Here is a 72,089-nt window from a genome sequence, read left to right as displayed (position 1 = left end):
GAAATTTGGTGACTCTACCTCAAAAAACACCCCTTCCAGAGTCTCGAAAATAAATTCCGTAGACTATTATATGCCCAATTTGTTCTGGGAAACCTGGACATAAAACTGAATATATATTTACCATTATGGGTATTCAGCTTATTTTGGCTTACCCCTTCCCCAAAAAAAAATTAAGGGCCAAAAAATCCAAACCCAAAATTTACCGGAACTTTTTTTTTGCACACCCCTACTACAGACTAATAATCCAAACATTTCCAAATTATGGTGTTAGCCGAATTGCTCTATAGTATGGGGAAATTAGCTAAGCAATCGGTAACTATGTATTTATAAAGCGGGATGCACTCAACTATACCAGAATCCATTTAATGAGACCTTGAATAAAGACAGACAATGGATTCCAAATTAAATAGTGTTTATGTCTTTTTCATTCAAATCAATGATGCATACACACATACAGACAAAACTAGGAAATTCAAAGAGAGGAGTACAAGCACAGATGCCAACGTGGCAGGTACAAGCACAGATGCCAACGTGGCAGGCAAGTCTACGGGAACCTACTTTCCAGATGCGGTGTTGTCCAAGTTCAAGCAGACTAAGACAGAGTGAAAGTTAAAGCCGAGATGGGGGCAGGGGTTCCCGTAGACTTGACCAGCAAGGCGGGAGGGAGCGTGGTAAAGCCGCGCAAAACCAAACCAACAGAGTAATGGCGAAGGAGCCAGAAAAGACTTAAGGTGACATAATGGGCTGGGGGCACCTCAAATATACTGTTTTTCTGGGGGTGGGGAGAGGGGGTTCACCCCTCCTAGGTTCCCAGGTGACAAAAGGTGTCAAAAGGATTAATCTGTAGCTACCGGGGTGGGGTAGTGAGAATTTGGAAATCTATTCTAATTCCAATGGCTTTTGCAACCCAGGAGAAACAGGGAGATCTCTGCTGAAGTGATTAACATTCTGGAACAATGGGTGCGATCTCTGCAAATGTCCGGGGATCACTGCTGCATAGCTGGAGGAACGACTCATCGCTCTTATCAGGATCGCTGCTGATGGCCCATTAAGCTGCGGATGTTGCAAGGGGGGTGTTTTGCACTGACTACGTGACTGTCTGATTTCCACGACATGGCTGTGGCTGGAACAAGGATTGCACAGGAACATGGAGTCCTTCAGGTTCGCTGGAGGTTGCCCTTGCATCGGTTTCCTAGCTGCCATCTGCACGGCGCTCGCAGGAGCAGCCTTGTCCGTTTCAATGGAGCGTGCAGCGACCGCCCCGTATCATTTGGGGTGGGCGCACAGCCAGAACAGTAGTCAAGTGCCTGCATAGCGGGTTGCCAGGTCCAGTCCAGGAGTTTAGGCGGCCCGTATGCTATCAGTGGACTGTAGCCTGGAGCTGTTATCCATCTCCTAATTTACCATTATTGCCCAAATATTCTAAATCCTCAGTGTAATAAAATAATGATCAAGAGCCAGCAGAATGCAGGTTTTTTTAAAAGCTAGTTTATCTACACATTTGCTGACTTTTCAAAGAACTTGTGAGCACTTGTCCCGTGATAATCCCATAAACAAACATCCACAGAGGAGTAGTCCAAAAGAGAGTTGATTTATTGGAAGATCTACAGGTTAACAGCAGCTAAGAGTCAAGTTGGCACTAACGGAAACTAAAAGCATGGTGCAGGGCCTATATCAGAAGGCATAGAACAATTCAGGATGCCATGGCAACCCCCCTACCACTGAGGTACGATTCCCACAGAGTCCTGAGTCAAAACAAATACTTGGCAGTGGAGCTGACCTTGGCCAGCACCTGGTGATAGCACAACATCCTCTGTCAGACCATGCCTGGCAGTTTCTGTATAGTGCCCAGGCTGGGCCTGACAGAACTTGAAAAAATAATGAAACCAAAGTTCCAGTTTCAAAGGCAGCTCTGAAAATTTAGATTCAGTCAAATCAGCGAGGTAATGGAATTTGCAGGTAACAGCAAACTATTTAGATGATAGAAAATCCATAGCTGATTGCAAAGTGCTTTCCTTTAATCCCATCATTTTCAGTCTGTGAAATGTGACCTGAAGCCATGATCACCACCATAACAAATGAATGACTAGCCAGCAGGGATGCAGTTGGAGAAAAAAATCACTCAGTACCCAAATCCTGAATAACGGGAAGCAATATTGATGCGGATTTTTCCTGCCAAAGTTCTCAACAAGTCAAACATTCTCAGCTGCTACAATTTCATTCACTTGAAACACCAAAAGCTCAAGCTAAACCAGTGAATGTCAGACAATCTTTTACAATTCTATCTACATCCTAGCAGTGAATGGGGAAGAGAGCCCAGCGGAGTACTTTGAATGACTTATAAAGATAATATCAGGTCAAATGTATTGGAAGCTATTTTAGCTGTAACTCCATAACAACAAGACTCAGGAAACAAGAAAAAGGAAAATATTACAATCTTGTAGCTCAGGTCACATACCTTTGACATCAGATTTTGTGAAATCCTTCCTAGCATTAGCAGTCAGATGTGTAAGCCTTATCACATTACAAATAATTACACAAAGCTTCCGATCAGGTAATACTGAACCTTATTAAGAAATGGAAATCCTGTCTGAAGGACTGGCGAAGATATGATTGTACCCCAGGGCCTGGCTGTAGACAATTGTGAAGAGATAGACTGAACTAGGCAGGCACCCAGAAGCAGGGTACTTCAGCATACCCTGAGGCAGAGCAGATGCCAGGGCACAGGGCTTCTGGTTTGATTCACTACTGTTGAGTCCCTGCCACTCACTTATTTACTAGTGCTCTACTGTGCTCCCAGCTACACTCACTGCCCAGTGCCACTAGGAAAATGGCTGCAGCTAGTGTAGGATTGCCTACCTCCAGGTACTAGCTGGAGATCTCTTGCTATTACAACTGATTAGGGCTGTTGGGGAAAAAAATCGGTAACATTCAGATTCGGCAAACTTTGGCCTGTTTTGATTCAGGAAATGCCGAAGTCCGAACTCCCCTGATTCAGATCCGTGGAATTCAGGACTAAGTTCAAAGTTCGGGGAAAAATTCGGCCGAATAAAGCCATTAAAAACACATTCGCGCCTTTCCGCGGCTCTGGGGGGCATGTTTAGAGGTATAGGTCCCAAACTTTCAGTGTAGCTTGAGGGGACCCTTCTTGCAAGAACCCCCAAGCTTTGTGAAGATTGGGTCAGGGGGTCCCGAGTTATGGGGCCCGGAATGTGCACGCGGATCCCCCCCATGGGGATCTCTCTCACACACAAACAGACACTCTCTCTTTCTCTCCCTGGGCTCCACAACAGCTGGGCTCACGCACTCAACCACGACTGATTGGCCAGAAGAAGACCCAGCTTGGCCACCATTGGCAGTGGGAGAATGCTGCTAGTTGCTTACTAACTGACGGTTATGCTGCTGATTTGGAGCCCCCAAATTTGCCGAATTTATTTGGTGAACACCTTAAACTTGCCAAATTCAGCTCGTTTTTTACCGCATTTTTTAATTCGGTTCCATCTGAACTGAAAACCACTGAATCAGGGGAAAATCAGCTGTTTTTTGGTTCAGGATGAACCGAATCGACAGCCCTACAACTGATCTCCAGCCGATAGAGATCAGTTCACCTGGAGAAAATGGCCTCTTTGGCAATTGGACTCTATGGGATTGAAATCCATCCCCTAACTCCCTCTCCTCAGGCTCCACCCCTAAAATCTCCAGGTATTTTTCAACCCAGAGCTGGCGACCCTAAGCTAATGGTGAGCATGGGCAGTGGGAGAGCTCACAAGTTGGCAGGGGAAGGATACATAGGCATGAGAGTGGGGGGAGGGGAAGGAAGGCATGCAGGGGGCCTGGTGGAGGGCAGAGGAAAGTAGGGGGCCCTGGGAGCTCTCTGCTTAGGGCCCCTCCAAACCTGTAATCGGCCCTGCCCAGAGGTCAGTTTGTTCCAGACCAGACTAACAAGGAAAACAGCAGCTTACCTCTGGTTGTCATCAACAACTCACAGATAAAAACACATTCAGCATATCATCAGGGATTTGCATCTTCTCCAGGAAGATACTCCTTTCCTCTCACAGGCTTTTATTGAATGGGTGGGTACACCAATCCTGTCTTGCAGCCATTCACTTGACCAACCTGAAGCAACCACTGACTAGCAACAGTGGACGACCAAAAGGAAATACAAATACCAGTGAAATACAAATCCAGGAAACAGAATCCTAGCAACAAACCCCACTGCCAATTCTGCCCCCGTAAGCATGCAACTGATATTATCACAGGACCCAGTAACGTTAGCCATACCACCATTCTCTGCACATCATCTTCCATTTACGTTTGTCCAACTGGACAGTCTCTGCAAAGGAGAATCAATGGACACAAGCCAGACATTGAAGTCCCTCCCCTCCCCAAACCCCGCCCTCCTCAGGCTCCACCCCCAAAATTTCCCACTGGTTGTGAAGAGGGACCTGGCAACCCTAAATATAGTCCTTTGCAGTGTTCCAGAAGGGACAGGGGGATCTCTGCACAACACCAGAAGGAGGAATCACATGAGGAAGTAAACAAAAACATTTTTCATGCTAAGTATCATTGTCTTTTATTCATTCCATCCCAAACAATCCCTAGGGGAAGGAGTATCAAGGTCACCACATAGAGATTTCAACATACGCCTGAAATCATATTAACATTGGATGAAACAGACAGCTTGGCAACTAAAGGGATACCGAAGAAATATGAGAGAGTACTAAGGGAACAGTAAAGAAAAATGACATTTATCTCCACTGCCATGGACAATTTGAAGAGCAGGGTGGTAACAAAACAAACCTATCAGGAACTACAAGGGAACATAAGGGCCTCCTCATACAATCAGCTGAGTACACAGCAGTGACAGACAGTGTAGTGATGAAGAAGAAGAGGAAGAAGAGTTGATTTTTATATGCCGACTTTCTCTACTACTTAAGGAAGAATGAAACCGGCTTACAATCACCTTCCCCTCCCCTCCCCTCCCCACAACAGACACTCTGTGAGGTAGGTGCAGCTGAGAGAGTGTGACTTGCCCAAGGTCATCCAGCAGGCCTCATGTGGAGGAGTGGGGAAACCAACCCAGTTCACCAGATTATAGTCTGCTGCTCATGTGGAGGAGTGGGGAATCAAACCAATGTTTGCAGACTCCAAGGACACTGGACAAAAAATTATGGGGATCCCCCCCCCCCCAAGCACAAACCTTTATTGGACTACTCATTGGAATTCCCACAACCAGGTTTAAACACATTAAGCTGCCTTATACATACACAACACAAGTCTTTATTGGCATATAAAAAGGAAGAACATACATTTGGATAAAACCAAGTACAAATAAATAAAATTGGATAAAACCATCCCAAATCAGCCATTAAGGAAAGCTACACACCATTCATGATACCTGATTGTTAACTGTAAGAACCTTGCCACTGATTCAATTATTTTTGGGTTTTGTGTGGTCATAAGATAGGATGTCCTTAATTCACCAGAGAGACATTCCCTGTTTACCAATAGTGGGTCAATGAATTACAATCGGCTACAAGCATAAAGGCAACATTTAAAAGGACACGCACAAGGGATTCAATTTCACCATTCCTGCAGGGGCAAACTCTGTCAGCTGCCTTACACTGAATCAGGGCCAGAAAAGACCTCATGGCCTTGGAGGGTTGCTGCTGATCAAACAGAAAATACTGGACTTGGTGGGCCAATGTTCCCATTCAGCCTCCTATATCTTTATGAGATAAAAAGGTGGGTCGCCAGAGTGCGGTAAGCCAATGTGGCATATAAAATTTCTCAGCAATGGACAGGACAAATTAAAATGAAAGTTCAACATGCAGAGCTATTTCATTTCATTAAAAGCCCTATTGTGATTCATGACCTTAACCTTCCTGAAAAATTTAATGCCAACGCGAGGGCGAGTATAAATATTTTACAGCATTGGGAAGCTGCAGTTCAAAGTAAATTAGCATTTTGTGGAATTTGGGGGCCTTTAAAAAAATTATTTGAGAAGTGCCAGCCAGTCTCTCAAGACAGAAAGACATTTCCGCATTCAACAGAAAGACAGAACTGTGTCTTGGGGTCCCTGCGGACACCAAAGACAAATAACTGCAGACAGAGCTCAGCACTTCTGGAAAATCCAGACAGAATATTGGTCCCAGGTCCAGCGAGATGACAGTCAAGTTCATTACTGTTCGGAGTGCATGCATAAATAAGGTTGCCAACCTCCAGGTAATAGCTGGAGATCTCCTGCTATTACATCTGATCTCCAGCCGATATAAATCAGTTCACCTGGAGAAAATGGCCACTTTGTTAACTGGACTCTATGGCATTTAAGTCCCTCCCCTCCCCAAGCCCTGCCCTCCTCAGACTCCACCCCAAAAATCTCCCGACAGTGTCCAAGAGGGACCTGGCAACCCTATGCATAAATTATGGGAGTATTTGCATTATATACGCCCAGCTTTCATATTTGCTAAAATACTACTTGGTTTGGATGAAACACCAGTGGAGTGTGGAGCGGAGAAGGAGGGAAAGAGCCTTACCTCCCGGATAACCACACAAGCTGGTCCCATCTAGGGATGCCAGCCTCCAGGTGGGGCCTGGAGATCTCCTGGAATTGGAAATGATCTCCAGACTACAGAGATCAGCATCCCTGGAGAAAATGAATACTTCGGAGAGTGGACTCTGTGGCATTGTACCCCACTAAGGTCCCTGTTCTCCACAGGCATCATCCCCAAATCTCCAGGGGTTTCCCAACCTGGATCTGACAATCCTATGCCCCCATCTCTCACTGGTGGCCAGGGGGGACCTTGTAACCCTAGTCCCATCCCCAGCACCTACTGACATCTATAGTGCATTTTTACTCACTTCTCCCTCCAAGGAGCATAGGATGGTATATAAGTTTTCCCCTCATTTTATCCTTACATCAACCCTGAGAGAGCTTTGATGGGAGAAAGGAAAGGAATAGTTGAAAGGAAAGGTAGCTTAGGCTGACAGAGCATGACTGGCCCGAGGTCAGCCAGCAAACTTCATGGCAGAGTGGGGATTTGAACCCAGGTTTCTCGGATCCTAGTCCAACACTCTAGCCACCATACCACACTGGCTCACACTGCCTCATGATCTGAAATGTCATGCATATATTCAGTAAAAAGGTAAAGGTCCCCTGTGCAAGCACCAGGTCATTCCTGACCCATGCGGTGACGTCACATCCCAACATTTACTAGGCAGACTTTGTTTGCGGGGTGGTTTGCCAGCACCTTCCCCAATCATCTTCCCTTTACCCCCAGCAAGCTGGGTACTCACTTTACTGACCTTGGAAGGATGGAAGGCTGAGTCAACCTTGAGCCGGCTACCTGAAACCGACTTCTGTTGGGATCGAACTCAGGTCGTGAGCAGAGCTTGGAATGCAGTACTGCAGCTTACCACTCTGCGCCACGGGGCTCTTCTGTATATTCAGTACATAGGTTTAAATTCTAGATTAAATGTAGAATTTCAAGCACGTGAACAAACTCTGCCTCATACCAAGCCAGACAATAAAGCAATCCAGAACAATAAAAAGATAAAAGACCCTATTATTTACTGCAAAATAAGTCGATGGTAATCTTACAAAGTGCCATTTATGCTGAATGGAGACAATGAAAAGCAAAGTGAATTAGGATTCAAAAGAGAATTAGATGGGGGGGGTGAGTAAACCATTGAGACTAAACACCCACTCAGGGAAGAGAAATAAGATAATGGAAAGAACAAGGGACATCACATGGGCTTCTGTGAAAATCTACCACTTACTGACAGGTCTCTCTTTGCCATCGGCGGGAGGTTTTTGGGGTGGAGCCTGAGAAGGGTGCGGTTTGGGGATGGGAGGGACTTCAATGCCATAGAGTCCAATTGCCAAAGCGGCCATTTTCTCCAGGTGAACTGATCTCTATCGGCTGGAGATCAGTTGTAATAGCAGGAGATCCCCAGCTAGTACCTGGAGGTTGTGTAATAATAGAATAAACAGCACGATGCTCAGGAAAAAGCGTCACAATTTTACTGACTGAACTGTAATACTACTAAGCATGAAGAAACTAATGTCTCAACGGTACAGTAAACAAAATAATTAATAATAAACAGAAATATCCCCAAACGGGGTAACATCACCCAAGTCTGGAGAAGAAAAGTCCATGTAGGAGAGGGTAAAATGTACTCTCTCAAAGGTCCAAAGGAAAATGGTTACGTCACCTCACCGTAATCCTTGTGACAGAAGATCCAAAAGAAAAACGGTTATGTCACCTCACAGTAATCCTTATAGCGGTGAAAAGAAAATGATGGGTGGTGTTGGTTCCAAAAGAAGAACAAGCTGTAGCTGTAGACTCATAGGACGAGACCTACAGGGAGCTTAAGGTCCTGGTAGGGTAAAGAGAATCCTGGAAGGTCCAGAAAAAATCCTGGAGACGACCCCTCTAGATATATGGTCGTTTCGCGAAGTAGCTTCCTCAGTCAATATTATTGTAGACTCATGAATAACTGGGCATATAAGCCTCTATAAAAATATACAGTAAATGTACAGTACAGCAAGAATAACATACATGCACTTATCAGACATAACCGTAAAAAAGCATGATATCTTACCACAATTCAGAGAAACAACGACCCTGCCGGGTTCTCTATGCCTCTGCGAGGTTGGAAGAGTGAGAGAGTGATTCCTAATTAAATGTAGTTCGAACAAATGCCAGGTGTGCTGAATTGACTAAGATGTTAAAGTTACAGAAAACACGCCAGGTCAAATTCATTGTTTAAGCTGGCCGGTGCTAACGTTTTAAATAGAAATATCATGCTCATTTCTTGTATGTAAAGTATTTTTTTGATGTCTTGAATTGTATGTGGCTTAGGTGTATATTTCCATAAGACTGATGTCGTCGGCAGAATGGCCTTTCTCTAGGAAATGTCCTGCATAAAATACCTATGGATCCTCCAGGAGCAAGGACAGCTTGGGAATGTGGTGATTTCCTTGGCGCATACAGGGTTGAGCAGATTCCTTCAGCTCTGTCCCGACTCCCAGCTAGAGTTCAATCTGTCTTTAATCTACAAGCAGTGTTCTAATGATATTTTACCAGATTTTGTGGAATTTAGAAGAGCAGAACCCAAATATTGGAAAGATAATGCTCCTCTACATACCTATGGTGTCTATGAAGACCACAGACAAAAAGAAAAAAAAATAATTTAAGTCCTACAAGTACACCCTTCTGTAACCATAAGAATTAGGGGTCCTGAGGGAAAAGACATCTGTTGGTTACAGCATAAACACAAAACAAATAAAACAACAGAAATCTCTTCAAAACTACCCCTTTGTGAACAACATCAACATTATTTTTGGCACACAATAGCCTAATTTGGAAGTGTGTTCTATTATTTGGGTTGGTTCCCACAATCTATTTCTATAGCAGAAGCTGTTTCCCCTCATATGAGAGACTCTTGTTTCAGCTGAAGGAAAGAGCTTTTGCTATTTATTTATTTGATCTATTTATTTGATTTGATGTATACTAGCAGAATTCTAGCAGAATGGACCCATGGCGTCCGACCCTTTGTCTGATCTCTATGGTACAGAAGCGTGAAAGTTGTGCACTTTTATTCCATAGGACCAAACATTTTAAAATCTCCTTCAAAACTAGTCCTTACCATGTCAAAAAGGTTTTTAAAAAACAAAAATATGCTTTTCAGCATACAAAAGGTAATTTTGGAGAGATTTCTGAAATTTGGAGTCAGATATGTTCAGTGTTCGTGGTCTAAACAGACACCAGGAAAAAAATGGAGAGAAAAAAGAAAAACACCCCAAGTGCAAAGAGGAGGGGCTATGTCTCAGTGGTAGAGCATCTGCTTGGCATGCAGAAGGTCCCAGGTTCAATCCCTGGCATCTCCAAGGGACTAGGCAAGTAGGTGATGTGAAAGACCTCAACCTGAGACCCTGGAGAGCCGCTGCCGGTTTGAGTAGACAATACTGACTTTGATGGACCAAGAGTCTGATTCAGTATAAGGAAGCTTCATGTGTTCATGTGCAATCCTCTCTCAGGCTGCTCTGCATATCTCCTGTAGATCTGGTTTCAATTTGAAGAAGAGTCCAGTGGGAGAAGACCAACATTCAATTGTGAAATCTGCCCTAATAGGATCTGATGAAATTAGACCACACATTCCCATCAGATCTGGATTCTTGGGGCTTATATCAGGCCTTTAACACTTGTGAACTCTGGTAGCCCCCAGGGGTTCAGCACATTTGCTCGTTTTGCTATCTGTCTATGAATGGAAAAACAAGGGGGCTGCCAAACACCTGCATGGTCACAATACATGGCTGGTGGTTGCATCCAGTTTGGGTGGTCACATGTGGAACGGGTCTGGCCGAGATCCCCACATCCTGCAGCGGGTTTTGGTAGAGCTCAGCTATTTCTCAAGCCGGCTCAGAGAGATAAACAGAATCCTTCTGCGTGAAAAGAATACAAATGCCAATTATATATCCAGAAATTGCTTGCAAGTAAACATTAAGCTGTGGGAAGCCTGTTCTGACAAATACACTTCGAAGACTTAATCTCCTCTCCACGCACCTGCTCACTGTCTGGAGCTGTCTCTCCACTTCACCTTGGCTAGTGTAGCATTTTTACTGCACTGCAAGTAATACCGTATATACTCGTGTATAAGCCGACCCGCATATAAGCCGAGGTGCCTAATTTCACCCCAAAAATGGGGAAAAATTAGGCACCCGCGTATTAGCCGAGGGTCGGCTTATACAACGGGTCGCCCTCCCGCCCGGCCTCCCGGGCCCTCCAGACCAACCCCAGTGCCACCTCCTCCCGGGCCCTCCAGACCCACCCCGACCCCAGCGCCACCCTGGGGGGGGAGGGGGAAGAGCCCATGAACCCCCAACTTACCGGGAGAGGTGGGAGGAGGAGGCCCGCTGATCAGCTGGAGGCGGCAGCGGAGCCCTTCCAGCGCTGGAGCCGGTGGCGGTGGGGCCCTGCCTGCGCGCAGGCAGGCCCTGCTGGCCGCTTCCAGGCGCCCAGAGAGCGCGCAAGCCGGCGGCGGGGGCGGCGGCGGCGCCCTGCCTGAGCGCAGGCAGGCCCCGCTGGCCGCTTCCAGGCCGCCCAGAAGTCATGCGGGCCAGCGGCGGCGGTGGCGGCGGTAAGTTCCTCTTCCCTCCTTCCCCCCTCCCCCCTCCCCCCTCCTACCGTATTGACCCGCGTATAAGCCGAGTTTGGTTTTTTCAGCCCTTTTTTTGGGCTTATACACGAGTATATACGGTACTTAATTTCATGGTAAATTGGCTCATCGTGTATTTGGGGAAAACCTCATCATTCAAAACAGAACTGAAAGGACCATCTTGTCCAATGTTGTTAGACAGGCCACCTAGCCACCCCCTCCCACTAGGCCATCTGGTCTATTCTCCTGTTTCAAGGATTCACTTGTGTTCCCCACCCCCACAGGCCCAGGGCCGCTCAGGAAAAACAATTTCTCACCGAATGGAGCCGTTCCCCCTAAAACAAGCATGTTGGGCTGAGATATCTACATGGTTGACTGAATCGCTTCTTGGAAAGTTAAGCAGAGGTCAGTTGCCAAAAGACCTGCTCAATACAAAAGGTAGATATGGAAGCAGGGTTGCCTACGGGCCCAGAGGGAAATGTCCTGTCCTTTTAACAGAAGTTTAATCTGTGGAAATGGGCAGCTGAAGCTTTTCATGACATGGAAGTAAATAATATTACCTTGTAAATAACATCTCATTAAACCTCTGTTGAAGAGACAGAATTTGTTTGTTCTCCTGGTAGTCGGGTTCTGGGATCAAGGGACCAGGGAAAGGTTTGTAGGGCCAGGAAGCACAGTCAGAATAGCAATGGCAGACTGAGTCTGCAGTCCTAAAGCTTTCATAGGATTGCCAGGTCCCTCTATTCTGAAGGAACTACATGTACTTTTTTTGTTTGCATTGAGCCAGAGCATAGCAAAAAGCTTTCTGGTGCACCACCAATTTAAGCTCAATCACAGTGGGAAGGGATGGAGCATGACAAAGAGCCAGTAAAGGTATATAGGCCCAACATGGCCTATACTCTTCCAGAGAAGTGTCACAGTTGAAGAATTAGGCTCCAGGCCAGGTCCCAGGAGACCTGTTATTCCATGTCTCCTGTGGCCAGTGGTCCTGACATCAGCCCCATTTCTCCAGAACAAACTGTGCAATACTGACCACACTGTACAGGGCCTCGGCAATATGCACTGCAGAAATGTGCTTGCAAAGGAAATAGTTTCAGATAATTCAAGCCAGCAAGCCAAGCCGCATGCTATAAATCTTTACAAATACAACAACTCTGTGGTGCCTTTGAAGGCCTCACAACAATATGCAGCAGCAGCCAGGATTTTGCAGGAGAATTTATTGATGGTAGAAGAATTAGAACTATGATAAATATGTATTAGGATCTTTAGGGAGCTGTTTGGGGGCGCTGATCACAGATTACAGTAACTCTGTTCATCTAACACCCACCACTGGACTTTAATTGGATTTAATAAGAGATACACTCCAAATTAAATCTCAAAGCATGGAATTTACTTAAGCCAAGCCTACCTGTTGATACTGCTTGCAGAATGTAGGAAAAACTATCTGCTTCATGCCCCAGTCTTCGCAGCATGTAGAAGATTTGTCTCCTGCATATCTGGAGTCCCCTTTATAACTCTTCTATTCTCACAAACAGCAGGTGATAGACCTTTGTTTGGGCTGTACCGCAAACGACAGGTGGAGAATCGCATGACTGAATATTCCTCTATTCAGTTTAAAAACCAGAATTTAAGAAAATTCCTCTGAAGATGCCTGCCACAGCTGCTGGCGAAACATCAGGAAAGAAAATACCAAGACCACGGTCACACAGCCCGGATAACCTACAAGAACCAATTAAGAAAAGGGGTTCCAACCTTGCCTTCTTGCTGACATGCTAGGTTTCTATGCACAGGGATGTTTTTTTTTAAAAAAAGGAAAAGCATAAATTAATGTGACCCTCCACCTGTCCGCACAGCTCCCTCTGAGAACAAGGCCTTAGGTAGCCTTTGGGCAACCTCCCTTTGGCTCAACCTATAAAAATAAAATTACTTCTAAGGTTACCAACCTCAAGATGGGACCTGGAGTTCTCCCAGAATTGCAACTAATCCCCAGACAGCTGATAGCGGTTCCCCTGGAGGCTCTGATGGTGGACTCTATGGGATCGCAACCCCATGAACTCCCTCCCCACCCCAAACTACACCATTCCAGGCATGGCCACAGACTACCAGGAATTTACCATGCTGAAGTTGGCATCCCTGGAGACCTCTGATGGTTGGAAACAGCATGCATAATCCAAACAAAGACCCGAAGTCATTGGAGGGGTGATGGTGAGGGAAATAGCCATGCATAAAAGGCCCTGAGGGGATCTTTGACTGGAGGCTTAAGGTGGCTCACCTCATCCTGCCCCCTACTTCCACATCAAACCAGGTGGAATCAGCCTTTGTCACTTTCAGATGAAAAGAGAGGTCCTCTCACATTTGATCCTTCTTTTATGTCTGCCTTTGTGTCTGTGTGTTTATTTTCCTTGAGGGTTAAGTGGACATTGGGTTGCCACCACACATACATATATACTGTATATACACACAGTATATGCACACAGTATATACACACACACCAGCAGCCAAATCTGGCATAATCAGTCTACATCCTAAACAAAGAGGAAATTTCAGTCTCATTCATTACCCTTCTGAAGAGCCAGCTTGGTGTAGTGGTTAAGAGTGGCAGACTAATCTGGAGAACTGTTCAATTCCCCACTCCTCCACATGAAGCCTGTTGGGTGACCTTGGGTCAGTAACAGTTCTCTCAGCCTGTGCGGAGGCAGGCAATGGCAAACCACTTCTGAACCTCTCTTACCTTGAAAACCCTAAGGGTTCGCCATAAGTCAGCCGTGACTTGATGGCACTTTCTACCACCTGTTACCATTCTGAGGATAGCAGCACATGATGAGATAGGATTTTAATTAGTTACTTTGAAAAGGCAGATGCCTGTTCAATACCTCAACATCAAGATGTTGTTGTTGTTTTGTAAAGTTTGATGAACAGGGGTCACAAATGCTAGAAAATGTTTACCTGTCAAATGAACTGCTACAAATATGCCTTTGATATAAGACTAAACTAGCAGCTATTAAAAGTTAATTACAGTTAATGAAAAAAAGCCTGAACTTGAGTCAGCAAAGTATTCTTGCTCTCCTTATAGTTATCTTAGAATTACACAGGCAATAGAGTTGAGAGTTTTATTATTTTAAAATTGATAGATTTAATGATAATGCTGGGAAATAAACAGCCAATCACTAATTCAGATGATATGCTTCATAAGAACTAGTTATCAAAATTCATGAAGTTCAGTTCGCAAAAGCCCTCTGTTGGAAATCAGCCCGATGCAAGCAAATGGGGCATGCTCGATTTTGCAGCGGGAATTACTCATCAAGAACCACATGGTAACTATTTTAAAACTAACATCTGGTGGCTGAAAAATGATTTCTTTTTGGTGGAACATTTTTCAACACCAAGATACACTGAAATTTGACTTGGGATATGAATATACACCATAATACATCTTGTCAGAGTTTTTCCCAAGCATGGTAACAGTATTATCATAATAAACACTAGAATAGTAAACTATATTAATGTCATGTAGCTGCTAGCAGGCTACCAGTGTCATGGAATTATTGTATGGCTCTTTTGGTCCAATTTAACAGTACACTTCATAGTGGCTGTCATGTAGAACCCAGTCATAGGTTCCTGCCCAAAAATGATATTCCATTCATTACGTACTAGAATGGCTTATGTTCAGCTATTAGCTTAGGAGCCCTCATTCATCTCTCCATCAACAGAAGACAAATTTCAGTATTTTTTGGCATACTAGGACACTTCCACCTAATAATCAGCAGAACTCAACACATTGTTTGGAAATCCTAGGGCCAATGAAAGTTGAACGCTTTTCTTTTCATTCTTTTTTGGGGTTCGTGTGTGTGTCAGAGAGAGAGAGAGAGAGAGAGAGAGAGAGAGATTTTAAATCCTGGAAATTGACCTCAACAGACTGCTGAATCTAGCCAGCATGTCATAGTGGTTAAGAGAGCCAGCATGGTGTAGTGGTTAATAGTGGCAGACTTTAATCTGGAGAACTGGGCTTGATTCCCCGCTCCTCCACATGAACAGCAGATTCTAATCTGGTGAACTGGGTTTGTTTCCCCACTCTTCCAAATGAAGCCTGCTGAAGGACCTTGGGCTAGTCACAGTTCTCTCAGAACTCCCTCAGCCCCACCTACCTCTCAAGGTGTCTGTTGTGGCGAGAAGAAGGGAAGGCTGCTTTGAGACTCCTTAAAGGTGTAGAAAAGCAGGATATAAAAACCAACTTTTCTTCTTCTACAGTTTTCTGTATTAAACACAGACTACAACAAAATGCTTTCAGTGCAGCTGAAGAAACAAGCCATAAAAAAATAATAATCAGAACACCTTATCACTTCAGCAGTTGAACTACTACAGTGAAATTGTAAAAGAAACCTTTTTGTGTGCCTGGTTTTTCACCTGGGGCCAGAAGATTCATATTCATGAAGAAAGAGCATCCATCAGGAAAAAGGTGATACTGTTCCATCGCTGTTATTACAAATATGCTGTTCTCAGCAGCTGCTTTCCCCAGGAGAAAATAAAAATATGAGCCTTCTGTAACTTTAATCTAATTGGGTATTTTGTTTTAGTATATATAATTGCTTTTATTTTTAATTTGTTCTTCCCTGTTCCCAAGACTCCGAGAAGGTGCACGACTGAAACTGAATGACATATATGTATGCATCAATAAATATTTTTTTTTTATTTCATCCTTAAGACCCACAGGGCAAAATCACATTCGGAGAGGAAGAAGAAAAAAGACACCTCTTCAACCTATTCCATTTTGTATTTATCTTTATGGCCTTTCTTTTTGTGAGGCTGTTGCCTTCAGCTCTTTTATAGAGTTGCCCTTGTTAACGTTCAGCTATGTCTTCTATGGCCTTCCCTTCCTATTGTTCATTGTGGTCTTTTTTATTGCATCAAGATTGGTAGCAACACCTCGAGCTACCCAATATAATCCTGAAAATACCTTGTTCCTCCCTTTGCTTGGCCAGATTCCAGGTGGTGTGATTTGTGCCTCCTTTTCCTACCTAGCTTTTCATAAGACCTTCTCTCTAGTCCCCCTGCAACAAATCTGACCTTTGGCCTCCCTGTGCTGCTGTGTCTCTCCGAATAATTCCATCCTCTAGCAAGACTTTCTTGATAGGACGATGTTTCTGGGGAGAAATATGATCTCTCCTTGGAGCCAGTCAGCGTATTTGGATGACAAAATCTGGGTCTGCCGGCCTTTTGACGCAAGAATTCTTCATACTTATATCTTTCATAGTCTTGTTTGTAGTAAAGGTATCTCCAGCTTGGTTCACTGGCAAGACTGTTCCTTAAACTATCATAGTCTCTGTTCCGTAATTTCGTAAAATGAGGACTCTGCTGATACCTTGACTTGCTTATGTTAGTAGTGACAGTGCTCTCACTTTTGAACGGCAAAATAATTTCGTTCCTGTGAAATGCGCTTATATCTTTATATCTTGATTTCCCTGACTCTGTTCTAGGCCTCCGTTCTCCAACTCTGGCGTAATTTGTATTTTGCCTTCTTTCATGATGGTTTCTTGCTCTACCTTGCCTTCCATGCCCTTCCTCCGAATACCATTCAGTACTCCTTGATCTACCCTTTTTTAATATGTTCTTCTTGCCAGGGGATACTGCTGCACATTTTTCTGAAGAGGAGCGTCTCGAGTTGTTTGTGCACATATCTGGTTGTGGCAATTGGATTGTTTCTCCTTTTGGGACATTTTGCTTATTGGAGATTGCCGCAGCATCTCCATGATCAAAATTAGATACATTATAGTCACCTGATGCTAATAACTTTGAGGAATCCTCAAAAGGTTCAATGTTCTTTGAGATGTATGACTGAACAGGATGCAGTTCTCCCATCTCTTCATTTTCATTCTTGCCTGGAAGTGTCTGATTATGTAAAGGTGATGGTTGTACTGTTGAGTTTGATGGCAACTTAATCAGCTGCTTTTGAATAAAGTTATCTGATGAATGTCCATCTTTTTCTATACCAGAACTGGTCAAGTCTTCCAAATTATTTCCTTCTTTGTTAGGATATTGTGTGCCATCTGCCACAGTGAACATAGCAGATGAATCCTTTTCTGAGCTAGAGTGTGAGTATCCTAGGTTTCCGCCATCTAAATTATTGTCACCTTCGGGTGCCTGATTGTCATCAGGAAACTGGGAATGCTCATCGTCGGAAGTTGCAGAAGAAATGAAAGAATCAGAATCTTCCTTTGGAAGAACTGGGCATGCATATAAGGAATGCCAGTCATATTTCTTGATAGTGAATGGCGATTGTACAAAACTGATGAGTTCATGCAAAAAGTGGTGGGTGAAATGATGCAAGTGGGGCCGTAGGAAATCTTCAAACTCCTTGCTCTGCAGATCATGCTGAGTCATTTTATTTAGAATGAAACTCTGCAAAGTCTGAATCAATGACTTTTGATTCCCACACAACACTTTTAATTCCCGCTTCAGCCAAGGGATTAACCTGTCAAAGGTACCCGGGTGCCTACTGAAATATTCTGCTGAAGCATTTTGGTACAAATCTGTATGGTGAGCTTTTTGAACAAGGATGCCAGCATGGTACAGAGCTCTCCTAAACTGAATGGCAGCATGGGCTTTAAATTTCCCAAGGGTTATTACATCTATATTTCCAGGTCTCTTTGTTACTGCAAACTGTCTCATCAGCTGATAAATATCCTTTTGACTGAGAGTTCCTCTAATTTCATCATGCACTATCCCACTGTCGGGTGGTGACATAGATCTTTGAGAGGAAGTTGATGTGTGACCTCTCCTGCTTTCAGAATGAGGAAAGGAGTCATCACTCAAAGGTAGAACATATTCACAAAATGTGCCTTTTGTGTTCACAATGTGAAAGAATGAATGGAATCGTTGCTTACAGAGTGGACATATTACTTTCTTTTTAGACCACTTCTGAATACAAGCAAAGCAGAAACGGTGGTTGCAAGGGTTCAGGTAAGTAGCATCTTGGATTCTTTCTAAGCAAATGGCACATTTTGAGTTCTTAGCTGTATCTAGCACAATTGTCTTTACTAAAGAACTTCTATTGGTAGATCTACAGCCAATCCTTGATTTACTTTCCCGGTGCAAGGATTTCATGATCTGAAAGAAAGCACAAAGAAGACTTAGCTTAATTAGTTGATTTTTTTGTACTGCTGTCATTGTACGATCAATTTGCTCAAATGGATGGCAGTGATTTCGGGGGGGGCAGTCGACTGTCACACTGACGGAGTGGCGATGGGAATTGGCCACCATTGGGAACAAATCAACTTTACTATTGTGCCCAATGTTTGATATGCTGTGGTGTTAGGAGCAAATTGGCTCAAAGGATACAGTCCCACCATAGACTGGGAAGCTGAGACTTTAATGTTCAATAGCCCACTGTGTGAGTTAGGGCTGTTGAATTTAAAAAAATTCGGTATAGTTCAGATTCGGCCGAATTCGGCCCGCTTAGATTTGGGATATGCCGAAGTCCGAACTCCCCCACTTTGGGTCCGTTCAATTCGGCGGGAATTCAAAGTTCAGGGAAAAAATTCGGCCGAATAAAGCCATTAAAAACACAATCGTGCCTTTCCGCGGCTCTGGGGGGGGCATTTTTGGGGTTAGAGGTCCCAAACTTTCAGCAGAGCTTCAAAGGACATTTATTGAAAGACTCCCCAAGTTTTGTAAAGATTGGGTCAGGGGGGGCTGAGATATGGGCCCTGAAAGGGCCCCCCCATCCTTAATGTGCATCTTTCAGCAGAGCTTGCCGCCCACGCACAAAGCTCCCAGCCCCAACAACAGTTTGCAAAGCAACTGCAAAGCAACACAACCTTGTAAAACAACACCTTTGCAACAGGGAAAACCAGAAGACACACAAGTGAAACCTCCCCCCTCAAACCAGGGAGCGAGAGACTCGAGGGGGAACACACACCCCAGGCAGAACCGATGAAAGCCCCCTTTGGCTTCCCCCCCACCCACAGAAACTGCTCCCTCCCCACACACACACAGACTCTGCTTTCCCACACACACACACACACACACACATACACAGGAGAAAAATTATAGATTAAAGCCCCCAAAGGGGTCTTACTGTGGCTGTCTTCTGTTCCATCAGGAGGGGCTGAGGAGGACTTGTAATCCAAGATGATTCCAATTAGGCACGGTACGTTTTGCTCTGGAGATGCACACACAGGATCGGCTGATCCATTCATCCCAATAGGGGGAAAGGGGAAAGCCCATATCTCGGGACCCCCTGACCCAATGTTCTCAAAACTTGGGTGGTCTCTTAAGAACACTTGTCTGAAACTCCGCTCAAAGTTTGGGATCTGCACCCCCAAAAATGCACCCCCTGCAGCCACGGAAAGAGAAAAGGGGGGAGGCGATATTTCTGCCCCCACTGAACCCATCTTTACAAAACCTGGGTGGTATCTTAAGAATGATTGTCTGAAGCTATGCTGAAAGTTTGGGGGCTATATCCCCAAAAAAGCGCCCCCTGCAGCCACATAAATGGAAAAGGGGGGAGGGAAAAGGGGGAGAGCCCATATCTCGAGACCCCCTGACCCAATGTTTACAAAACTTGGGGGGTATCTTAAGAAGCTTCATCTGAAGCTCCACTGAAAGTTTGGGGTCTGTACCCCCCAAAATGCGCCCCCTGCAGCCATGGAAAGAAAAAGGGGGGGCCCCATATCTTGGGACCCCCTGACCCAATGTTTACAAAACTTGGGGGTATCTTAAGAAGCTTCATCTGAAGCTCCACTGAAAGTTTTGTGTCTGTACCCCCAAAAATACGCCCCCTGCAGCCACAGAAAGGAGCAAATGTGCACAAGCACCCCCCCCACACACACACACACGAGGATTTCGCTCTCTCTCTCTCTCTCCCTGGCCGGGCCGCACATCAGCTGATTCCTCCAGTACTCAATCCTTTTTTTAAAAAATAATTTTTTTATTGAATTTTACAATACAAAAAAGAAGAAGACCCAGCTTGGCCACCGATTGGCCGGGGGAGGAGAATGCTGCTTACTGACGGTTATGCTGCTTACTGACGGCCCCGAATTTGCCGGATTTATTCGCGAACTCCCGAACTCGCTGAATTCGGCTCCCCGGTTGCCCGCCAGTTTTGAGTTCGGTTCCTCCCGAACTAAAAACCACCGAATAAGGGGAAATTCGGCTGATTTTCAGTTCGGACCGAACTGAATCAACAGCCCTAGTGTGAGTTACACCGATATGAAGTGGCCATTAAAACCGTAATCAAACCAACTCCTGCCCTGGCCTCGGACACCTCTAGTCTGACCCAAGTGCCGCCCGAATATCAGGACTTTGCAGATGTGTTTAATGTGCAGGAGTGTGATGTGTTAACCCCCCCCCCACCGCCGGACGGACTGTGCTATTGAAGTGGTGGGGAATGGAAAACTGCCAAAGAGTAAGGTCTACCCAATGAGTCCTACAGAACGGACGGTGCTCCACGAATTCTTAGACAAGAACTTGGCTTGCGGTTTCATCCGACCCTCCACTGCGCCCTATTTGGCATCGGCTTTCTTTGTGCATAAGAAAACAGGAGATTTGTGTTTGTGTATTGACTTTCGAAAACTCAATGCTGTTACTCAAATGAATGCTTATCCCATCCCCCTCATTTCTGATCTCTTGGGACAATTGAAGGAGGGACACATTTTCACCAAACTGGACTTAGTCGAGGCTTATTACAGAGTCAGAATCCGGGAGGGGGATGAATCTTTGACAGCCTTTTCCAGTTGCTTTGGGATGTTCGAATTTATGGTGATGCCTTTTGGATTAAAAGGGGTCCCGGGGGTCTTCACGCAACTCATTAATGAGATCCTCCATGATCTACTGTTCAAAGGAGTGATGGTCTACTTAGATGATATTCTCATTTACTTTAAAACCATGGATGAGCATGTTGCCTTGGTTCGAGAGGTGTTGCAATGTCTCAGAGACAATCAGCTGTATGCGAAAGTGTCTAAATGCGAGTTCCATAAAAAGCAATTGACTTTCCTAGGATATATTTTCTCGCACCAGGGACTGACTATGGATCCTGAAAAAGTGCAAGCGCTGCTCGGTTGGGAGCCACCCTCTACCTGTAAACAGGTCCAAAGATTTCTCGGGTTCGCGAATTTTTACAGGGCATTCCTACCTCATTTCGCTCAGATCGCGCTACTCATCATGAACCTCCTTAAAACTAAGGGAAAGGGGAATACAGCCACCTTACCCAATGCCCGGGTGGAGTGGACCCCCCAGTGTCAAGCCTCCTTCGATAGTCTTAAGCAGCTTTTTACATCCGAACTTGTTTTGCAGCACCCAGACTGCAATCAACCATTTGTAGTGCACGTAGACGCTTCCAACGTAGCGATGGGGGGTGCGCTCCTGCAGTGGGGGGAGGATGGGCACTTGCATCCTTGCGCTTATTTTTCTAAAAAGTTAACTCAATCCAAACTCAATTGGGCTGTTTAGGAAAAAGAAGCCGCTGCGGTAAAGCATGCCCTGACAGTGTGGAGGCAGTTTTTAGAGGGTTCCAAGGTGCCTTTTGAAGTGTGGTCCGATCACAAAAACCTAGAGGCCCTAACGGGGGCTCGCAAGCTGTCCACAAAGCACATGCGCTGGGCGGACTTCTTTGCCCAATTTCGATTACCTTCTGGCTGACACTTTATCCAGACTTCCCCAATATCCCACCAAGGTTGATTGGTCCACAGAGTCGCTCTTCACCCCTGCCCAACGAGGTCTATTGCCCACCTTAGCTGTACAAACCCGTTCTCAGACCTGATCAACACCTCCTCCACTTTTGGTGGGAGGGGAAGCCCCATGCCCGGATGAGCCAGCAGCGCCACCCACCTCACTTCCTCCTCCCCCTGAGCGACTGACAGCCACAATTCCAGAGGTGCGGGGACCTGAGCACACCATTCAGTCACTCCCCGCACCTTTGTCGTCTCTGTCACCGGTCCAGCTGCCTGCCGGCACAACACCGGAGGGGAGGGGGAAGGACTGACTGATTCCTTTAAGGAGACTCTTCTTCGCAGTTATCAAGCAGAACTTTCCTCGCAGGCCCTTCCAGCTACTCTAATTAAACGCGGGGAATTTTGGTACAAAGATTCTAAATTGTATGTTCCAGAAATGTTGCGGGGGGAGGTTTTGGGTTTGGTTCATGGCGCCAAGACTGCAGGACATTTCGGATATTTCAAGACATTGCATTTGCTACGGAGACAGTTTTGGTGGGCAAACATTCGGTCAGATGTGGACACCTTCATCCACAGCTGCCCCATATGTGCAGCAGCCAAACGATCTCAGGGCAAACCGCTGGGACTTTTGCAACCGTTAGAGACTCCCTCAAAACCATGGGAAGTGATTGCAATGGACTTCATGACGGACCTACCCCCTAGTTGGGAAAAGACAGTTCTTTGGGTGATTACTGATCTGTTTTCGAAACAGGTGCATCTTGTACCCTGCACAGGTATCCCTTCCACCCCAAAATTGGCCCGCCTCTTTGTGTCACATGTCTTCTGTCTCCATTCCTTTCTGTGCAAGATAGTGATGGACAGGGGTTCAAATTTCATGGCCAAATTTTGGAAAGCTTTTCTCAAATTGGTCGGAGTAGAACAACGACTGTCTAGTGCCTTCCATCCCCAAACGGATGGTCAAACTGAATGGGTGAATGCAGAGTAGGAATGCTATTTACGCTGTTATGTTAATTACCATCAAGATGATTGGGTAGACCTGTTGCCTTTTGCTGAATATGCTTATAATAATGTGATTCACCAATCCACAGGGTTCAGCCCTTTCCAGGTTGTCCATGGTAAAGAGTTTGGCCCCGCTGGTCATGTTGATGTTTCTGAGGAGGAGGGGGGAGCTGACATGGCCAGATGGGTGTGTTCCATTCAAACAACCTGGCCATGGCTGGTTAAAAATCTGGAGCGAGCCAAACGAAAGTACAAGGTCAGGCTGACAAACATCGCTCCCCCGGTAAGGAATGCAAGGTGAGGGATCTCGTCTATCTGTCCACCAAGAACCTATGATCCACCCGCCTGTGCGATAAACTCAGTGCCAGTGGGTCTGTTCCCCATTTCCCTGATTATTAATCCAGTGACTGTAGAACTCTCCTTGCCCAAGTCTCTACAGAGAATTCATCCTGTGTTCCATGTCAGTCTTTTAAAACTGTATGTTCCTTCCCAAAAATGGCATCCTGAGCCACAACCCGAAGTGTCTGAAATGGTGGTGGTGGGGGAGGAACATTTTGAAGTAGCTAAAATACTGGATTCTCGCATTTGCTACAGTACCCTTCAATACCTGGTCCGTGGGAAACATTTTAGTCCCGCCCAGAATGAACGGGTGCACGCCTGTGATGTCTCCGCCCCCAGCTTGGTACAAGAATTCCATGCTGCCTACCCTCACAAACCCACACTGGGAGGGTGAAGGGGGGTCTTTAGGGGGGCAGAATGTCAGGAGGAGACCATGAGGATGGTATGTGGTAGTGTTGTTGTGCTGCTTCCAGGTGCTGTTGTGCTATTCTGTCCAAGGCCAGTCTAAGCCCCGTGTTTATTTTTCATAGATTCCCGTACTGTGGGAATCGCCGAGTACTCCTTCCTGCCTGTTGGAAGGGGGGTTTTCCTGGGTAACCAGTTATCTCCTTTTGCTCTCCCATGTATACTATGTGCCTTGCCTTTGACCCTTACTAGTGTCCTTTTGAATATGGCTTCTGAAACCTGTCGATTCTAACCAATAAAACTGCTTTCATGGATTTGCCGTCTGCTGAAATCTGTTTATGGGTTTGCCGCAGGGCTAGAGCTTACACATCCCTTGCTACTGAAGAACAGAAGGATCACATGGATTTTATCAGGACTTGAGAATAAATGATGAGTGTATCTATCCAGGTTGGGGTACACTTTCATGTATGTCCATCCAACGATTATATGTGTGATTTCTTCTCGTATCCAGCAGCTGGGTCTGTACTCATGGAGCCCTGTTCAAAAAGCTAAAATTTCAGCACCAGACTGATATCCCAGCCTAGCCCAATCTTTTTAGACCTTGGAAGCTAAGCAGCATTGGCCACAGTTAGTACTTGGATGGGAGACCACCAAGGTTGCTTTGCAGAGGGCAATGGCAAACTACCTCTGCTCCTTTCTTCTTTTGAACACCCCATTGTTGGGATTGTCATGAGACCTTTGCTCACCCCCCTCCAATTAACAGCTGATTGGCAGGACTGTAGCTTTTATTAATGGAGCAGGAATTGGAAATGGAATAATTAATCAGATATCTAAATAAATTAGCAGATATTTTTTGAAATTAGTAATTGTAAGAAAATTATAAAATCAATATCAGTGACGTTTTGAAATAAAACATAAGATTTTTGGAAGCACTGAAATAAAACATAAGATTTTGAAAACAGAAGCACACTGTTATATTTCCCTCCCTTCCATTATATCCAATAGAGTTTACCTCATGCTCAGATGTCATTACACAGATCATTTTTTCTTGCCCCATTCCACAGCACTGGCAGCTGCTGAGGGGCACAAGGTAATGCTTGGGTAAGTTAAGCTGGGCATAATATTGTGGGGAAAACTCAACACAGGGTCATTTGCAGTGGCAGCCCCCTCCCCATTCTGTAACTTATTTTTCCTTCATGCCTCCAAATTTTATAGATGTTAATACTGACATTTTTAATCCTTGTATCTCACACCACCTATTGAGTAGAGAAGGTTATTTAACCAGAATTGTTAAATAAAGAGAAAGGATACTTTTGCCTTATGTTACCCCCTGCAGTATCACAACATTCTACTTTTCCCAATCACACATTATATCCAATTCCTATTTACCTCTTCCAAGTTATCGTTTCTAAAGTGGTACCCAACTGTGGCTTTCAACACACGGTCCTCTCTCCCATAGAGACGAGTCTCAAGTTGGATAAACAGAACTCAGTGTATGTTCTAATGCTGACCTCACTATGAAGATACAGAACACGAGTTCCTGATTTGCATCACTGTCTTTCTTCCAAGGTTTAACATTAAGTATTATGTGGAAATTTTAGCATATCCACAACATCATTCACTCTAACAGTAAAACAGGTGATTTTATGGCAATCAGAAAAAATGTACAGGAGCAAAATAGGATCACACACAAAGAAAAGGGTTCCTGCACACCTGGGGGAAATCTCACAATACTGGGAAATATGGCTTTGCATGGACACCTTCCCACCCACTCCCAAAGAAAAGAAAACAGGAAGAAGTGGATTGTGTGTGCATGTTGCTATGGAACCCTGTCCTGACTGCATGAGTAACAGGCCAAAGCCCACATTCTGCTCAGTGGCCATTAAAAAGAAGAAAAGCAAGTTGCTTGTTTGTTGCTTTTTTTCAGCCTAAAGAGGAGAAGGAAATTGAGGTCCTTCACCTCAGCCAACTTTTTGAAGTATACATGCACACACACCCCAGCATCTTGATAATGGAACTTTCATGTTCAGAAGCAGTTATACTTTTGTGTACCAGATCCTAGAAACACATAATGAGTGAGCTGTAAGAAGCTTCCTAAGGGAACTGCCTGATGGTTGTAAAAAATAAAACGTTGGACCAGATGTACATTTGGACTGATCCAATAAGGTAGTCCTTTAACATTATCATACTGAGATGATTCTGAATTCTAAAAGCAGTAATATACATCTCAGATCCTTAGATCTATATAACTGCTGAGCTATTATCAGTCACTCATCTGAATGTCTTTGTGTCTTATTAGGCCCTTTCAGAAGCAATTACAGACTGTTCCTCAAGAAAAGAATATAGAGTGGCTGCAACTTGTGCCACTGCCTTCCATGAGCTCGATATCACATAGTTAGAATACACTAGAATACACTATGATGGTTCACTTAGGTATTACCCAAGGGCAGGGGTCCCCAAACTTATTTAACCTGTGGGCACTTTTCCAATTTAGATAAAGGGTTGTGGGTACCACCACAATGTGTCTGTCTTGGGAAAAGCCAATCACAAAATGGCTGCCACAGGGGTGCAACTAGGATTGCTGGACTGGGAGATTCCTAGGGTTGCCAGGTCCCTCTCATTGGCGGAAGGTTTTTGGGGTGAAGCCTGAGGAGGGCAGGGTTTGGGGAGGGGAGGGACTTCAATGCTATGGAGTCCAATTGCCAAAGCAGCCATTTTCTCCAGGTGAACTGATCTCTATCGGCTGGAGATCAGTTGTAATAGCAGGGGATCTCCAGCCACCACCTGGAGGTTGGCAACACTACAGATTCCTGGAGACTTGAGGGAGGAGCCTGGGGAAGGCAGATTTTGGGAAGGAGAGTGAGCTCAGCTGAGATATGTTTCCATAGGGTCTACCCTGCCACACACACACCCAAAGCTGCCATTTCCTCCAGGAGAACTGATCTTTGCAGCATTGGAGGTCAGTTGTAATTCTGGGAGAACTCCAGGCCCCACTTGGAGGAGCCCTAGCTGGGACCAATGTCAAAATGTTTAGAAGCTCGACAAAATGTTGCTTAGTTTCAAGCCAAGTGTCTTTCTATGATAGAGGCAGCCGCAGCTGGCTCCACAGTTAGGTATAGGGTTGCCAGGTCCCTCTTCTCAACCGGTGGGAGATTTTGAGGGTGAAGCCTGAAGAGGGTGGGGTTTGGGGAGGGACTTCAATGCCATAGAGTTCAATTGCCAAAGCAGCCATTTTTCTCCTGATAATCTGATCTCTATCGGCTGGAGATCAGTTGAATTAGCAGATCTCCTGCTACTACCTGGCAGTTGGCAACTTAGTTAGGTAAGGCAGTAATCTTAGATGAATTGGGGGGGGGGGTAGCTGCTTCTGCCATAATTTCACCATAACCCCACCTCTGATCCAGAAACTGGAGCATCTAACATTCATGAAACACAGAGGGACAAGCTAAGCAAGCTTGACGGGGCTCCCTGGGAGTTCAGAAAGCTTCATTGGGCGTGTGTGGCTTGCTGCACTGTGTTTAAAGATGCCTAGAGAGTGAGGCAGGATGGGATGTTAGGCACTCTGGCTTTTGAACAGGGTGGCATCAGAGAAGCGAGGGCAGCGGCATCCTTAAATGGCACTCCATATTCAGCCACCATTGCAAATGGCTGCTTCCAAGAAAGTGTTTCCTGCGAATGCAAAGGTGATGCTTCCTTGGCGCTTCTGAATCATCTCCTTCACTGTCACCAACATGGTTTCTCTGCACAGACTGATGCCTTCCACGCCGCTGTCTGGTACCCGTGGGAGTCTGGCAACTTCTTCCTCCCACCCCAGGAGTGTTCACTGCCCCACTCACCAGTGGGACTGAGGCTATTTGTGCTACCTTTACTCCTCCTCCAAGCCCAATATGTGGGACTGAAACACCCTGGGTTATAAAAGGAAAATGTGGTATGAGCCCATATCTTACCTCCTTCCCAGTGGTAGAGCATCTGCTTGATATGCAGAAGGTCCCAGGTTCTGTCCCTGGCATCTCCAGGGATAGAACCAGGGAATTAGGTGATGGGAAAGAGCTCTGCCTGAGACTCTGGACAGCCGCTGCTGGTCTGAGTAGACAATACTGACTTTGATGGACCAAGGGTCTGGTTCAGTATAAGGCAGTTCAACCTCACAGAGGATTGAAGCAACATTAAAACAGAAAAAAATTGCAACGTGGGTTCTCCCTGTCCCTTCCCTCCATCTGGCAAGTTAGGGCTGCTAGGGGGTGAATTCTGTGAAATCCATGGAAGACAGCTAAATAGCGTGCTCAAAGGCAATATATTCTTGAAAACCAGATGCTGGGAGGGGACTTTCCTGGTCGGTTTGTAGATTTCCTGGGATTATCTGTCTCACCAGTGAGGGAAGCAGGGTGATGGATCACTGAATGTTACACTGGAAAGGACCCTACACTTCTCCATGAAACTCTTTGTTCAGAGTTGGAGAATTCCTAAGGTAAATTGCTAAAGCAAAACTTACCCGCCCTGCCTTTACTTGGTGAGAGTGACAGCTCTTTTACATGCTTGTTCTTGGAAAACAGGCAATTTCCCTTCAAATGTGCCTTCAACGGATTATTTGCTGCTTCAACTCCAATGGATTTTCCTGATTAGGTTGGTTTCGCTTCTAATAGAGACCTAACAAAAGCAGTCCTCCGACTCGAGTTCAAAACTGACGTATTTTTGTTTGAAAACAGACCTTGTTATACTAATGAACAGCAAAGCTTGTTTCCAAATCAAACTATGTCCTTCTAGGGTAATTTGTGATGCAGTGTTTGCAGTGTAGGTTAAAACAACAACAACAACAACAACAACCTACCCTACAACCAAATACTTAAATAGAGTTGTTGTTTTTAATATGACAAATCACTCCAATAATGGCTCTGAATATATAACATCTCCCCTCAAAGCCTTACACTGCTTTCCACATTTTACACAAACACCTTGTTGACAAACACCTTGTTGAAACCTTAGAAGTTTTCTGGGTCCTTGTTCCACTCTCTCTGCCCTGTAATATTTCTATTCATCCCTGAACCTTTATTCCTTTGACTCTAGCCAGGTGCCTACACAGCCATCACAGAACCAGCCAGTGGGAAGGCAGGAAGCTTATTTTCTTCTTGCCTCTCTTCCTGCTCCCTCCCCTTCCTGGATCTTCAAAATCCAGGCTCCAAGGTATTGAAGAAAACCCTGGGAAATGTATAGGGTTGCCAACCTCCAGGTACTAGCTGGAGATCTCCTGCTATTACAACTGATCTCCAGCCGATAGAGATCAGTTCCCCTGGAGAAAATGGCCGCTTTGGCTATTGAACTCTATGGCAATGAAGTCCCTCCCCTCCCCAAACCCCGCCCTCCTCAGGCTCCGCCCCAAAAATCTCCCACCGGTTAAGAAGAGGGACCTGGCAACCCTATCTCTACTTCTGTTTTGTATTTATAAAGTATTACATTCTTTATCCAAGGTGAAGAGTTCATGGACAGAACTCATGAAGCTCTCTTTAGCGAGCAACAGGAGCAGGAGAGTAAGGAATCTGAACAAGTGGAGGTACAAGCAACACAGGAGGAGGATGCATGGAAGAATGTGGCCCACAGGAGTAGGAAAATCAGGACACATTTTGATCCTCTCTTGCTCAGCAATCGGTTCCAGGATCTCCCAATAGATACTGGACCACTGGAACAAGGGCTATCCCCCAAAGTGTGAAAGAAATTCCTCAGGCTCCTGCACATGAGAGGACTCGATCTTTCGCCCCACAATTTAGAAAGAGGCGTGTTTTTGTAATTGGGGATTCCCTCCTGAGAGGGGTGGAGTCTAAAGTATGCCGACCTGACTTGTCCCAAGAGGTCTGCTGTTTATCTGGTGCACGCATCCAGGAAGTGACGGAAAGGGTAGGAAGACTCATCAAGCCCACAGATTATTACCCTTTCTTGCTTGTTCATGTGGGAACAAATGATATTGCCCGGCACAGCCCAGAATGTATTAAAAGAGACTACATGGCTCTGGGTGAGAAGGTGAAGGACTTGGGGGCGCAGGTTGTGTTTTCGTCAGTTCTGCCTGTTGAAGGTCATAGCTTAGGAAGGGAAGACGAATACTACAAATTAATGACTGGCTGCGTAGGTGGTGTCTTCAAGAAAGGTTTGGATTTCTGGACCATGGCTTATGCTTTCGAGAAGAAGCTCTTCCGTCGGGGAATGGTTTACACCTCATGAGGGTAGGAAAAAATGTGTTTGGTGAGAGCCTTGCAAACCTGATCAGGAGGGCTTTAAACTAAATCCTATGGGGGAGTGAGACAACAATTTAAAGCTTTGTATGCTGATAATACCTGGAGACGAGAACAATAAAGATTTGCAGGGAGTGGCATGTATGCAAGGAAACATAAACTCATAGGTAAGTACAGAAACGAAAACCTCAGGGCACATAAACCACGAATTCCAATGCTTTTACACTAATACACAGAGTATGGGAAACAAGCAGGAAGAACTCGAAGCCATAATACAGGAAGGGGATTTTGGCCTAATAGGCATTTCCGAAACTTGGTGGGATGTCACTCATGATTGGAATATTAAGATTGAGGGGTACAACTTGTTTAAAAGGGATAGATTGATAAGGAAGGGGGGAGGAGTAGCACTGTATGTCAAAGATGTGTACACTTGTGAAGAAGTACATGAATCTGTGCATGGTAGTGTAGTCGAGACTCTATGGGTAAACATAAAAGGAATAAGAAATAATTGTGATATTCTCATGGGGGTCTGCTATTGACCACCATACCAGGCAGAGGACTTGGATGGGACGCTCCTAGACCAGATCACAAAGTTCTCAAAGAGACGGGACATGGTGGTCATGGGAGATTTTAATTACCCGGATATCTGTTGGAAGTCCAACGCTGCTAAAAATGCAAGATCCAATAAATTCCTGACTTGTCTTACTGACAACTTCCTATTCCAGAAAGTGGACAGGGAAACAAGGGGATCTGCTATCTTAGACTTGATTCTAACCCAACAGGGAAGAACTGGTTGATGAGGTTAAAGTAGTAGGCACCTGGGTAGTAGCGACCACGTACTCTTGGAATTTACAATCTTAGGGAAAGGAAAACCAGTATGTAGTCAGACATATAGGTTGGACTTTAAAAGAGCAAATTTTAATAAACTTATGCTAGGTAGAATCCCATGGTCAGAAATACTTAAGGAGAAGGGAGTTCAAGAAGGGTGGGCGTTTCTTAAAAATAAAATACTGAAGGCGCAATCCCAAACCATTCCTATGAGAAGTAAAAATGGGAGGAGCCTAAAGAGGCCAGGGTAGCTCCATAAACAGCTTTTTAAAGAGTTGAGAAATAAAAAAAGACTCATTTAGGAAGTGGAAGGAGGGCCTTTTAACCAAAGAGGAATATAAACAAATAACTAGTGCTTGTAGGGAGAGTGTTAGGAAAGCTAAAGATCAGTATGAACTTAGGCTAGCAAGAGATGCTAAACGCAACAAAAAAGGGTTCTTTTCCTATGTACAGAGTAAGAACAAGGACAAGATAAGCCCATTGCGTGGACCAAAAAGTGGAATTGTAACAGGAGATGAAGAGAGGGCAGAACTCCTCAATTCCTACTTTTCCTCAGTCTTTTCTCATGAGGGAAGTGGTGCTCAACATGGCATAAACAGAACATGTGATGAGGGAAGGGATTTGCAGCCTAGAATTGGCATTGGGGTAGTGCACAAACACCTGGTTTCTTTAAATGAAACAAAATCCTCTGGGCAAGATGAATTGCACCCAAGGGTACTCAAAGAACTTGCAGGTGTATTTTCGGAACCTCTGTCCATTATTTTTGAAAAGTCTTGGCAAACAGGTGAGGTGCCAGAAGATTTGAGGGGGGCAAATGTTGTCCCCATCTTCAAGAAGGGGAAAAAGGAGGATCCAGGTAAGTACCGACCCATCAGCTTGACTTCAATACCAGGAAAAGTGTTCGAACAAATCATCAAACAGTCAGCCCTTGAGCATTTAGAAAGGATGGATCTGATCACTAAGAGCCAGCACAGGTTTCTCAAGAATAAGTCATGTCAGACTAATCTTATCTCCTTTTTTGAGAAAGTTACTACCTTGCTGGATCAGGGGAATGCTGTAGACATAGTTTATCTAGATTTCAGTAAGGCTTTTGATAAGGTTCCACATAGTATTCTAGTTGACAAATTGGGAAAATGTGGGTTAGATCCTATTATTAGGTGGATCTGCAACTGGTTGACAGATCGTACCCAAAGAGTGCTAGTTGATGGTTCCTCATCCACTTGGAGAGAAGGGACTAGTGGAGTTCCTCAGGGATCTGTGCTGGGCCCTATGTTGTTCACCATCCTTATAAATGATTTGGATGAAGGAATAGAGGGGATGCTTAATAAATTTGCAGATGATACTAAATTAGGAGGGGTACAAAAAATGGTAGAAGTCAGAGCCAAGATGCAGGATGATCTTGACAGGCTGGAGAAGTGGGCTCACGTTCTGCCCCCCCTAGGGCTCCCCCCTCCCCACTTCAGCCAATGGGGCGGGTTTATCTGGATACGAAGCATGGAATTGACGCAGTAGGCGAGGGGCGGAGATGTGACAATGTTTAACCCATTCATCATGGGCGGGACTGAAATGTTTCCAACGGACTAGGTACTCCACCCCCACCCCCATGAATGTGGGAGTCAAGGATCTTGGAAACCACACAGTACTCCTCCCCCCCACCATTTCGGGAACCTCTGGAGGCTCTTCTGGATGCCACTGAGACGCAGGCACATACTGTTTTAACAAACTGACATGAAAAACTGGATGGACCCTCTAAGATCCCCCTCCCCCCATGTCAGACGGAGAGGGACATTCTGGGTACAACGCATGGAATTGGCGTACCAACCTCGGGGTGGAGACGTGATGATGCGCCACCCACTCATCCTAAGCAGGGCCAAAATGTTTCCAACGAACAAGGTATTGGAGCCCCCCCCCCCCTGTGGATATGGGAATCGAGGATCTTGGAAACTTCAAAATGTTCTCCCCCGCCCCCACCATGCTAGGCTCCCCTGGGGAAACTTCAGGATGCCACTCAGGTGAGGGGATGTGTGGTTTTAGGAGGCTGACATGGAACACGGGATGGATCTTTCTTAAAGCTTTAGGGAGGAGGAGTTCTACAGTTACTGGATTGATGATTCTCGCTATGGGAAAAGGACCGATAAACTTTTCACTGAGTTTCTTGCATGGGTGCAGGGACCGTATGTTTTTAGTGGACAGGTACACTAAGTCCCCCTCCTGGAGAGCGATGCTTATCGGCTTGGGCTTTGTACTTTTGCTTAGCCCATTCCAAATTCTTCTGTAACCACATCCAAGTAGACTGAATCGTGTGCTCACTGCCATCCATCTGAGCAAATTGTATGGGTTGGGGTGAGTGCACGGCTTTCACTTTTAAAGCCTTGAAAGTCTCTTCGTTGATTAAGGTTCATGCACATCCCGAGTCTATCAAAGCTTTCACTGTCATTTGCCCCCCCCTCTAAAATCCTGTAACACAACGTCTAGAAACACAGTTTCTTCCATGTCGCTCACCATCTGTGGAGCTCTTGGCTTCTCGACTGAAGCAGTCTGCTGTGGAGCTCCGACTCCAGTAGACCTGGTCCGTTTTTTGTCTGGTGATTGCCTTCGGATGCTGATGAGTTGTCGGGGCTTGACCTGGTCCCATTTGTAATCCGCAATCCCGTTGGATTGAGTGGTGCTGGGTCCTGGCCGGTCAGGACTAGGTTGAGTGCGGAGGGTCCCCAAGTCCCATCCTCCTCTGAAGTTGACGAGTTGTCCAAGCTCGTCATGGTTGGATTTGTAATCCGCGATCCCATTGTATCAAGTGGTGCTGTGCCCTCGTCCTCTGCCGGGTAGGGCGAGGTTGAGTGCGGAGGACCCTCGCCTTCCAAGCGTGGAACTCTTGTGGCGCTCTTTGCCTTCGGGTTGAGCCTCCTCCTCCTTGGTCGAGCGCGGAGATGTCGGAGGTCGCTCGGGGCGGGAAGGGCAAGCAGCAGCAAAGTGTCCCATACCGCCACACACCGTCGAGTCGACCGCCCTCTTTGGCGGTCGTGGCCCCGAACCTAGCGCCTTGCGCTCCCTTGATAAGTTCAAGAGCTGCTGGCGATTCTCCATGTCCACCGCCAGTAAAATCCACCTCTCCAGATCAGTAGGGTCGCCTTGCATAAAGGCCCAGTGAAGAATTTCTAAATTTAGTCCTTCTCGGAAATACTGCACATGGGTGGCTTTGCTCCAGTCCACCACTTTACTAGTAAGCAATCAAAATTCACTCGTATACTGCATCACTGTCTTGGTTCCCTGGCAAAGCTGAAGGAGAGCCGTCTTGGCCCTCTCACTCTGCAAAGGGTCCTCAAAGCGCCATTTAAGCGCCAACATGAAAACATCCAGGGAGCGCAGCACATGGGAACGAAGGTCGAACTGCTGGACCACCCAGCTCACCGCTTCTCCCTCCAGCAGCGAAGCCACATAACGCACACAACTCTCCTCCGAAATGAAGGTAGCCCCCTGCTTTCTCATGAAGCCATTTACTTGTAGTAAAAAGTAGGGAAGCCTTTCTCCTGAACTGTCAAAGGAGACTCGCAGCTCCCTCCGTGGAGCTGACAGTGGAGTGTAGGGGGCAGGTTGTCCCGGCGTGGTGGGTTGGTCGGGTGCGGCGGGTGCCTGTGGAGCGCCGGCCCCCTGCGGCATGGCAGGTGCAGGGGCAATGGTGGGAGTGGGTTGCTGGGACCGCGGCGGTGCCAACTGCATCTGACAGAGGTCAGCCACCTCCCGGAAAAGTCCCTCTATCCGGCCCCACCACCCCATTACTTGTCTCACGAACTCTTGCTTCGGATGGGACAGGTGCTGGCATTCCTCATTACCATCCATCCCCTGGAACGTAGGTCTCCAGGGATCCTCCCGGCTGTCAACGCCGGTCTGCCATTGCGGAGCCCCCCAGGAAGGCTGCCTCGTCTGGGGAACACGCTTCCCCGGCTGTGCATAAAAGTCCTCCAGTCTCTTTTATATATATAAATTTTATTAGGTTTTATACTAGAAGTTTTCCATTACATTGAACAACATCTATAACAATATCAAATTTCAATTCTAACTTAGAGTTGTTATAGTTCCATATCTTATAATAAAAAAAAGAAAAAAGAAAAATGGAAAAAAAAATTTTTTTGACTTCCCCTTCACCTCTATCTGCCTCTTAATAAAAAGTTCATCCCGTCGTAGGTAATCTAATCTTAATAAACTATCGATACCATATATAGAAAAAAAAATCATAGTCTGTTAGTAAATATACTTATACTTAATCATTATAAAAAAGATCAGAAATAATCCTCTGGATCAGATTAGAAAATATTCTTCCATTCTTCCCATTTTTAACTCATATTCACAATAATGCATCCACGCCCCCCATTCCCCCAAAAACCGAACGTCATTTTCTTCATTTAGAATAGCTGTGAGTTTTGCCATTTCTGCAACTTCAAACATTTTAACAATCCAGTCTTTTTTCTCAGGAGTTTCTAGCCCTTTCCATTTTGCTGCATAAAGCAGTCTCGCAGCTGTTGTGGCATAAATCAAAAAAGTTCTTTGTATTGCTAAGTCGTCTGGAACTTTTTTTTTGCTGGGACCGCGGCGGTGCCAACTGCATCTGACAGAGGTCAGCCACCTCCCGGAAAAGTCCCTCTATCCGGCCCCACCACCCCATTACTTGTCTCACGAACTCTTGCTTCGGATGGGACAGGTGCTGGCATTCCTCATTACCATCCATCCCCTGGAACGTAGGTCTCCAGGGATCCTCCCGGCTGTCAACGCCGGTCTGCCATTGCGGAGCCCCCCAGGAAGGCTGCCTCGTCTGGGGAACACGCTTCCCCGGCTGTGCATAAAAGTCCTCCAGTCTCGAGGTACCTAGGGGGTTGTGTACATCTGTGTCTGGCCGCCCGGATGTCTCTCGCGGGACACTCAGCCCCCCGCTGGCCCCTCCGGCGTCCCCCTGGGTTTGGCACTCGTTCTCCAGCATGATGCGCCATTCTGCTTCTAGCGCGGCGAGCCACTCCTTGGCAGCAGTCCACTTGGCCTCCTCGTGTGCACCTTGCGTGGCTGCCATCCTGGCTAGCCACTCCGCGTCTGTCTGGGCGAGTTGTGCCTCCTCCAAGAGAAGGGCGAGCCACTTGGCCTTTTCCCGGGCACGTTGCGCGGCTCCCGGTCCAGTGAGAAGCTTGGCGTCCCCCTGGACAACTCGGCCATCCATCATCTGGGCACGTTGCACGGCTACCAGCCCTGCGAGCCGCTTGGCTTCGTACTGGGCGAGCCGTGCCTCCCTCAGGAGCAACTGTTCGGAGGTCCTCCTCTGGATTGCTCTGCTCTGCTGCTTCAACCTCCTCCTGGAGGCGTTGCGGGAGATCACCCTGCTCTGCCACCATGGTTCGTGGGAGGGATCTCAACACCGCATCAAAATCCACAAAAGTTAAAAAGGAAAAGGGATTTTAGCAGTCTAATGTCAGGCTCAGGCGTCCATCCCTAGCATCCCATAAACAGACATGCTGAGACAGGTGTTCCTAAGCAATGCTAATTTATTAGGAGCAAAAAGACAGATTAAAAGAAGCTGACTGCCTCACACGCAGGAGAGGCTGTTAATAGGGTCTATGCAGGTAGGTTAAAGTATAAAAGCATTCTAGGCAAAAAAGGTAAAACAAAGTGAAACCACAGTGCAGTAACTACGAGATAACTGTTCCCAGAGAAACAAAGACATAACACAGGCACATCTGTGATAAACAGGAGAATCGAAACAGTACACAGGATTTACAGTATGAGAACAAAACCTTGACCAGAAGACAGAACCTTGCCTTGACAGGAAGCCAGCCTCTGGCCTGCAATTGCCAAACCTCTACTCCAAAGGTAGCAAAGACCTGACACAAGCAGTCTTGTCTGTTCTATATCTGAAGATTGTGCTAGATTGAATAGTGCAGATTGTGCTTTCTGGGCAGCGTGGTTTCTGATGAACTGAACAAAACAGAGGGGAAGTAATGGTCTCACAGCAATGGCATTATATGTGCAGAGAGTTCACAGAAATTATTGCATGCAGGGTTCATAAAGCCTCCCTCAAAGCTCTCTTCCAGTGCCCCTCTAAACTATTCCGTGATATGCTTCAAAATTTGCTAGTACCAGCAACTGGGGGAAAAAATGATGTAAACATGTACTTGAAAATCCTGCCAGGTTTCTATAGAGCTAGGTTGGTTAATTCGCACCTGTACATTTTTTTTTCTTACAAGAGTTTAGGTCATATCTCAACTGTACAATACGTGTGACACAAGTCAGGTCAAGGATCTCCCAACCAGATGAATGTCATACATAATATTTGGGAATTAACATTCTCAAGTGCTATGAGGCTTGCAAGCACAGTGGGGGTTGGGGTTGGGTATCAGGCTTCCCTCCTGTGATGTTTTCCCGAGCTGAAAGGGCCACCACAGCAACTGTTTGCCCCATTGTAGAGCTCCACAAATACCGACTACAACACATGGTACCTGACAGTGAGGCAAGCAGCCAGTGTGGTATAGTGGTTAAGAGCAGTGGAATCTAATCTGGAGAACTGGGTTTGATTCCCCACTCTTCCACATGAAGCCTGCTGGGTGACCTTGGGCTAGTCACAGTTTTCTTCAAAATCTCTCAGTTACACCTACCTCACAATGTATCTGTTGTGGGGAGGAGAAGGGAAGGTGATTGTAAGCTGGTTTGAGACTCCTTAAAGATAGACAAAAGCAGGGTATAAAAACCAACTCTTCTTCTCCTCCTCCTCCCTCCCACCCCCGGAAGTTATTTTGGCTCAGGAGAATGGCACAGGAGGGAAGCCTGAAGCCCTTCCATGCTCACAAACCGGATCTGGTCCCTGCAGCACTTGAGAGCATTTGTTCCCTGATGTTCTGCGTAACACATCCCATGATTGTCTAGTTGAGCCCTTTGTTCATCAGCATTGTGCTTCAAATCATTACCAGATGTCTGTTATCATACATTCAATGCAATTTTTTCATATATATGAATTTATTGGATTAAGTGTAACATGAATAACCTCAATAAGAGAACGATTTAACAGGGTTCCCTTGTGGGTTATGGGATTGGCTTTAATGATGTGCCAATCAGGGTCTTCTGTTGCATGATAAGCATCCAGCTTGCCGCTGGTTAGCTGAACCACTTGGTGGGTCTTCTGTGGAGGATGCCAGGCCTGCAGAGCGAGCCATTTCTTCACCTTGCCACAGCTGCTGCTCAGGTCTGTTTGTTTCTCTTGTTTTCAGTTCAATGTGCTCAATAACCAAAATGTCTTCTGCTTTGGGCTGCAGCACCTCAAAGACGACAATCTCCTCCCCTGAGTGATGGATTAATTTTGTGCTCACTGTGTCTTTTTCTTTGAATGAGGTTTGATCCATGCTATCTGTTTGTTGCTGTTGAGATGGGGTCAGCAAAGACTCGGGCATTTGATTACTGCAGGCAAGGTCACCAACATTAGAGGCAGCTGTAGCTCTACTACAAGTGCCATCGCCAAAGCTATGACTTCCTAAGGCCTTCTGCTCTGCGCTCACTTCTTCATCAACATTCTCGATGGTGTGTTGTGCATTCTCCATGCAACTGGGCATCGACTTGCATAGCATCTGTGCGCTATCTTCTATCTGACTGAGGACACAGTTGTGCAATGGACAGTGTCTGTTGTGTGCACCTAAATGTGTATCAGCTTGAAAAAATACATGCATGTTGTCTTCACTCCCAAAAAGTTCTCCATCTGAAGATCCAAAAGGCAGAAAATACTCATCCCCACTCTGGTCTGAACTTAAACTGACTGAACCTAAAATTTCCTCGTCCCAGGCTTCCTCATAACTTGTGGCTGATTCTTCATCTTCCTCCTCCTCCTCCTCTTCCTCCTCCTCCGACTCTTCAGATTCCACCTCTTCCTCCTCCTCTTCTGATGATGACGATGTAGTAAGTGATGAATACAACTGGAAACTATCGTCATGCATAGGAAAGGGGATGTCATAACTGGCTCGCCAGTCATAGGCCTTAATGTTGAACGGGGAACGGGCAAAATTAATGAACTCATGCAAGAAGTGGTCGGTGTACTGGAGCAAGTGAGGGTGCATAATATCAGCAAACGCTTGGCTGTCCAGATCGTAGATGGTTATGTTATTCAAAATGGTATGCTGTATGTTGTTGATCAAGGACGCATGTGTACCACAGAGCACTTTCAGCTCGCGTTTCAGCCAAGGAACTAGCCTATTAAGACGGATTGGGTTCCTTTGGAAAAAATTTGCTGATATGTCTCTATAAAACCCTCCACTCTGGACATTTCTGACACGCACTCCAGATCGATAAAGAGCCCTCCTGAACTTAATTGTAACTTGTTCTCGAACTTGCTCAAGGGATATTCCTGCTGGGTGAGATGACCTCCTTATTCCAAGATTTCTCATCAGCTTATCAAGCGGTCTTATCCTAGCTTGAGAGCGGGGACCAGAGTATCCGTCGTACAAGATCCCATTATCCAGCAGTAACTCGGGCCCTTCGGCAGTTGCTGACCTCTCCCCGCACATGCCGAAGGATGCATTTTCAAACTGTATCATGTATTCTTCAAAATCAGTGTCAGACCTTATGGTGTGAAAGAATGACTGGAAACGCTGCTTACAGAGTGGGCATTCGGCTTTCCTATCTGACCACTCTAGGATACAACCAAAACAAAATCGATGGAAGCAGGGATTTAAGAACGCCACATTTCGGATTCTTTCCAAACAGATGGGACACCTTGAGTCTGAGGGCCCATCTGTTGCCATGGCCGTGCTCTCACTTCCTGTCCCCGTCACAGATGAACAGCTGTTGTCAGAATTAAGCTCTTCATTGGATGATGCCATAATCTAACAAATAAGAGAGAAAAAAAGATGAGCCCTGTCAATATGAAGACCCAGAACACTTCGCTTTGGTGAAGTTTCTTACTCAAAATAGGCATATATCCTAATTATTAAAAATGTGCTATCTTTATGATGATCTTGTGGGATTGAACAATTAAAATAAACATCTTGTGGGATTGAACAATTAAAATAAACAGCTGATTTCAACTGGCTTAGACAAGAGTAAGTTTGCATAGGATTTTATTGTAAACTGCTAACTGTTGAAATCCCTTGTTACAATGGAAGCATAGGAAAGGGAAAATATGGGGGGGCAGTATTCAACAGCTATACAACTTATTGTAAAAAAATAATAATAATCTGCCAGGCATAGGGTTGCCAACCTCCAGGTAATAGCAGAAGATCTCCTGCTATTACGACTGATCTCCAGCCGATAGAGATCAGTTCACCTGGAGAAAATAGCTGCTTTGGCCAGTGAACTCTATGGCATTGAAGTCCCTGCCCTCCCCAGGCTCCGCCTCAAAAAGCTCCCGCCGATAGTAAAGAGGGACCTGGCAACCCTTGCCCAGTATCCTGACCTCTTCCATTGCTTTTAGCTGTGATAACTAAAGCAGTAACTTGCTGGGCTGAAGTTATATTTTAAGGAATTGCTCACAGAAACTTTGTTCCGCTTGTCAGGATAAGACCGCATTACATGATCCATCTCACAGTATGACTGCCACCAAAAAATGCTTAGCATAGACCAAGGGAATATGACTGTCACAATCATATGCTAGGGACTGACTGCATGGATTGTTTTTAGCATAGCACTGAAAATATACATAACACATTATCAATCGCTTGAAAATGCCATCCTAACAGGAAATTCCACCACAGTTTAACACATTTATTTATGTGCTAAACACATTTATTTAATGGTAAACATGGATATCTTCCCCCTCGAACTGACCGAAAAAAACAATTAAAGTCACAACAATAAAACATCCATTAACATAAAAGAGCAGAGAAATAAATAAAAATGTCACAGAAAGAAAACATTAAAACCTGCAATTAGGCAATGGAGCAAAGCAGAATTAAAATCTAATAAACATGACAGTCCAGGGGAGGGGAAGATCAGACAAAACAAGCTCACCCAACACCTGAGAGATCAAGTCTTCACCCGGCACTGGAAAGACAACAAATACTTTGTCGGGTGATTATCCAGTGGAAGCTAGCGTGCCAAAACTAAAACGGCCCTGCTCCTAGCTGCTACCTGTTTTAACTCCTAAAAGGGGGGGGGGCAAAGAGCAAAGCCTCTGATCTCAAAGGATGGCCAGGAATATATGGAAGTTGTATTAGTGGCAGCCATATGACGCTCTCAATAGTTACAACAGGGCTGGAAGTTTGTGGGCACTGATCCATTTTCCAGATGGGTATAATACCACAGAGTCCACCCTCTAAAGCAGCCATTTACTCCAAGGGGACTGATCGCTGTAATCTGGAGATCACTTGTAATTCCAGGAGAGTTCCAGACCCCACCTGGAGGCTGGCAACCATACACTGCCTCCATCTACTCTAGGGTTGTCAGGCCACCGCCTGAAACCCTGGGGCATTTTGTGAGTGGAGACAGGCATGCCATAAATTACTTCATTATGTTTGGGGGGGGGGTGTTCTAGCATTTGTGAAAGCTCTATGGGTAACCTATGGAGCACGCCCCTTGGGCTGGCAATGAGTGGGTTCGCCCGGAGGTCTCCTGCCGTAGTGAGAGACCTGGCAGCCCAATCCACTTCTAGTTTCCTATGTAGGCTTGCCAACCTCGAGGTGGTAGCTGGAGATCTCCTGCTATTAGAACTGACCTCCAGCTGATAGAGATCAGTTCCCCTGGAAAAAATGGCAGCTTTGGCAATTGCTCTATGGCATTGAAGTCCCTTCCCTCTCCAAGCCCTGCCTTCTTCAGGCTCCACCCACAAAATCTCCAGGTATTTCCCAACCTGGCGCTGGCAACCCTACTCCTATGACTACTGAAATGGAATGGGGAAAATATGGCTGCCATAATTTCCTCTGTTACTACTTCATCTCTGTTTATTACTTCACAGTGTGCACGTTTTCGTAGGAAACTGTCTTCCCACCACAGCTAATCATCCTCTGTTCAAATCTCTTCAAAGTTAACATTTTCATTAGACTTTGGCACATCATGAGATTCTCTTTGAACTGTAAAACTGAAAAAGACCATAAATGTATGTGCCAAAGTCTAATGAAAATGTTAGTATTTTTTACACACTTATTTGGGAGTAAGTCCCATTGAACTTTATTGGTACTTTCTTCCGATAATATCAATGCTAAGGTCAATGGCACTGTGCACTTCTTTCCTCTGCTGCAGGGCTGGCTTCCTCTGCCCCTAGCACTTCTGTTTGCATAAGGGTTCCTTGAAAAGCACTGATCTTGTACAAACAGAACTGCTGGTAGCAGTGGAAAGCCTCCACAGTGGTCAGAAAGAAGCATGAGGGGAACGATGCCATTGGATTCTCACAAGTGTTTTTACCCCAATATTTCTAATACCCCATAAAATCCACCCTTTCAAAATCAATTAGTTTTTCTAGAGTTGCTTTATGCCCAGTGTTTTTTCCCTTAATTTTTAAAAATTTCATATCCATAAAAATACAAACAATACAAAACAACAAAACATAAACACATTACAAACATGAAATCTATAATCTACAAAAAACAAGTCTTAGGTGGGTGAGCATACAGAACTTTGTTTCCCTCTCATAATCTTCCCAATATTAATTATGCTATTCTAACTTCATAACTTTGAATACACTACTTTTTATTCAGTCATTCACTCTTATATGTACTTTGCGCTTGCATAATGATACTAATCATTTCGCTTAAAAACTTATTTGTAATACTGTTGTGCCTAGGTTAGGCACAACAATACCAAGTTCCATTATATACTTTCCCAGTATAGCATTCTAACTAAGCATTTTCATTTCTATTTATACATATTCTACAAAACATATGCATAACATAATTTCCAATTTTTTGGGAACTCTTCACTGGGTCTTTTATTCACGTATATGTTTTTTAAAAAATTCCAATGTTTTTTATGTGCAGAAAGAAAACAGTCAGAAGTAAGTGACTGAATTTAGAGGGCACTGTTTACTCATGTGCTGTTGATAATATCATAAAGGGGGGAGATGGAGAGTCAATTGTCTCTGTCTTCTGCCAAAAAAAGGGTGAGCACAGAGAAATTTCACCCTAGAAAATTAGTAAAGTCGGCACCCGATAGCTTGCCCCCCCCAAAAAAGGTAAAGGTCTCCTGTGCAAGCACCGGGTCATCCCGACGTTTTCTAGGCAGACTTTGTTTGCAGGGTGGTTTGCCAGTGCCTTCCCCAGTCATCTTCCCTTTACCCCCAGCAAGCTGGGTCCTCATTTTACCGACCTTGGAAGGATGGAAGGCTGAGTCAACCTTGAGCCGGCTACCTGAAACCGACTTCTGGCGGGATCGAACTCAGGCCGTGAGCAGAGCTTGGCCAAAAGGCAGGGGTAATTGTAAAATGGTGCAAGTCAGTACAAAGGATCGGAAAGAAAGTGGCTGATGTGGTACCTCTATTTTCTCCTTTGAGCCTCCTGAGCAAAAAATTACCAATAAGAATTTTCTTTTCACCTCTGCCAAAAAGCCCAGGTCTCTGCATTGGATGAGTTCAACCTAAGCAAACAAAGGTTCATAAAGTAAAGTATTTGTTTAGAACCATACAAAATGTATAGTACGTTTTAAAAACAACAAAAACCCCGACAATAAGGGAATTGATTTTAAAAATACTTGCCATAGTTAGTCCAGCTAGTCCTTCTCTTAACATACGGTATCATCTTATTCTATTTCTATAAACTTGTCCTGTCAGGATAAGGAAACTAATCACCTGAGCCTGCAAAGTTTTCCACCTTAACTCTTTCAGTTCACAAACCATCATCCATTATCAAACTGTCATATTCCTTCCCATGGAACTAGAATCTTACTGGGTTATGCAGACAGGAATAATTTACAACCATTCTCTCTCTCTCTCTCTCTCTCTCTCTGTCTCTCTCTCTCTCACACACACACACACACAAACACACACACACTTGAACAAAGGAAAGGTGGGAAATGGTGAGCCAAATAAGACATTTAGTGCAATCCTATGCAGAGTTAGTCCAGTGAAATAAACTGTCTTACATAGTTGGCAGATGTTCAAGAATTCAGAAAAGGAAGAGATACTAGAGATCACATTGCAAAATTACATTGGATACTGGATGCTGGAGAAGCAAGTTAATGCAATTGCAAAAAAAGGCATTCCTCCAACTAAGCCTAACTCAAAAAAATGTCCCCTAACCTTGATACAGCCGATCTGGTCACCTGGATTAGGGTTGCCAGGCCCCTCTTCACCACCTGTGGGAGGTTTTTGGGGCGGAGAGTCCATAGAGTCACCATTTTCTCCAGGTGAACTGATCTCTATCAGCTGGAGATCAGTTGTAATAGCAAGAGATCTCCAGCTAATACCTGGAGGTTGGCAACCCTATATCACATACAAATAGTGTTGCCAACCTCCAGGTAGTAGCTGGAGATCTCCTGCTATTACAACTGATCTCCAGGCGATAGAGATCACTTCACCTGGAGAAAATGGCTGCTTTGGCAATTGTATTCTATGGCATTGAAGTGCCTCCCCTTCCTAAACCCCTCCCTCCTCAGACTCCGCCCAAAAAACCTCCCACGGGTGGTGACTTGGCAACCCTACATACAAAGCTCTTCATGGCTTTGGACCCTCCTATGTGCAAGACCTTCTCTTCCCCTATGCTCTACCCCAACAGGTTCACTCATCTGAGCATGGCCTTCTGCAGCTGCCTACCTGCAAATGCATGAAATCAACAACTGCCCATACATGTGCCTTCCCATTGCAACCCCCACCTTGTGGAATGGCCTGCCTGAGGAGGCCAGGAAGCCTCCCAATCTCCTGGCTGTGTGTGAACTATGCAAAACTGAATCATTCAAGAGGGCTTTACTATGCAGGCAGTATTGTAGCATAGTACAAAAGGCTTTGCAAAGTTACTTGGATAAATGATTGGGGACTGTGGTCTGTACTACTGGGCGTAGTTTGCTGTGGGTTGGATCCTATTGTGTAATTTTGCATCATTTAATATCTCATGTTCACACTTGTGCTTTGTTTCAGTTCTGTTTTTTAGACTTCTGGTTGGTTCTACAACCCAAATACTATTTCATTGTTTATTAAATGCCTCGTCTTGTGGATTGTATTGACTCACTCTGTGTAATCCACCTTGAGTCCCAGTGAGAAAGGAAGACTATACATACATAAACGAACAAACATGAGAGAATTTCAGAAGAAAATCAGTTTGTGTTTCCTAGATTATAGCAAAGCTTTTGACTGTGTGGATCATGAAAAGCTCTGGGTGGTTTTAAAAGAAACAGATATGCTACAATATCTAATTGTTTTGATGTGCAACCTGTACTCTGGAATATTGAGGAACAGAATGGTTTCCAATTGGCAAAGGTGTCAGACTAGGATGTATTTTATCTCCCAATCTCTTCAATCTATATGCAGAACATATCATAAGGAAAGCTGGATTATATTTAGATGAAGGCAGAGTGAAAATTAGTGGAAGGAACATTAACAGCCCATTCTTGAAGGAGGAAGGGGCCAAAACTCCTTAGGAGCCTGCTTGACACCGCACTGCAGTAGGTTCCACCTTATCATGGAATAAGGTGGCACCTACACTGGTGATGGTGTAAACATACTGGCGTCTGGGAGCCCCTGCCGCCAGCGCAGCTACACCACCAGGGCTTTCCTGGAAGGGAAAGCCCATGCTGGTGTGGGGGGTAGGGCGTGTTTCAAGGGCATTTCAAGGGGCGGAGCTGATGTTAATCAGCTTCCTGACCCTTTTGCCCCAGGAACACCCCCTCAAGCAGCGGTGCTGCTATGCCACCTTTTTTGGTGGCGTAGCCCTGTTGCTTTCTATGGGGGTATTTCCCCACTTTTCATTTTAAAAGTACTTTTATTTTCCTTGCAGCCTAATTGCTCCCCCCCTTCAGGAACGGGCTGCCCCAGTTTGAGATATGCAGATGACACCACATTGCTGGAGAAAAAAACAGTGAAGACGAAACAACTCCTGATGAAGGTTAAAGACAAAGACTGAAGACAAAAGTAATGACTACTGGGGAATTACATAACTTTAAGGTTGACAATGAAGAAATTGAAATGGTTACAGATTTTCCTATTCTTTTCCTTGGCTCCATCATTAACTGGAAGGAAGACTGCAACTAAGAGATCAGAAGGAGATTGAGACTGGGAAGGGCATCCGTGAAGGAGCTAGACAAGATTCTTAAATGTAAGGATGTGTTGCTGGCGACCAAGATTGAGGTAATTAATATCATCCTATTCCCCATTGCTATTTATTGGTGTGAAAGTTAGACAATGAAGAAACCTGACAGGAAGAAAGTTGTTTCATATGAAATGTGGTGTTGGAAGAGAGTTTTACGGATACCATGGACTGCCAAAAAGACAAATCAGTGCAGTCTAGATCAAATCAATCCTGAACCCTAGAAGCTAAAATGACTAAACTGAGGCTTTCATACTTTGATCACAGTATGAGAAGACAAGAGTCACTGGAAAAGATAATAATGCTAGGAAAAGTTGAGGGCAACAGAAAAAGAGGAAGACCCAACATGAGATGGATTGAGTCTATAAAGGAAGCCACGGCCCTCAGTTTGCAAGACCTGAGCAAGGCTGTGAATCGGTCATTCGTGCACAGGGTCGCCATTAGTCATAAGCAACTTGACAGCACATAACACACACACACTAGAGTAATTTTAGGATTACTCATAGGATTATTCATAGGATTGCACTGATAACAACAGTAGGGTGACCAATGTGTATCTATAAACAATAAGTGGACAAACCTTACATAAAAAGTGAAAATATATATAGTCAGTATAGTATATACCAATGCTGCACTCTTTTGAAAGTCACAATGATTATATAACAAGCATTAGTAATGCCTGTCAATCAAATGTTGCAATCAAATCCCATGTTCTTCATTCCAATGACTATACTTTAAATAAAAATCACTAAAAGTATATGAATAGTTCATCTGAAAGGGCCAATCATTGTGATTTTACACTTCAACTCTGACACCAAGCACACGTGAGCTCAACTACTACTTGAAAAATGCAAAAGCAGACAGGAATATAAAATAAAGAAGCATCTTTTTTGGTAAACCTTGGCTTTTCAGTGCCCACTACTTAGCGTACAAAGCATAAAACCTTATTTCAAATGCTATGTCTACCACAAATTCACAGAAGCATCATGTACAAGTCACAGAGATGCTTTTTTTGTGGACAGGAAATCCACTCAAATTCAGCACACTATACCACCAATGCCATCCTAAGCAGAATTACCCCTTCAAAGCTCCCTGAAGTCAATGAACTTAGAAGGTTGTAACTCTGCTTAGAATGACACTGCAAATATGGAAGCTATTATGTGGCTAGAAAGCCTCCTTCCCATCCCATAAATAAAATAACATATAAGCACTAAATTAGACATCATTGCTAAGTCTTCCTATTGGGTTGCCATACCACCAATTCCCTATGCAGCAGAGGAGAGAATTGCAGTGTAGCTTAGGCTGGCAGGAAGGAGGGATGAAAACTTATTTCTGTTTACACTTTTCAACTCAAAAGCACTTTTCTTTTGCAGTTTTTCTCCAAGTGGGGCACCATGGCAGGAAGTGAGTCCTCTTGAAAGAAAAATAGCTTGAAAGAAGCAATTGGGGTGGGGGGAGGCTGAAACACAATGGCTCACAGAGCTGCTGAGAACAACCTCCAGCCTCCAGACTAACATTTCTTCTGTGTCCCCACCACCACGCAATCTAATCCAAATACCATAAAATCTGCCTGGCTTCACCGGCAGGATCCCCAGAAATGTGTTCCAATAGACCTCCATCTTGGGGGCCCTGATAACTTACCTGAGGCCACCCAGACGTCTTGATTCAAAATGCTTACCCATAATACATCAATTCTCAACAATGCTTCGTACTTAATATTGGATGACGTTCACCACACAGACCCAGCGATATCAAATGTTTTACCTAGAGATATTTGTTAATATTTTGTTTTCTTCTTCTCTAGTATCTCTGTCTCATTCCTTTCTGGGGTTGTCCCCTGCCTCTCTGTCTCCTCATGTCCCTGTCTTTCCCTTAAGGGTCCATGTTGCTTGAGCTGCTTCGGTTAAGCAACATTCTGACTGGGCATTTTGATGATGTCATAATCACCCACACACAAATACCCAGCTCATAATGGCCACCATTACTGATGGGCCTTACCACTGAAATGGCAAACTAAAACTACTATTCCAGTTTTCTCTGAATGAATAACTGTTGCAAGCATATACCATATTAGTATCTTTTCCTGGAACATGTCCTCCAAAAGCATATTTAGCTGGTACAGTATCCGATTATTTCTCCTCAGATCTCGTAGGACTGCCAACCTCCAGGTGTGGCCCGGAGATCTCCTGGAATTACAACTCATCTCCAGACTATAGAGATCATTTCCTCTGGAGAAAATGGGTACTTCCATTATACCCTGGTAGATTCCATTATACCCTGCTGAGGACCCTTGCCTCCCTAAAACCTGCCCTCCCCAGGCTTCACTCCCAAATCTCCGGGAATTTCCCAACCCAGAGTTCACTGCCCTAAGGTCTCTAACAATATTTCTAGCTTGTACTAAGAAATAAATATGACCAGCATTACGTCTAACTTAATGCTGTAAGTCTCCTTGAATACTTCATTAGAACGGCAATTAATATTTTAATATATAAATAAATACAAACATTGTTTTCTAAAAGCTGGTGTTAGAGGTGACTGATAACAATGAGAAAAAGCAGTCCAGGCTCCTTTAGAACACAGAGTGGTCCCATGGTCATAGATTACTATTCTGTGTAGGGTTTCCAATCTCCAGGTGGTGGCTGGAGATCTCCTGCTATTACAACTGATCTCCAGCCGATAGACATCAGTTCACCTGGAGAAAATGGCCGCTTTGGCAATTGGACTCAATTACATTGAAGTTCCTCCCCTCGCCAAACCCCACCTTTCTTAGGCTCCACCCCCAAAATCTCCAGGTATTTCCCAACCCACAGCTGGCAACCCTAATTCCGTGCCTCTCAAGACAAGAGAAAGGTTCCTAACGTCAGTCACCTGACTTCCCCAGTTCAGTTGCCTGTGGCCAATTAGAAGTAAGAAGAGACACAACAAATAAGCAGAGAGAAGGAGCCCTGTGGCTCAGAGTGGTAAGCTGCAGTACTGCAGTCCAAGCTCTGCCTGAGTTTGATCCCGACTGAAGTCTGTTTCAGGTAGCCGGCTCAAGGTTAACTCAGCCTTCCATCCTTCCGAGGTCGGTCAAATGAGTACCCAGCTTGCTGGGGGTAAAGGGAAGATGACTGCGGAAGGCACTGGCAAACCACCCCGTAAACAAAGTCTCCCTAGAAAACATCGGGGTGTGATGTCACCCCATGGGTCAGGAATGACCCGGTGCTTGCACAGGGGACCTTTACCTTACCTTTTAAAGGGCACTTTCACATATGCCAAAGAATGCACTTTCAATCAACTTTCAATGCACTTTGCAGCTGGATTTTACTGTGTGAATCGGCAGGATCCAGTTGCAAATGATCATAAAAGTGCACTGAAAGTGGACTGAAAGTGCATTATTCAGTATATGTGAAAGCACCCTAGAGCTCTCAGCATGCTTAAGGTAGTATTGCTTTCTTCTCCTTGTTGTGGCATATAGAATGTAGAATGGGTTTTGTTTTTTTAAAGCTGCCTTCCTGGTTCTCCAGCAGGATCTGATGTAATCTGAGTATAGTACTAATAATAGCATGGGCTAAAGTCTGAAGATTTACTCCTACTGTGTTTGTGCATCCCCCCTCCCCCTGTTCCTAATTCCTTAATATCTCTCACTCCCACTTTTGGCTGGAGTTCATGATGCCTCTTGTGTGAAGCCTAACTATAACTCTTCTGCATTAGTTAGGGTTGCCAACCTCCAGGTAGTAGCTGGAGATCTCCTGCTATTACAACTGATCTCCAGGCGATAGAGATCAGTTCACCTGGAGAAAATGGCCGCTTTGACAATTGAACTCTGAGGCATTGAAGTCCCTCCCCTCTCCAAACCCTGCCCTCCTCAGGCTCTGCCCCAAAAAGCTCCTGCCGGTGGCGAAGAGGTATCTGGCAACCCTAGCATTAGTGGTATCAAATTCCCAATTCTGAGGACTTTCTCCAAACACTGCATAGCTTCTAAATGTTCAGGAATAGAACTGAGCCACAAAACATGTGCATACAGATTAGGAAAATGCACAGATGTGTCAAGGTGGTACACGCTATATATACAAAACACAATCCCATACCCCTGTGCATTTCTTAAATGTTCCCTTATTAAAAGAGCAAATAAGGTTCTCTCTCTAAAAAAAAAAGTCTTGTTAATGGACTATAAATATTTCCCTATTTGTCAGCTTTCTCATCACTGTCTTCTTCCTATGCTGACACATTTACTTTCAGCCTTTTGCAGTTCCTTTAAACCAGACAGTCAGAGGTTTCAGCCTAAAATAATTTCATTTGCCACTGCTCCTCAAAGATCCGTGCTTTCAGGCTTCAAAAACAGGTTACTGATTCGCCTGCTCCATTTACACGGATACCCAAAAGCCAGTTAAGCAGACCTTAATCCAATTTAGTACACATGAAAACTCAGAGAAAACCCACAAGTCCTATTCCGAGAAATAAACACTTTAAAAGGCATCGGTTTATCCTCCTTATCACCCGTGCCTTCATGACAATGATTATTTCAGTCCATTTGTTTGGAGCTTTTAATTTTCTGCCCACAAGTGGGCTATGCCTGAAGCGTAAACAATGGTGATAACTCGTCCTTGCATCCCCAGGCATTGTTGGGATGGGACAGTGAAGCGATTTCTCCATCTGGTGATGAATGACAAGGCGGGGGGGGGGGGGAGGTTGAAACCGAGAAAGCACTTGTTCTCACTTTAATCTCATGCAACAAAATCTGAGGGGCGGTGGCTCAGTAGCAGAGCATCTGCTTTGCTTGCAGAAGCTCCCCGGTTCAATCCCTGGCATCTCCAGTGAAAGCAACCAGGTAGCAGGCGATGGGACAGTCTTCCATTCGAGACCCTTGACAGCTACTGCTAATCAGAGGACATAAGAATGTAAGAAAAGCCCTGCTGGATCAGACCCAGGCCCATCAAGTCCAGAAGTCTGTTCACAAAGTGGCCAACCAGGTGCCTCTAGGAAGCCCACAAACAAGACGACTGCAGCAGCATTATCCTGCCTGTGTTCCACAGCACCTAAGATAATAGGCATTCTCCTCTGATCATGGAGAGAATAGGTATGCATCATAACTAGTATCCATATTAACTAGTAGCCATGACTACCCCTTTCCTCCATGAACATGTCCACTCCCCTCTTAAAGCCTTCCAAGTTGGCAGCCATCACCACATAATATTGACCCTGATAGACCAATAGTCCGACTCATTATAAGGCAGCTTCATGTGTACAAAATTCCACAAAGTATGGACACACAATGATGTAATATGCCCACACATTTAAACCCTCCCTGAGGCCCGGTTGACATGGGTAGTCCCCTGCATAGAAGAGGCCATAAGCAGCATCTCAATCATTGCAACAAAATATAACTTTACTTTTTGAACATTCTGCAAACGCCTCCATCCATAAACCACAGGATTTAAAAGTAAGAAATATGAGGACTCGGCGTTTGGGTGTGGTAGGATAATATTTTCTAGGGTACATGCTAAGTTTAAATCAAAATGGCAGAGGAGGGAAAAAACACAGGATGAATCTAATGTAATTTAGACCTTCTGAGGAGATTGGCTTCCATACCTGACGGTGATAAATGGCCCTTGCTACAACTTATGGCCTCATCACACTTAAACAAATCCTTCATCCCCTTTTCACTTCTCCGTAATTCCAATAATCAGTTTACATGGTTGAGTACAAAGGGGTAAATGTACAGGGTATTTTCAAATTCATTCAAAATGCACGAGCTGCTTCTTTGAAATGAGCATGGGAGGTTATCTAGCTTATCCTCCTGGACTGTAATTTGTAATAAATTGTCTTTCCTTCTGCCAATCCGAGCTCCTCAACAGCAGCAGTGTAAACGTCTGATCAATGTTTTTCATTTTCTTTGCTAAAAATGGCTAACTGCTTTGCAAATATAATATCAAGAGCTTTTAAACATTTTTCTTTGTGCAGGTTCTGCACCAACTCTCCACAATTAGGACTGGAACAGTTTAAATAATGTATAGATAACTTTAATCCCTTAAAGCTCAATTCACGAAACATGTTAAATGTTGAGTTTAGAGAAGAGTTGTCCTATTCACTAAACCATCTGACATCTATGTATGGGTAAAGTGCCATCAAGTCACAGCCAATTTCTGGCAACCCAGTAGGGATTTCAAGGCAAGAGACATTTAGAGGTAGTTTGCCATTGCCTTCCTTGGTGATCTCCCATTCAAGTACTAACCAGGGCCGACCCTGCTTAGCTTCTGAGATCAGATGAGATCAGGCTAGCCTAGCCCATCCAGGTCAGGGCTCTTACATCAGTTGGCTGCACTAAAGATAATTCCATCATAACAGCACCATGATCCCAAACAAAACAGTGCACCTAACTCCTAAGCAATACCCAAAGGAGCATGAAAACAGAGGATGTATAAAAAATGCAAACCTGTCCTAAAGAAGATGGGAGTCCTGGAGGGTTTGGAGGGAAGGAGGAGAAGGACACACACCAATGGTGTGCGTTAGGTGATTCCAGGTGGAGACTGGGAGGAGAGCAAAAAGGAAAGCAAGGCAGAGACGGAGGCCAGCGCTAAGTCTCCATGGAAGGGTCCTATGCACATTCACAGGGACAGCAGGTGGAAAGCCCGGAAAAACTGATGCAAAGTACTGGGGGTATTTGGGGCTATATTTATACATTAAAAATGCTGGAGATAGGATAATTAGGGTGCTCCTGGAGTGGGATTGGACCGGAACTCAAAGCCAGCATGGTGTAGTGGTTAAGAGTGGTGGCTTGGAGGGGTGGACTCTGATCTGGAGAACTGGGTTTGATTTCCCCACTCCTCCACATGAGCAGTGGAGGCTAATCTGGTGAACTGGATTTGTTTCCCCACTCCCACGCATGAAGCCAGCTGGGTGACCTTGGGCAAGTTACAGCTCTGTTAGAGCTCTCTCAGCTTCACCTACCTCACAGGGTGTCTGTTGTGGGGAGGGGAGGGAAGGTGGTTGTAAGCTGGTTTGAGTCTCCCTTGTAAGCTGGTTTGAGTCGGCATATAAAAACCAGTTCTTCTTCTTCTTCTTCCTCTCCATTTTGGACTCTAACGGCTAGGTGGGAAATTGCAGATGCAATAGCAAAAGTGACAGCAAAAGACTAAGTGATTGGAATGACATGGTCACCTGATGATCCTGTGGGAGTGTCAGATAGCTGTGACCAGGGCAATGATGGGTTTATGGTAAGGGTGGCTGCCCGATGAGTCCTTCCATACATTAGGGCTATTATTAGTCCAAATCAGGGAGACATCACTGGGATTTTACATGGGGAGGAGGCTGACATAATGACTTGCAAGTAAACCCATTTCAGTCAATAGGGTGCTTCCTTTTTGATGTGCTGAACGAGACTTTGGGCTGCTGGAATTTTACTGGAACCCTATCTTAATCTTACTGCACTCATTATCAGAAGCCTTGGGAGAACCCAAGGTGACAAATAAACATGGCGCTGATTTAGGGTTGCCAACCTCCAGGTACTAGCTGGAGATCTCCTGCTATTATAACTGATCTCCATCCGCTAGAAATCAGTTCACCTGGAGAAAATGACCGCTTTGGCAATTGGACTCTATGGCATTGAAATCCCTCCCCTCCCCAAACTCTGCCCTCCTCAGGCTCTGCCTCAAAAACTTCCCACCAATGGCGAAGAGGGACCTGGCAACTCTACACTGATGGGGAGTCCCTTATTGGGGTCTGTTTGCTATGGCAACAACAGTCCTGCTTTCCCTCCCTCATGTTATGAAGGTCTGAAAAGTTGAGATAAGTTTAAGTGCCATGCATTTATGCAGATTTCTCTGCCCACCCCCAGCTTTAACATCATATTTGGGATTTCTATTCCAGATGCCTCTTACAAACATGTAACTTGCAGAGGTCATTGTTTTGCATACTTCTAGAGCTGCAACACTATGGAGATGCTGAGGCAAAACTCAATGTGGATTTCTCTTGAGTAAGCTCTACTGATGTACATTGAGTTGTGCAAAAGTACAGATGTGGTCCTGCCTAACTATCCTTCATTTCAGTTTGGCATGGTCTGATGGCGTTCCAGATAAGGGTCTTGGAATCCACAACCAGGCTACATTAAGCAAATTGGAAGGAGATGCAGGGAGTTGGTGAGCCAATGGGGTGAAGCCTACGTCCCCTCTAGGGTTGTCAGCTCTGGGTTGGGAAATATCTGGAGATTTTTGGGGCAGAGCATGAGGAGGGCGAGGTTTGGGGAGGGGAGAGACTTCAATGCCATAGAGTCCAATTGCCAAACCAGCCATTTTCTCCAGGTGAACTGATCTCTATCGGCTGGAGATCAGCTGAATTGCAGGAGATCTCCAGCTACTGCCTGGAGGTTGGCAACACTAGTCCCCTCCCATCTCTCTGCATCTCATTCCTGTCAAATCAGCTTTGACCGCAGCCAGTGAACAACTTGGTTTTGGAGAGTCACCTTCTGCGTGATGGACAAACAGATCCTAGAGTTCTGTGGCTCTGCAAACCTTCACTTCTGCAAATACTCTAGGTTGGGTATCCCAATGGCCCAGTAGTCAAAGGACTGTCCCTTTCCCCTCCTGTTGCCTGTTTATGTTTATAATGGCCACTGATATGCAGAATCCTTTCCATGTGAAAACACTACCATTGTACACACAAGGCCTTCACATACATCCCCATTTATTTCCCATCACACTGCATTTGTGCTTCTACTTTTTAAAATTCGTCACCTGTATTTCATCCAACCCTTTCATTGAATAACTGAGCCATCTTTAGTCTCCTTGTAAGCCTTGTTTGAACAGAAATTTTGTCATCCATAATTCAGTCTTTTTTCTAGCAATCTATCCCTTCCGCATCATCTAGCTGTCATAATCACAGTACTTTGTTTTCAGAGAAAATGGACAGACTCTGCTAATACATATCCATGGCACAGCATAGCCTCCAGCATTTAATAGATGAAAATACAGACAGTCCTGTGCCCATGTACCTGGTTGGCTCTAGGGTGAGGCTTCTTAATTATCAGAATTCAAGGGGTGAGGTCTAGCAGATCAGGAAACGGGTTCCAGTATAATCCAGATTATAATAATTTATTGGGTCTATGATCACAGTCTTGGACCAAGGAAAGAGGGAGGGAGGGGAACACAAAGGAAGGATAGGAAACATAAAACATAGTAAACATAATAAACATAAGACAATATTAAATTAACAGTGCTAAAAACCAGGCGTCAGCCTGATAGATAAAATTCCTAGCTAAAGTAAACTACGGGCGGAACGAACTGACTAAAAGTTGCCAGAGGTAGGCATTGAAAGTTCTTTCTTCTTAAGTGCAGCCACTCTGGCCAAAAAACGAGCCACATTCGATGTTGCCAAACCGTTGTTTAAGTCTCCGAGCAAAAATGGCAACACCCAGGCATGTGAAGCGAGGTTCAAGCTAGTAAGAATTGGAGCAATAAAAACCTCTCTGTCCTGAGACCAGCGAGGACAACAGAGCATCAAGTGGTCCAAAGTTTCAATTTCGCCCGTATTGCATAAGCAGAGACGATCTGGGTAAGGTATCCCACTAAATCTGCCCAACATGACCATAGATGGAAAGGCATTTAGACAAGCTAAAAGAAAAGCCCGACAATGTGAGGAAATTGGAACCATAGTATGCAAATCTGGAAGCTTCTCAGGTGGAGGGAGCCCCAACACCAAACCGGAACAAGTACGTCTGGCCCTCACAACCGTGCTGGCCCAATCTAACTCCTTCAGCCGCTTCAAAATTGCCACTGATTGAGATGGCACAAGATTATCAGAGGGAGTAGAAATTGGGAGTCCCAGAACTTTCAGTTTTTGCACTAAAAGAGTCAGCCAAGGGTTGGGGGCCAGGTCCTTAAGGATAAGATGGAGAAATCTCTCCTGGGACGGAAGGTTAGCATCGGACAACTTGAACCTAAGCTTAATTGCTCTCCTCCACTCACGTGCCTCAAGCGAGGGTTGGGCCAATTCCATGCAGAGGGCTGTCCCAGCAACACACCTGATAATCCAGATTATGAATGTGCCAGAATCTGAATCTTAATTTTAATACAATTTCCTTTTTTAAATCTGAACGGATCTCTGTTGGCTGGAGATAAGTTGTAATAGCAGGACATCTCCAGCTGGTACCTGGAGGTTGGACACTCTACCAATGAAAAAGATTAAGGGCCTAACTACACAGTTCAAAGCCCTTGTGTTGTGTCTGGATCTGCCATGAGAACTTTCAATCAGACATGTGGCACAAGTTCCCCACTGAGTTCCCTGGTAGACATGGCCTGATTCGGATTGGGACAGTGGTGCCTGCAGAAAGGATGGTTCCATCCCATACACTTTTCCCAAACTGAAATGGCACCGTGGGGTGCAATTTGCCCCACCGGGGCTCATTGTGCATTGATAAAGTACATATTAGTTTCCCATTGTGGGAAATTGCCCCTGTCTGGAGCTATTTCAGGTTGGCAAAATGGCTCAAAGTAGAACTCATCAGGACCCTTTCCCCAGGTGCTGTGGTCCTGATCTAAATTGGGTTCCTATAAACCTGGGAATTGAGTTCCTCGTGGGGAACTTGCAATGCATGTCTGATTAGAAGTCCTCATGGTAGATTTGAACACTACAGAAGGGACTTTGTAATGTGAAATTAGGTACTAAATGAGTGCCATTGCCCTGAGGCAAACTATAAACGGATACACATGAAAAATTACAAGAAAGAAAGGATGCGATCCTATGTGTGCAGGGTAAATCCTGTGGATCTTCATGGGATTTATTTTTGAGTAAATATGCATAGGGTTGGTCTGTAAACCTCTTTGTCATGCAATTTGCGATGTCACTTTATTCCAGTATTAAGCAGAAACGACCCAGACACAATGAGGGAAGTAGAAAAGAGCAAGAGTCCAGTAGCACCTTAAAGACTAACAAAAATATTTTCTGGTAGGGTATGAGCTTTCATGAGCCACAGCTCACTTCTTCAGATACAGCTAGAATGTCATACAATGAGGGAACATTCTCTTAAAGTCAGAACTAATTTAGAAATAAGCACTTCACTTCCAGGTTCTTCTGTTCTTTCAATAACCAATGCAGATTTGATGCCTATATTAACAGAGCTGGGGGGGGGGGGAATCCCTGGTATCTAAAATGTTCATTATCAGCTATTTAAGGCATTAAAATACTCCCCCCCCCCCGTTTGCTTTAGGTCTCCCCCATCCTCCTCCATTCCAATGCATTGGCGAAGTGGCTGTGTTCAGATTCTTTAATGTGACTTTTGCGATGTATCTCAATGGGGAAGCCGGGCTTTAAACGGTGGGAAAGTTCACCCCACACCCCCATAGAAACAAAGTGTATCACATTGTATCTCTATGGAGGCATCAGGCAAACTTTCCCACCCACTGTTTAAAGCCCGGCTTCCCCATTGAGATAAATTACAAAGGTCACATTAAAGAGTCACAGCCACTTTGCCAATGCATTTCCATGGAGGAGGATGGGGGTGACCCCTTCCAGACCACATAACTCCGGACCCCCTGACCCAAACTTGGGGGTTCTTGCAAAGAGAGTCCCTTCTACCTACCCTGAAAATTTGGTACCTCTACCTGCAAAAATGCCCCCCCCCCCAGGAGCCACAGAAAGACATTCCTGGAAAAGCTAGCTTTTTAACCGCTTTTTTCAGGAATGGCAAATCTGGCTTTGCCAACCTCCTGGAGTTTGCTGACTTGGTAAACCCGAACTTGGATTTTACCAAATTTGCATGTATTCTGTATTTTTCTGGTTCGGTTTTCACCGAATCAACAGCCTTAGTTTGGAGCGGTGGACTCTGATCTGGAGAACCGGGTTTGATTCCCCACTCCTCCACATGTGTGGTGGGCTCTAATCTGGAGAACCAGGTTGGTTTCCCCACTCCTACACATTAAACCAGCTGGGTGACCTTGGGCCAGTCACAGCTCTCTTAGAGCTCTCTCAGCCTCACCTACCTCACAAGGTGCCTGTTGTGGAGAGGGGAAGGGAAGATGATTGTATGCCTGTTTGAGTCTTCCTGAAGTGTCGGAGAAAGTTGGCATATAAAAACCAATTCTTCTTCTAACAGGAAAAACCACATTACCCAACTCATGCTTCCTGGTCACACTAAGAATTGCTGTTGTACTACTCAAGTCGCTGACGACTTAACAGTCCAGAATTCTTGTACATTTGCATAAGGGTATTTACATTGTGTGGAGGCTCTCCATTCTTTTGTATGAGACTTCCAGAATTCCTGCATGTCCGTCAACACTGATAAAGAGTCTTTCAAGCTGAATTTTGAGTGATATCCCAAACAGCCAATGAAAATACAGCAGAAAGATGTTCTGCCACTTTCCTCAGCCAAACAAGTTGCAGAAAGCTACATTAATGGGCCTTAACCTTTTCCCTGCTTCCCAAGGGTATGAAAACCTAAAATGGATACAGATCTAGCAGGTCTAATTTTGAATTACAACTGGGCTTGTTCACTGTTTATCACAATATAAGCCGAATTCTCTAACTAACCAATTAATTGGCCATATTCCTGTGTCATCCTGACAGATGAGGTTTCTCTGCTCTCTGCATTTTCCATTTCAATGTGTTTGAGGCAGTTTAAGTAACAGACATTTGGCAAAAAAAATACACACACGTTGTGCAATTTTAATATTTCACACCCTCATTCTAAAGGTGACAGAGAATTTGCTAGAACAATTTGCTGATAATACTGCAGCGGATAATGGAATCAGGGGGAAATAATGTGAGAACAGTTTTAATTTTTCTGATAAGGCACCTTGTGGAAAAGCCTAAGTGGCCCTCTTTTGACAAGGTTTGGCATTTCAGCCTGTAGATTTTGTTTAGGTAAATGCTGGATCAGATTTCGGGGCCGAGTCGAGAAAGAAAAAGTTAAGCAGCAATTTATTTATTTCATAATCTTAACGTTTTGCCTGGTTCTTTAAATGTAGAAGCTGTCTATATCACACTACAATGGGGGGGGGAGTCAAAAGGCAAGGCTTAATTTCTTCCTCTGTGCAGTCAATCATGTAATCTTTGATAATCTTTGATTATTCAGATTAATGAGATCTTCTACCAAGGTTCCATGAGGGCACCGGCTGAGTACACAAAAGACCAAAGTTAGACTACTTATTTCATGGAGAGAGAGAAAGAGTGACAGAGAGAGGAAGGAAGGAAGGAAGGAAGGAAGGAAGGAAGGAAGGAAGGAAGGAAGGAAGGAAGGAAGGAAGGAAGGAAGGAAGGTAGGTAGGTACTCGGTTTAACTAGCAAGAGTTTTGTAAAGTTTCTCAAGGCTACCACTTCCATGTCTTTCTTTGTGAGCTTCCAGAGACTGTCTGGTTACTGTGGTAAACATGGAAAATCCATTAAGGCAGTATCTTTAATGTTCCTCTAGTAGATGCATATAGAAAACTAGATGTCAGGGAGAAGTATGGTTACTAACCTCCAGGTGGGGCATTAGGGTTGCCAACTTCCAGGTGGTGGCTGGAGATCTCCTGGGATTACAACTGATCTCCTGGTGACAGACATCAGTTCACCAGGAGAAAATGGTCACTTTGTAAGGTGGACTTTATGGCATTATATCCCATAGAAGTCATTCCCCTCCCCAAACCCCATCTTCCTCAGGCTCCACCCCCCCAAAATCTCCATGTATTTCCCAACCCAGAGCTGGCAACCCTATGGGGTTTGCAGATCTCCTGGTATTACAACTGATCTCCAGACTACAGAGACCAGTTCTCCTGGAGAAAATGGTTGTTTTGGAGGGTGGAATATATGGCATTATACCCTGCTCAGGTTCCTCCCCTCACCAAACTCTGCTCTCTCCAGGTTCTACCTCCAAATCGCCAGGAATTTCTCAACCCAGAGTTGGCAACCTTACTGTTGTGGTAGAAGTTATACTTTCAAGACATTCCCTTATATTAGTCTAGTGTAGGGCTGTTAAAAAAAATTCGGTAAAGTTCGGCTTTGGCAAAATTCGGCCCTTTTAAATTCGAGCCATGCCGAAGTCCGAACTCCCCAGCTTCAGATCCCTGAAATTCGGCAGGAGATCCGGAGTTTGGGGGGAAATTCGGCCGGGTCTTTAAAGTGCTGGGTGCCGCCTGCCCAGGCGGCACCCACCACTTCAAAGAGTCAGGAAGGGGGCGGGGGTCTTTAAAGGGCCCCCCACGTGCCTTCAGGAGAGCTCCGTGAAGGCACGCATGGGGGGGGGAACAGATCTGTGCCTCTATTTAAAGGGCCCCCGAGCGCCTTCAGGGAAGCCCATGAAGGCGCGGGGGGGCAGAGGGGTTTAAAGACCCCCGCCCCTCTTCCTGGGACTCCTGGGAAGAGGGGCGGTGGGTTGTCAAGCCCCTCTGTGCTGTCTGCGCAGGCAGCACAGAGGGGTTTAAAGACCCCCGCCCCTCTTTTCGGGACTCCGGGAAGAGGGGCGGTGGGTTGTCAAGCCCTATTTCCACACCTTATGCCTTTTTCCCCCTTCCAAGACTGTTGGCAACCCTACTGATTACCAGAAGCTAAGCACTTACAAAAGATCCAGAAAAACATTTTTCTGTCTGGCTTGTGAGTTTCTTAAATCCCCTTAGAAGTGGAATGCTGAATGAGAAGAATCTTGTTCTGATCTAATAGAGTGCTTTTAAAAAAAGCAGTATTCACCTTGAGCAGGTCTCTGGAGAGGCAGCATATAAATTCCCTAAATAAATAAGCAAATATCAATAGAGCCTCTAGGAAAGCATACACCACTGGTGTTATTAATCACTGTGTTATTAATCACTGTGTCTAAGAGCCTAGGGTTGGATAGGGAAATCTGAACAACAGAGCCAGTCATGATTTAGAGTCTTTCAACATAAGAAAACCCCAGGTTTGAAGACAAATCTGACCTATCTCCCCCCAAAAAACCCTAATTAGGAGGATAACCCTCCCCAAAATTGATAATGACAAAAACACAATTTTTATTTACTTCATTTATGGACCCTGCAGCATGGAAAGTGGCAAAGGAGGAAAGTCAAAGATGGAGACAGGGGAGAAGATGGAAAATGGGATTCCTCTTCCCTGTGACTTTGCAGATTCCCCATCTCCTGTTTCTTTGTAATTATGTTTGTTGTTGTGAATTTAAGTAAAGGAGGCAGCACACATGAAAGCATTAGTGCCTCATGTAATGCAAAAGTCACCCAGAAATCCAAAGTCAATTTTTGGATCAGGGTATGTGACCAGAAGCATGGAAATATAAAGCAATATCCCAAACCCACTGAAGCCTAGCACTTGTCTCATCGCCAGCTTTCAACTTGAGCAGAACTTCACGTACATGCTGAAATGACAATTCATAGTAAAATCAGAATGCTTTGCATTCAGCCTCTGAGGTGAAGCAAATTGATTGGGTGAATTTGTATGTGTGTGGGGGGAAGGGTCCTCCAGCTCATAGAAGTGAAGGTTTCTTTCCACATGGGGCACATGATATGCACATTGCTACCCGTTTATCAAGCACACCAATTCATTGTGTCAGGAGGGCCACTGTGACTGATGTGACTATTCCTTGAGGTGACCAAGAGGCAAACAAGCGTTATCTCACAGAAGCTATACACTTTTAGCATCACCTGAGAGGCAAAAGATTTTACTTGGACTGTTTGAGGAAAGAAAGGCACATTTGGCAGTAATTTCTTAGAAGAACCCCCAAGTTTGGTAAAGATTGGATCAGGGGGTCCAATTTTATTGGGCCCCATCCATTCTGCAGATGGGGCCCCATTAAATTGGACCCCCTGACCCAATCTTTACTAAAGTCAGGGGTTCTTGTAAGGAGATGCACTAGCAGCTATGCTGCAAATTGGTACCTCTACCTTAAAAACGTCCCCCCCTCCAGAGCCCCATAAAGATTTCCCATAGACTAAAATTAACCTATGTCAGACAGGAGAATCTTGCAGAGAAAAGCCAGTATACAAATGGAAGGTTTAAATGGCTTGATTGTAATCTATGGGAAATCTTGTGGGGCTTTGGAGGGGCTATTTTTTATGGTAGAGGCACCAGATTTTCATCATAGCTGCTGGTGACTCTCCTTACAAGAACTCCTGAGTTTGGTAATGATTGGGTGAGTACCTAATTTTTACTAAACTTGGGAGTTATTGTAAGGAGCAGCTACACTGCAACTTTGATGGTTCTACCTCAAAAAACAAGCTCCCTCTCCCCAGAGCCCTGCAAAGATTTTCTATGTATGATGATAAAGGGGGGAAATGCATCCATTATTGGCAATGAGAAATCTTTGTGGGGCTCTGGGAGGACTGTTTTTTAAGGTAGAGGCACCAAATTTGCCATGTAGCTGCTGGTGACTCTCCTTACAAGAAACACTAAGTTTGGTAAAGATTGGGTCAGGGGATCCAATTTTATTGGCCCCCATTTTTCCTCCATTTGGGAGTCAATAAAATTGTACCCCCTGATCCAATCTTTACCAAACTTGAATGCTGTTCTAAGGAGAATCATGAGGAGCTACATTGCAAATTTTGTGCTCTTTCCTTTAAAAAACACACACACACCCCCAGAGCACCAGAAAGATTCCCCATAGAGTACAGTAGAGTAAAACGTTTTTGGAATTTCTGAAGAAAAAAAAAGCCAAGAAAAAAACATACCAGTATGGGGATTTGGCTTTTTTGGGAAATCCTGAAAATCTACTATTCCCAAACCTGAAAAAAATATATATGATTTTTTTTGGTGCAGACCCATGTCTTTATGTGTTCAACATTTAAATAACTCTGCTCCAAACAATTCTCCTTAAGAACCTGAATGAAGCCTTGGAAGGCAAATAGCTCTCCATCTGATTCTCTGAAGGCATTTTTTCCTCAATAGTTTTTTAAAAAACCCTTCTGCTTCTTTACAAAGGTTTGGGGGACACAATAAACTGATATGATAAATAATCACATTTTGTGAAATTTGCTTCAGTATGTCATTCCTGGGTTGTTGTTTTTTCTTCATACTTCCAGCCCTCAAGTGCCTACAGTTGCTGTTTGGCAAATGAGAAGTCAAATTATTTTGCTCTGTGACTGGTTCTCGCAAACTGGATTGGATTGGCAGAGCACTCAGGGCAGAGCAGGGATATTTGTGTCTTTCCCGATTAAGCCGTTTGCCTGGAGTTATTTGTGTGGGGGGTTAAATGCAAGCCGTGCTACAAGAAATAAAGATAGCCGGCGCTTTTGAGTCTGATTGATAAGTGGTAACATTTTCAGTGCTAGAGATTTCCAGCTGTCTATTAATTTGCCTTTCACAAACATCTTGAACAAAAATTTTGCTGGAGAAAAACAGCAGCAGTTTGATGTTTTGAGCCAAGCTTCAGTTGTAGTGTCGAAGGCTTTCATGGTCAGAGTTCATTGGTTCTTGTAGGTTATCCGGGCTGTGTGACCATGGTCTTGGTATTTTCTTTCCTGACGTTTCCCCAGCAGCTGTGGCAGGCATCTTCAGAGGGGTAACACTGAAGGACAGTGTCTCGCAGAGAAGCCATTGAAATTCACAAACATCAGCACAGCTTTAACAGAAAATAAGAGAGTTTAAGAATGAATAAGGCCTGGTTTCCTGTCCTGAAAACCTCCAGACTAACAAAGACTACAGTCCACAATAGCCATGCGGATTAGCTTTGGATTCCACATGTTAACAGATCACTTCAGGATACAATGGTTCCACATTAACATACCACACCCTCATTAGCACCTTATCTTGATACTTACAGGACAATGATTAGCACATTACCTTTAATACTTTGCAGGACAATGACTCAGCTCAAACCCAACCCCCTTCTGACTATATATTACTCTTCCTACACACTTGACACTGAGAGACACTGTCCCTCAGTGTCATTCTTCTGAAGATGCCTGCCACAGCTGCTGGCGAAATGTCAGGAAAGAAAATACCAAGACCACGGTCACACAGCCCGGATAACCTACAAGAACCAATCCTGTTGTAGTATTTTTCTAAGTGCTGCTGTGTATGACATAATGGACCCAGCTTGGTATATTTTGAATGTGTTGCATGCCGGCTCGAAGAGTCCAGTGTTTGGATCCGTCTGGATATGGGATATCCATATAAGGGATACTCTACCTGTACTAAGTTAAAAACTGTGGCCTGAAAGGGGACCTCTAATCCTTTTTATTTTTTTATTTGGTTTGTCTAAAGGGTGTTTATGTATGTGTGTGTGTATATATATGTCAAGAATGATATACAGAAGAAGACACAACTGTTTCAGAATCATTTAAGAATGGATACATACACAACAGCGCATACCTATTTTTTTTACAAGCAGATCCAAATCACAAGTTGCACAGTACAGGTTATCATCCACTGTTGACTTAACTGTGCATCACATTTCCTGGTCTTGTGCAACACTGCCTCACGCATGCACAATTACCTTAGTTGTGCAACAGATTTTACACACCTTCTTCTTCAGTAAACCTAACAATGACTTTCTCAAATCCGTTGCCTAATTTCTTTCCCAGCAATGGAAAATGTGTCATTTCTGCTTTGAAGAGAAAACAATGGATGATTGCAACATTCGTTAAGCAAGAAATTGGGCTTCTACTGGTCCAGGTAATCATATGTGGAGCTGAGCTGAAATATCATCTACTTCAGTGGTTCTCAACCTTTTTTCTCCATTCCCCCCTTTCACCATAGTTCAGAATATAATTCCCCCCTTCCCAAGATAGTCATAAACTTTATTGAATGTCGCAGATTAAATTAAAAACAAACTACAATTTTACAGATTGTACATAATCTACAGGACATCACACTTTGCTGAATAGTGGTCCTAATTCCCCCCCCCCCCGAACCCTAAAATCACCCCCCTCGGGGGAGAATTCCCCGCTTGTTGAGAACCCATGATCTAGTTTAATTTCTACTTTAGTTATTGACAAAATGAACCCTTATTTAAAACCTGCCTTTGACTGCTTTTCATAATTTTATCTATTGTTTAAGACATGGATAGTGGAAAAAAGTGTACAAGAGTACCAAAGATTGTGTATAAGTCTCATGGGATCTGTACAGACCCTGACATAGCTCATAGGTCATAATTCAGTGATACTCTTGAATAAAGGACCTGTACAACCAGGGAGCTAGTTGGCTGAGGTAGGGGAAGATCTCTGATGTGCTGGAACTACCACTGAGCAACAGGCACTCTGTAAGACCATCCCCCAGCTCCTAGAACATAAGAAAAGCCATGCTGGATCAGACCAAGGCCCATCAAGTCCAGAAGTCTATTCACACAGTGGCCAACCAGGTGACTCTAGGAAGCCCACGAGCAAGGTGACTGCAGCAATATTATCCTGCCTGTGTTCCACAGCACCTAATATAATAGGCATGCTCCTCTGATCCTGGAGAGAATACATATGCATCATGACTAGTATTCATTTTGACAAGTAGCCATGGATAGCCCTTGCCTCAAAAACAAGTCCATTCCCCAGCGTGGTGTAGTGGTTAAGAACAGTGATTTGGAGCAGTGGACTCCGATCTGGAGAACCGGGTTTGATTCTCCACTCCTCTACATGAGCGGCGGAGGCTAATCTGGTGAACTGGATTTGTTTCCCCACTCCTACACATGAAGCCAACTGAGTGACCTTGGGCTAGTCACAGCTCTCTCAGCCCCACCTACCTCACAGGGTGTCTGTTGTGGGGAGGGGAAGGGAAGGTGCTTGTAAGCCAGTTTGATTCTTCCTTAAGTGGTAGAGAAAGTTGACATATAAAAGCCAACTCTTGTTGTTTTTCATCATCTTCATCTTCTTCTTCATCATCATCTTCTTCTTCTTGCCTTCCAAGTTGTGGCTTTAGTTCCATCCCAAGACCTGTGAATGTCATATGGGCTGGAGGGGCTTATATGAAATGTACAAAGTGACTCAGTCTCAGTTTTAAACTCGGTGGTATGACAGAGCCTTCCCAAGCTTGCTCCCAAGGTTTGGAAGCTTTTCTGAGCTGGGTCCTGTGGGCTATTTCAGAGATGACTCCTGGAGCCTTAAACACAAGCATCTTTTACACAGCTTAGTATGAGCTGTCCTAACTGGCTAGGGCTTTGATGAAAAGCAGAGAAACGCATATAATTTTCACAATTTGCTTCGCTATTCAACGTAAGCTTCTCCCTCACGCATGGTTTGACTCCAAAGTCAAAAGACGTGAAAATTCAACTCACCTCTCAAGAAAAGTACTACTATGCCTATTTTCTTTTTCATTTTTTTTAAACAGACAATCTTAGCCCTGAGTGTCCTTACGTGCATAACCACAATTGAAATCTTCACTCCCTGTCTTCAAGAGATCGTTGGTTACAAAAATTGCAGGTGAGGGAACAAATGATCCAGTCGTGAGGAAAGAGCTAATAGGGTGAGAGAAACATACGAGAGAGATCAGCACTGGCATGTGAGACACACTTATTTACAATTAGCACACTTCAGATGTCCCATGATTGCTCGGATGCAGCTAAACTGTCTTTGAAATCTGCGAAACTCACATTTATACCAGAGGCCGCTAAGGGAATTGCTTATTTTCTAAAATGTCAGCAAGCAATTCCTTCAGACTTCATTCAACAGTCCAGAATGATTATATCATCCTTTGTACTGGTTTTACCAAGACAGAAAGGAATTTAAAAAAAAACAAAACTGCTTTTGGGGTGATATTAACCATTGCCCTCACTTGGATAGTCCGGGATAGCTCCATCTCATCAGGTCTCTGAAACTAAGCAGGGTTGACCCTGGTTTGTACTTGGATGGGAGACCACCAAAGAAGTTCAGGGCTGCTACGCAGAATGAAAAACTACCTCTGTTCATCTCTTGCCTTGAAAAATCATATGCGGTTGCCATAAGTCAGCTGTGACTTGATGGCACTTTCCACCACCACACCAGTAACCATTAGATTAAGTACACCACAGAATGGGTTCTCAGCCATTGCAAAGTAGATTCTCAGCCAAACCTGGCTCACTGTTGCAGCATATCGAAACTGCAACATGTCATCTCCCACTGAAGTGCAAAGAACTGCTGGTGACATAGATTTTATGGAAATGCTAATTACACAAACTGGTGAGGGCTGTTGTTGTGACCTCTGCCCTCCGCGCATACATGTGATTAGAGATGCAGACACAGTTCCCAAATAACGAGCTCATAATATGACTTTACTCTGCTCATAAAACTTGCTTTTATTACAATTAAGGCACCTTCATTCTCTGACTCCATTTATAATTAGTAACAAGATACATTTCCAGATGATATCCTAATTTTGAGACCACACGGCGACAATCATCAGATTAGGCAGCCAAATCTAGCCCATTCTTGGCTTATACTTAGAACATCCATGATTACTTCGAGTCTGTTTTTTTAAGTTGCTCTTTAGAGAACAAAGATCTGGCTAGTGCTTTTATAGGAAGGACAATTTCTTTACTAAAATTTACTTTCTTAAATATAGTCATTGATTCATCTCACTTTTTTCTTCCATTCACCTTTGATTTCTGTTTGTAGGAGACCTGTAAACTGTAGTGTGTTTCCTACCTCTCCTACCAATACCCTTTTATTGCCACGTGGAGGGTAGAAGGTCTTCTGAGACTGGAGAGCCAGTTAATGACTACAGAAGATGCAGTGTCACTTGGGGAGAGCAAAGAAGCAGGGAGAAAAGCATAACACGTGGGGGAAAGAGTTTTGCCATGTAGTGAACACCTGGAAACATGCAAGCAAGAATCAGAAGAGATATAACCCTGCAAGGAAAATTGAAAGAACCACACAGATGCTTGCTTTCAGAGGCGTATTATCCACCCATGAGCCAGAATGGTGTAGTGGTTAAGAGTGGTCGTTAGGAGCGGTGGACTCTAATCTGGAGAACCGGGTTTGATTCCCCATTCCTCCACAGGAGCTGCAGGTGCTAATCTGGGGAACAGGGCTGGTTTCCCCACTCCTCCACATGAAAAGCCTGCTGGGTAACCCTGGGCCAGTCACAGTTCTCTCAGAACTCTCTCAGCCCCACCTATCTCACAGGGTGTCTGTTGTGGGGAGGGGAAGGTGAATGTAAGATGGTTTGATTCTTCCTTAAGTGGTAGAGAAAGTTGGCATATAAAAACCAACTCTTCTTCTTCAGCCTGGATAGAATGTCAGATTAGGATCTGGGAGATGGGTTTGAATCCCTACTCAGCCTCCCTGTTCAGCTTGCTGGGTGACTTTGGGCCAGTCACTCTCTCTCAACCTAACCTACCTCTCAGGGTTGTTGTGAAAAATTCGGGGGAGAACAGCGTTATAACCCACTTTGGGCCCTGATGGGGAGAAAAGCAAGATATAAGTAAATAAACACCCATTTGCATGAATGCCCAAAGCCCTATTTATACATGAGAGCAGGGCACTGGTGATACCAGTCCAGCAATCAATCTGGACTTATACCTTACTTTGCAATTATCGGAGCTAAAAAAGTACAATGGAACCAACCTTATAATGGATACAGATGTGCTAGATAGAGTATAAGAAGAGTCAATTAGTATTACAAACTAGACTAATGCAAGAGAATTGATGCAACACATCAGAGATTTATTCCTCAGGCTGTTGCGGAAAAGGTCTTGCTCCTTCTAGCCATGATCCCAGCCTCTCTACAAAGAGCTATTTTCTGCCACCTGACTCTTTTACAGCCAGAATTGGATCCAGCAGCAAAGCATTAAAGTCAAAACAGCTGAGAGCAAAATATTACAAATTATAATATAGCAAGAAAGGCATTTCAGAAATTGGAAGATTTTAATGGGGCCACATGCAGCTACCTAATAAAATTTATTATGGGCGCAAACGATCGAAAATGTCATTCAAAACCTGTTATTAAGAGCAAATGCTCAGCTCATCAAAACTCACATGTAAGTTTAGGTCACTCATAAAACAGGCCTATTTAAAATCTTTGGAAGGTAGCCAGAGGTATAGATAATATACATGCATGCCAGCGCTCTGAAAATCCAATTGCTGGGTGAATTTCTAGGTTTTGTTCTTCCTTTTTTTAAAAACAAAACAAAACACCAGGCTCTCAGGGACCCTTTAAAAAAATTAAAAGAGCCATCTCAGAGAATGCTGAGAACACAATAAAACACACTCTGCCCATCTGTAAAGGATTTAGGTCTCCTGAGAATTATTCAAAGCACAGAAAAATAGACCATCCTAAGCAGAGGTACAGTTAAGTATACTGAGAAATGGACTGGAAAGGTTGTCCAGATAAGCTTTGGTATGCATGAGCATCACTTTCTGGAGTTTTAGTGATGGAAAGAATACTTGACAGTCACTGACCAAGGAAATGCCTCTGGAAGATTTTGCTGGCATCCTTAGGGAGCCCTGTCCAAAGTATTTACAGGGCACTTTGGGTATATAATAATGGCTGGAAAACAGTTGTATTTAAAACATTTACAGAAACACGTTTTGACGAATTCCAAGATTTAAATTTTTACTCTGCTTGAGACCTGACCACAAAAAAAGGAAAACTTACAGCCCATTCCTGAGCTGAAAGGATGAAAGTCCTTAGGAAGCCAGGAAAGGGCTGTGCCAGCATTCGGGCCCCCTGCGCCGGCGCCGTGCCACTTACGCTGCCCCGGGTGGCTCGGACACCAGCGGGGAGGCCCAGATGCCATCCTCCCGGCACTGCCATGGCAGTGCTGCCCAGGACGCTGGCTCGGCCTCCTGCCGGCGTCCAGACCGTGCACTTCTGTGCACCGCCCTCCTGGGGGTGTTCCCAGGATGTTCCAGGGGCAGAGCTACCAGTAGGCAACTTCCTGGCCCCTTTCTGACTGAGAACACCCCCCTCCAAAACAGAGTTGCTGAGCCAGCTTTTTGCTGGCACAGCCTTGCTGTTTTCAATGGGGCATTTTGCTCCATTTGAAAGAATTTTTTTAAAGGCTTTTTAAAGCCTTGAATAGGCTGGGGAACGGCTTTGGAGGTGCCATGGCAGCGCCTCATCTACGTCGTCCCCGGCCGCTGCAAAGCTCAGGAATGAGCTGTTTATCTCCTGCACATTCAATCCATTGTCAGCAGCAATGCTGCCATCCTCCCTCTGTGGACACTGACTTCCCAAGAATCCATTTCACCCTACAGATGTGATCTAAACATTCAAAGTTTACTGATGTAGGATGGGAGCCAGCCATGGCAGAGATCCTGCACAGGCAACTAACTACATCCAAGGATAATGTCTTAACTGGCCTCACTGTAGATCAGAGAAGGGCAGAGGGCCATTTCCTGGAGTGAGTCTTTTTACAAAAATTGCCTCCTCAGGGACCAACTCAAGCTTTTCTACTTTCTTGCCTTTCCCCCTGTCCCAGAGATCCCAGTAGCAATAATTTTCTGTGATGGAATTCTAGATCTGATATAAAACCCAGCACAGCCCGTGGCCGATAACCAAACTGTAGGGTAAACTGGAAAAAGACAAGATTTTCTTTTCTTTTATTAAAAACGGAATGAGAGTAAAGTTTGTTCTATATGACCCAAACTGAGGAAACTATTGTTCAATATGACCCAAACTGAGGAAAATATTATCAGATAGGTATGGGGTTCCCAACTGTACCTGCCAGGAAAATGTTTTTTAAAGCAAAAATAAAAACACAAATTCCTTTCCAGGAAGACTAAAATGCCACTGTTGCAAACAAACACTGTGCTTTGCTGCAAGTTAGTAACTTTATACACTAAAAAACAAAACAAAAAAATTCAAAGGGAGATTCCAACATGAAAGTTGGGAGTCATCAAAAGATTCAATACTATCTGTACTACCTCAGCCCCCGGCTTGCACAAGGGTTATGCATGGTTACTTTCACTCACGTTCACCCCCTCTCTGACTGTCTTGGTTGTTCCTTGGAGTTATGCATTAGTTTTCCGTCCACTAGAGATGACCTCGCTGCCAGCCCTCCCTCACAAATCCTGGGACTTCCCATCCCTCTATTAACCCGATTCTTCCATCTCCTCTGAGCTCAGCCTGGGTGAAATCCCCATGCATAAGGCAAAGCGAACACACAAGCTTGATTTCTCACACAGCAAGCAGTACAGCCAATTACAAAGCAGCATGTCAAGGGGTGGGGATTCAAATGCATCCTGCTTCATCGGAGTTCTTTCTGAGCAAAAGAAAGGTTTTTTAAAATGAGGGTTGGGTTTCTTCCCCCCCCCCCCATGTTCCTTTTCAATAGGTACATTTTTTGTTTTTGTTCTTAAAATGCCTTTTTAATATGGCAGTTGGGGATCCGGGGGTGGCTGGCGATGACTTCTAAGCACTACAGCCAATTAAAAAGCAGCATTTCAAGGGGCGGGAACTCACAAGCTTCTTGTTTTGAGCTTAGAGACTGCTGGAGCATAGCTTTGCAAGAAGAAAGTATGGGTCCAACGAGCTATGAACCTCAGGTAAAATTCCCATGCATAAACGGCCAAGGAATCACTCACTACCGGTGCTAGTACCTCAGCATGAGCCACTCGTTTTGGATGGTATTTCATTCCTGCTATGATGTCTCACTCTGACCACCATCTCTTTTGCGCAGCTCCCATCGGCTATCTGGCACACCCTAAATTCTTGACTTCTGTGTGGTTTATTTTTTCATGTTTCAGAATCCTATCAAGTAGCCTCAAAACTCTGGCTAACCTGAACATTGAGCAGACTGTAGTTATCCATATATTCATTTGGACTATAATTATAATAGCAGTACTCCTTAACCTGATCAGCAGGACAAGGCTGTCCCAATGAGAGGCGCACCAAACTGTCCCTTGGGCTCTCCAGCAATTCAGGCAGGCAGGAGGCAAGTCTATTATCTGATGCTTCCTCTGGGTCACGTTTTCCACTGACTACTCATCATTAAGCCCTGGTTGTCAGCCTAGGCACTTTCTTTTCATATAGGCCACTGAAGGGAGGTCTAGTTCACTGAATGACATAATGAGCAGAAAATTATACATACAAGAGTGCTTCCTCCATTACTGAGATCTGCATTAATAGAGGAACCCTCAAGGGTGACTACAGGATGAAGGAAAGAGATATTAAAGAGAGAGATGAAGTAGGTTCTCAGGGCATAATTCAGGAACCCAGGAAGTACTGCAGAGCACTTGAAAGAATTATATAAGGGAGAATATTACCTTTAGATATGCACGGACTGAACATAAAGCATTACATGTGCCATGTCAACTTTTCTCTTGAAACTTGTGGCAGTGTGTGTGTGGGGGGGGGGGGGGACTCACTGTTTCAGTATTAGGCCTGGTTTACATACATAGTAAAGCAAGGTAAGTAATTGTCAGGTCTCAGTAACACGTTGCGTTCCTGGTAATAAAGACTTCTCTCCAGACGGTGCAACGAGTTAAAAGTTTTATTTCAGAAAGTCAGCGAGTTCA

At 44.7% G+C, this 72,089-nt stretch overlaps 1 protein-coding gene across 1 annotated transcript; it reads right to left on the bottom strand.

Moving 5' to 3' along the window:
- Positions 1 to 16,089: 16,089 nt before the first annotated feature.
- Positions 16,090 to 33,378, bottom strand: LOC130476944 (E3 ubiquitin-protein ligase Topors-like). The gene is made up of 3 exons (XM_056848953.1): positions 33,122 to 33,378; positions 24,583 to 24,646; positions 16,090 to 18,264 (listed from the first exon to the last, which is right to left on the bottom strand). The coding sequence occupies exons 1-3, from the start codon at positions 33,376 to 33,378 to the stop codon at positions 16,090 to 16,092; spliced, it is 2,496 nt and encodes an 831-aa protein (XP_056704931.1).
- Between the last annotated feature and the right edge of the window lie 38,711 nt (positions 33,379 to 72,089).

Source organism: Euleptes europaea, chromosome 4, assembly GCF_029931775.1.
Source record: "Euleptes europaea isolate rEulEur1 chromosome 4, rEulEur1.hap1, whole genome shotgun sequence".
Classification (NCBI taxonomy): domain Eukaryota; kingdom Metazoa; phylum Chordata; class Lepidosauria; order Squamata; family Sphaerodactylidae; genus Euleptes; species Euleptes europaea.
This window is presented reverse-complemented; position numbering and strand designations above follow the sequence as displayed.

Coding starts and splice junctions, on each gene's coding strand:
- LOC130476944 (XM_056848953.1), bottom strand. CDS start 33,378: ATGACGAGCTTGGACAACTCGTCAACTTCAGAGGAGGATGGGACTTGG. Junction 24,647..33,121: donor AGCCAAGAGCTCCACAGATG/GTGAGCGACATG, acceptor TGTGCCCCTCAG/CAGCTGCCAGTGCTGTGGAA. Junction 18,265..24,582: donor TAATGACATCTGAGCATGAG/GTAAACTCTATT, acceptor GCTTTCTTTCAG/ATCATGAAATCCTTGCACCG.